We start from the raw sequence: 56,378 nt of genomic DNA on the forward strand, positions 1-56,378 counted from the left end.
TTTATTTATTTATTTTTAAAGATTTTATTTATTTATTTGAGAGAGAGAGAATGAGAGAGAGCAAGCACATGAGAGGGGGGAGGGTCAGAGGGAGAAGCAGACTCCCTGCCGAGCAGGGAGCCCGATGTGGGACTCGATCCTGGGACTCCAGGATCATGACCTGAGCCGAAGGCAGTCGCTTAACCAACTGAGCCACCCAGGCGCCCCAGCCATGGATTTTAAAAGCATTGTGCTAAGTGAGAGACTCCAGACACAGAGGGCTGCAGGACATTCTGGAAAAGACAGAACCATCGGAACAAACACCACACCAGCATCAGCGCTTGCCGGGGGTGGGGGGCAGGGGGACGGGAATTAACCACAAAGAAGCACATGGGCAATTTTTAGAGAAATGGAAATACTCCAAATCTTGGTTACATGACTGTATTCCTCAAAACTCATAGATCTAGTCAATAAACAAGTATGAATTCTCTTTAAAGACTATTAATTTGACAGAGAGCTAGAGAGAGAGCACAAGTAAGCAGAGCGACAGGCAGAGGGAGAGCGAGAGGGAGAAGCAGGCTCCCCGCTGAGCAGGGAGCCCAACGCGGGGCTGGATCCCAGGACCCCAGGATCACGACCTGAGCTGAAGGCGGACGCTTAATGACTGAGCCACCCAGGGACCCCAACAAGTATGAATTTTAGTGCATATAAACTGCATCCCAATAAACCTGATTCAACCCCCATCCCCCAGCACAATCCCACTACCTTTTCTCTCAAAAACACTCAATTCCTATTTCACAAAGAACACCCAAGATTCTCCGCTGGACTTGCACAGTTACACAATCTTTCATTAACAATTATCTTTCTAGCCCCAAAGCAGAGGCCAGCAAGGAAGCAAGATGCGTCTGGACATCATTTTCTAGAACTTGGCCCAAGGGAAGTGAGCTAGTGGCCGGCGGACTGAGTGGGCAGGGGGAGCGCCAAGCAGCAGCATGGATAAGACAAGGCACTGTCGTGCTTTTCAGCTGCAAGTACAAAAGTGGACCAAGGGAGCTCTGGCGGTGGCCACAAGACCTCAGTAACGACTGAAAACCCATAGAGAAAACAGAACAATTTGGAAAGTACAGCCATGGCTTCCAGCTAGAATTTCTGAAAGTTAACTCTTTCAGCACCAGTCAGTCATTCAAGTATAAAGGGATTCCTACTTGATCTTTCACTACGAAAAGCCGTCCCTTCACTTCCGTTGCCAGCACGCAGGACAGAAACCACGAGGAGCATGTACCGTGTGACGGCCGTGGACACCTGAGGACTGAAGCACTCTGGAAACGTCCATGCTCCCACCAAACCTTACTTTAAAAAGCATTTACGCCAGATAGGCAAGAGGAAATGTCGTCAGGCTGCACAGACCTCCCTGGGAGGACGATGAAGCGCACTTACCAAAAGCACTTCCTTTTCCCTGCACTGGCTCCTCGGTCCATTTTTGACTGGTGGTGTCTTTTCCGACTCTCACTGATTTCGGCCGAAACCATCTTGCTGGAGGCAGCCTGCATACCTAACCGGAAATGTTCCCAACTCAGTTACACTATCAGAAGTGAGTATAACTGGAAACGTTACCAACAGCATGGACAGCAAACACAGCCACATTGCAGTCTTAAGCTCGAGTTTGTTAACGTTCCAAAATTTAATATGGCTAAAATGGACTGGACTCAAGTTTACACAGGTTCAAAGTACTGAGCATTCAGGCTCTGGAACCAAAGGCCCATCTGTAGTCCTGAGCCTGATGGGTGCATCCCGGCCTCCCCAGACCTGACGGTCCATCCCCTGCTACTCACTGCTTGTACAGTGTTACGTGATAACCTTTTGATTGAAAAGATTCCTTTTTATTCAGTGGAACCCACAAGAACCCTAGCATAATGCTTTAGATGCTAAAAAAAAAAAAAAGCTAATCATTCTCATTAAAAACCATTAAAAAAAAAAAAAAAAAACCTGGGCCTAAAACTAGAAGCAAGCAAACAAGGTCAACACCTCCTGAGGACTTGGTGTATCCCCCACGAAGCACAAGTGTTCTTACCTGGGACCCATGGGCCCCCAGAATTCAAGAGTCAAGTACATCACATATTTTGTGTGTGCTCTTTTTTTTCTGGGGTATAAGGCATACTGTTTATCGCTATTATTACTTTGAAAGATTTTACTTATTTAAGAAAGAGTGCATGTGCACACAGGGCGCAGAGCAGAGGGAGAGGGTCAGGTCGACTCCCCACCGAGCACAGAGCCCAATCCCACGACCCCAAGGTCACGACGCGGGCCGAAATCCAGAGTTGGACGCCGAACCGACGGAGCCCCCCAGGCACCCCTGTTCTGGGTATTACGGAGGGGAGGGGTCCCACGGCTTTCCCGATTCTCAGTCTGTGACCCACGAAGACTCCAGAGCGACAGTGCGGCTTCTGCGAGGCGCCCCCACACTCACCTCTGAGCACGGAGTCCTCCAGGCGCTCGGCCATGTCATGGCACTGCTGCTGGTACACGGGGCTGGCGAAGCAGTGCCGGGGCTCCGCGAGCTTCCGCTGCAGCCGCTCCAGGCGCTTCTGCTCCTTCCCGGCCTCCCGCTCGGCCTGCTGTCTCACCCACTCGGCCATTCTGGGGCGGGCGGGAGACATGGCGCTGACCAGACAGATCACGCACATGCCTGCTGATACATGACGAGCCCCCATCCCTGACGAACCCACACTGTCCCGGGCCTGCTGGGAGGACCCCCTCAAGCCCGATGGGAATTACTAAACGACGGAAAGAGCTACGGCCAGAAGGAGTGAGAGCACTCGTCTTCCAAGGCTACAGTTCGACATGCACGGCACGTGGACCACCACCGCCAGGAACGTGCGTTGCTATCGTCAAAGAAATTAACACAGCGGGCAGCTTACGCTTTCTCATGGTTGACATCTCGTAGCCTCCTTCCGCTGAGGTCCCGGCAAGCTTCTCGATTGGTTGTCTTCTCAATCTGAGCACCAAGCGCTCGGAGCATAGATCCAAACCCTGTGCAAATATATTTGGAGAAAGCAGGTTAAAAAGCGTTCCAGGGGGGCGCCTGGGTGGCTCAGTCGGTGAAGCGTCTGCCTTCGGCTTGGGTCGTGGTCCCAGGGTCCAGGGATCGAGACCCACATCTTCTCCCTCTCCCACTCCCCCTGCTTGTGTTCCCTCTCTCGCTGTGTCTCTATCAAATAAATAAATAAAATCTTAAAAAAAGAAAGGGTTCCAGGATGGATAAATGCCAAATTGTGAATTTGCTATTATATTACAAAATTAAAAATGATCTCTTTGGGGCACCTGAGTGGCTCAGTCGGTTAAGCATCTGACTCTTAGTTTTGGCTCAGGGTCATGAGATCACACCCCCACATCGGGCTCCAAGCTCAGTGAGGAGTCTGCTGAAGTTTCTCTTTCTTTCTCCCTCTGCCCCTCCCGTGCTCACACTCTCTCTCTAAAATAAATAAATCTTAAAAAAAAAAATTTTTTTCTTTTTTTTTTAAAGAAAGGGACATCAAGATTCTGCCCAGGCATCGAAGGTAAAAATATTGATAAACCTGATTCAACCTTGTGCCTCTTGCCCTTCCTCTTATATTTCTGAAATACTGTATCTGCACCACTGGGATATTTTTTTTAAGATGTTAATTTATTTGATAGAGTGCGAGTGAGAGAGAACACGAATGGGGGGTGGGGGGTGCAGAAAGGGAGGGAAGAGCAGACTCCCAACTGGGCAGGGAGCTCAATGTGGTTCGATCCCAGGACCCCGGGATCATGACCTGAGCCGAAGGCAGACGCTTATTCAACTGAGCCACCCAGGTGCCCCCACTGGGGTATTTTAGAGGGCTTTACCTAGTGCCACAGATCCCAAGGTTTCCAGATTAATAACTTAAAAAATGCTATGGTGAGATTTTGCAGTGAGTTTCAAAGGAAAAGCAATTTTAAGTTGTCCCTGGTTGATATGATAAACTTCATTCTTATTGACACAATTTCAAACAGCAGGATGATTATAATGAGATGCCAGCCAGCTCTCTAAAAACCAAACCAAATCACTGCGGATTTTGAGAAAGCTTCAGGATGACATGTTAGCGCATCAGGAGAAATACCCAGAACTGCCCATGTTCCATTTTTGCTTTTAGTTTCTTTTCTGTATTCTTAGATCATGTTCATACAACAACGACCTCAATCTACCCCAATCTGTAAATGGCTATATTCCACAGGCTGACTTTAGTCCTCCCTTGGAACTACAATGACCTGACAAAATCTTACTAAAAAGCAGATTTAACTATAATGATCCTTTCTCTTCATCCAATTTCCCCAAAGTTTTAGAACCTAATCGCCTAAGAGCTATGCTGCTGGCAAGGGTAGAAATTATAATCGGGGGGCGCCTGGGTGGCTCAGTTGTTGGGGGTCTGCCTTCAGCTCAGGTCATGATCCCGGGGTCCTGGGATGGAGCCCCACATCGGGCTCCCTGCTTGGCCTGCTTCTCCCTCTCCCACTCCCCCTGCCTGTGTTCCCTCTCTCGCGGTCTCTCTGTCAAATAAATAAATAAATAAAATCTTAAAAAAAAAAAAAGAAATTATAATCAGACAATATATTCCTCAAAAAGAATAAAAAAAAAATACTCAAAACTAGGAAAGTGAATAAAGGATTTCATATGGCAGAACGAGACCTGCACACCCCAGAGGCCTGCCCAGGGCTAGAGACTGCGGCTGTGACACACAGAGGTAACCAACATGCAGGTCCTACCTCCTTTTCCACCTCGGAGCCTGGGTTCCAAACTATACACGGCCCCATGCCGCACTCCGTCACTGGTGTCCACGAGGGATCCATTGCACTTCACAAAGAAGCATTCCACTGGAACATCCTAGAGACAAGTTTGGGGTTTTTAAATGAGGTTTAAATGGGGTTTTTAAAAGTCTCCTGCAGGAAGGGGCGTAGCCCATTATGTTTTTATTCCTCCGGTTATAAGCACATAGCGTGTGTTCCATTAGTATTTGTTGGACTGAAAATCCAAAGAAAAAAAGTCACTTCCTAGGACTTATTCAGGGTATGACTTTTTCCTAACACCTCATCACGATATGCACAAGAACTTGTCGTCTTTCGGGTGAAGATAAGAACTGCTCTCTTCTTCTCTGATAGGAAATCAGAGTCAAGGTGGAAAACTACATGGGGCTCAGACCCAGTAACTTTGCAAGGCCCTTTTTCTCTTGACTTTTTTTTAAACCAGTAATATCAAGTTGCACAAGTTTAAAAGTGACAATACACAGTCTGAAAAGTGTAGATAAGGACAAACAGGAGGAGGGAAGGAGACGACAGTATGGGCTGCCTACACCTACATCAGCTGTAGCAGGTGGAGGGCCAGCTGGTCTTTTCTGCCCATGTCCCCGAGTTACAGCGGAAGCCCCAAGTACCTCCACACCCACTCTGTAGATTTCAAACATTCTCAGACCAAGTGATGAATAGAACATATGAAAGAAGACTCACACACCAACAGAAAGGAAAAACGCACAACTGGTATCTTCCCGAAGTGGACACAATGAATGTTCGTTCCAGACCACATCCCACGGCCATTTCAATGGGACCTACCTGTTCATTCAATATATACTAATCAAGTCCCTATTTGCCAGGTACTTTCACATGTTGGGATACTGTAGTGAATAATACAGCAAGTACAGACCCTGCCTTTTTCCTAGCGGGGAAAGATAGAGAACGACCAGATGAATGCTATCCGATGGCCATGGTGATAGGCAGGCTGAAGGGGATAGCGTGTGTGGATGGCTGTGCCGGTCATCTATCTAACATATACAGTTAGTCAAGAAAAGCCTCTCTGATCAAGTGTCATTTTAGCAGAGAATGAAGGAAAGGGAGAGAACAAGCCACGTGGCTATCTGGGGGAAGAGCATTGCAGAGGTAAAGAGGGGCAGCAGGAATAAGCCCAGAGTATTCGTGGAACAGCAACATGGCCAACATGGCTGACAGATGTCTGCCAAAGGGGAATGGGAAGGCCTTTAAAAGCCCCTGTAAGAACTTTGGGTTTCACTCTGAATAAAGCCACTGCAGGGTGTGGAACAGATTGAGAGCGGAGTTATATTCTTAAAGGATCACTCTAGTTGTTAAACTGGAAATAAGACTAGAGAAGCAGAGACATCAGTGACATCGGCTAGGTGAGCAATGAAGGCCATTTGTCTCGGGGGTAGTGACAGAAGGGGATGAGAAACGGGGGTGGGGGGTCCCCTAAGGTTCTGGAGGTGGGCAGTGAGAGCCACAGAGCAATGAGAGAGGAGTCCAAACATTTGGCTTGACTAACAGGAAACTGAGTTGCCATTTGTTAAGAGTGAGAAGCACGTTTGGGGGAGAGTTCCAGTCTCATTTTTTTTTTTTTTAAAGATTTTATTTATTTATTTGAGAGAGAGAATGAGAGAGAGAGAGAGAGCACAAGAGGGGGGAGGCTCAGAGGGAGAAGCAGACTCCCTGCTAAGCAAGGAGCCCGATGTGGGACTCGATCCCAGGACTCCAGGATCATGACCTGAGCCAAAGGCAGTCGCTTAACCAACTGAGCCACCCAGGCGCCCCTCCAGTCTCATTTTTGATGTGTTGGTTTGAAAGGTCTTACAGCCACATGCAGATGCTGAGGAACCTGGTGGGGACACAAGTCTGCAGTCTGGGGACAAGGTCTGGGCTGGAAATTTCCATCTGGAAGATGTCAGCACGCCGGTGCTACTCACCGCCCTGAGCATGGATGGAGTGTCCCGCAGGAGGGAGGAGGCTCTGGAACAAAGATCAGAAGACCCAGTCGCCACTGCTCCAAGGTTCAGAGATCAGGGAGACAAGGAGGCAGCAGCAAGAGGAAGTGGAAGGGAGGCTAGTGAGGTGGACGTGCGGACAAGTGAGCAAAGTGTGCCAAGGAGCGAATGTTGGGAGTGTGCCCACAGATGCCGACAGGCCCAGAGACAGGAGGACTGGAAATCGACCATCGGGTATGGCACACGTGGCAGGAGGTAGTCATTCACAGTAACGGAAGATGGGAAGGCAGAATGTACGGCAACGAGGCAGGGGCACTGGAATGAGGACGAGGAAGGTCTCTCTTGACTGCCTGTATTTTCTCATTGAAAACAAAGTATGGGCCTCGAGATGGGAGAAGTACTAGAGATTTTATTAAAGAGAGGAGGTCGGAGAGTCACGCAGAAGAGTGAGAGCGATGAACTCGGCACTGCTTCCCAAGCCTTTTCACAACATGGTGTACAGAAAACACATCCGGGGGACACGGGGAAATGAGCAAAGCTCCTGAGGCACCCCCAGATTCTGCCCCCCTGCCGGAGGGCTGCAGGGATCAGTATCTCCGCAGTCCTCCACCCCAGCGGAAGCCCACTCTGGCCTGGGGATATACAGCAGAAGTGCAACGCATCACGAAGGTCGTCCGTGTTTGTGCATTTACGGTAAGACTGATTTGTGTCACTGCCCAGATAGCAGGCAGAATCGATGGATTTAAGGTAACTGGCGTTTTCCCAGGCAAATGCGCTAGCAGAAGAGAGGAGCAAAGGAGCTCAGACTACACGCAGGCATGTGATTAACAGGAAGGACTATTCCTGTCTGTAAAATACTGTCCACTTTTAAGAGTTGTACAGATTAAATGAGGTATGTAATGTACCTCATGGTTTTTTACATTTATGAATGAAAAGCTACTTTAGCTTCTCTTAATATTTTCTGTGTCCAGTGGGTATGTATTCTAAAAATCTAAACAACCTTAAAAGACATTAATGTGAAGGCAGAAAGATTATTATATACACCATACTTCGTTTCCAAACAGAATTGCTTGTTAAACAAAACAACTGATCAACAAAATTGCATTTTCTACTTAAGATTGTTATCAATAATCACTAGTAGGAAAAAAGGATAAAGGAAATTTAGAATCAATTTAAGGGTCTTTGACCATCTGCATTTTATACAGTATTTCAAGCACAAAGTAGTGTTCGTTTTAGCCCAATCAGCCTAAGGCCACCAGAGACAAATGTGTAGTTCACCAAAGTCAAATTCATTGACTCACTGCAACAAGGGGGGGGCTGCACACAAGAGGAATCCTTGGGTGTCTCACAACCAACAAAAAACAATTATTGGGGCGCCTGGGTGGCTCAGTCGTTAAGCGTCTGCCTTCGGCTCAGGTCATGGTCCCAGGGTCCTGGGATCAAGTCCCGCATCAGGCTCCCTGCTCAGCAGGAAGCCTGCTTCTCCCTCTCCCACTCCCCCTGCTTGTGTTCCTTCTCTCGCTGTCTCCCTCTCTGTCAAATAAACAAATAAAAATCTTTAAAAAAATTAAAAAAAAAAAAACAATTATTATAGGATTTGGGGCAAGGGTGGAGTTTAGGTGAAATTTAAATGAAAGTGTTTTGAGAGGCTCAAAACAAAGCAGAGCTGTGTGTAAAAAGGGGCAACATCAAGTCCAGACTGTGAAGTAGACTGGATCCAGACCCCTGTTTCCTTGGAAACGACAAAGTTAAGATAAATACGGAATGTTGTGTTCAGAAACTCCTAATCTGAAGCTCTGCACCTGGGCTGGAAATTTAGAGTGCTTTCTCTATATCAAAGTGACTCAGAGTCTCAAGGCAAGAGTGGGATGCTTCATTCTCACTGATAAAATTTCAAACAGCAAAGTGTCTTGTAGTCTATAATTTTCCAGATCAAGGTTCCTTAGTGAATCAGAAAGCAGCAGACTTCCAAAGGAGTCATTATGACATTTTACAACTGCACCATGTCCTCGGGAGAAATACTGTTTCCTATTAACTTTGCAGCTGGCTTTTTCTGTGTCTGTTATCCTAGCCTGAAGAACAGCAGGGCAGATTTTTACTTTTTCTGTGGACTCCAACACTGACCTCATCCTGTGTCAGAATAATTTTGTTTCAGAACGCACAGATGTGAACTTGAGCTATTTTAATTTCTTCCAGTATCTCATCAAATGCCCTTTTATAAGTTTCTTGTTTCTGTTCACAAATGTTATAGTCCTATTTCTTGAGCACCTGACAGAACCATCCATTTGTATTTCTTCCTTCCTATTTAAAATTATTTTTTCCAATACTCTCATAATTAAGATCCTATTTTTTCTGGTCATTTTGGATCAACTGTCAAGAGATAAGAGTTATTTTCAGACATATTAAAATCCATCTATTTTGTAAGATATTTCCCCACCCAGATGGTCAAAAACAGTTCTGACAGTTTCTAGACTGGACTGCAGTGTAGGAAGACAAATGGGGAGGCTGAAAAACCACATCATTTGCAAAGATACGTTGCTTTTTCATGGAACTCGTCCACATAAAGATTCGGTTTCCACTGCAATGTTAACATGTGTGAAGCCTATAAATAACAAGCAGAAGAAACAGACTAGGGAAATACGGATGAAGTGAGGTTATAAAAAACATACTAGATCAAGGGCCAAAATTAAAATTAGATTTGGGGAGATCACCAAATTCTTTTTTTTTTTTAAAGATTTTATTTATTAATTTGAGAGAGAGCACATGAGAGGGGGCAGGGTCAGAGGGAGAAGCAGACTCCCTGCTCAGCAGGGAGTCCGATGGATCACCAAATTCTTTAGGTAACTGAACAGGTTTAATGTCTCACTGCTGGGAGAAGCTCACTGGCTTGATAATTCCGTAAATCACACATGTAACTTTAGAAGTCCGTGACAGTTTTTCAAAAATATGCACGGGCAAATGCGACCATCAGAGGATCAGTGAAAACATCTAAACGACAGACCCCGAGAACCCACGCCCTCGTGTGGGACACGTGTGTGAGTGCTCGGCCCCGACCAGGGACCAGATGAACCCACTGCCCTCCCCAACCACCCTCTGGCCTCGGTCTGGACATGAAAATACTCCTCTACGTTGGAGCCAACAGGGCTGTGCAGTGGACAACATGCACATCATAGAAGCACAGGATGAATGCAACGGAAACGGAAGGAAATGCGCCCTAAAAGCCATCTGCGCCAAATGCCTCATTTGCACACGAAGAAACAACGCCAAGGGTTTCTGTTCGTCCACACCGAGGGCGGAACTAAGCGCCTGTGAGCCGAGGGGTTGTTCCCCCTCCTGTAGGGATACGAAACCACCGCCACCCCAAAACAAAAGCAAAGCAAAGCCTCAGCATCAGTCTGAAGCACCTTAAAACTGGGGAGCCCTCAGCCTCAAAAACTGAAAACCCCAAGGAACGGACGCGCCCCGACCCACCCTCTCCCCACCCAATCCTGCTCCCCGTCCGCCTCGCTGCCCTTCCTTCCAGGAAGCGCGAGCCTCACCCGATCTTGGCAGTGTCGGTGGATCACATCTCGTACGGAGCACCGGGCCGAGGCACACTGCACAGCCTCGCAACCGAAGCCGGGGCAGCGAACCCACACCAGCGGCGCGCCGTCCGCCATTTCAGCTAGCTCCGGGACCTCCGGGTCCCGTGGACAAGGTACCGCCCCTCGCCCAGCGCGTCTTGATGGCGTCACGGGGCCTTCCGCGCCCCGCCCCCACACCCTCCGCTCGCCACGCCCCCCCTGGGGCCAGTCACGTGAGCCGGGCCCCTGCGCCGCGCCGTGCCGCGCCAGCGGGGGAGGGGAACAGGAAGGGCCTGGAGGAGGCAGATAAGGCGGCGGAGGGCGAGGGCGAGGCGTTGCTAGGAGACACTGCTGGGGCGGGGCTCGGGGGGACTGTGTATAAAAGGCTGGTGCAGGGTCGGATTTCGAGCGTTCTGGCCGCGAGCGATAAGGCGCTGGCGAGGCGCCGCCCCGCAGGCTCCGGTCGCATCCCTGGCGCTGCGCGGTTATTTTTGGGTCGCGGGAAGCAGGGCCTGGAGGAGGCGCGCTCCCTGGGGGCGCGAGGAGAGGCGCTGCAGTCCCGGAAGCGGTGGGGGTGGCCTTCTCGGCCCCGGAGACGCCCCCCGCCCTCCCAGGGCCCGGGAGCGGCGGCGGGGCTGCCCCTCGGTCTCCGCCGGCCGCGCGCGGTGCCTTCTTCCTTCCTCCTGCTGGCGCCGTGTGCAGGTTGCTTGGCCGCGAGTGGGCCCCGCGGGGGGCGGGGGGGCCCAGGGCCTTCGGGATGCCGGCCCGCAGCCCCCACGCTCGCAGTGAGGACGCCTGGCCGAGGAAACTCCACGGAGGCTCCGAAGTCGCTTCACTGTGGCGGCGGGAGCACGACTGGAAAGCCACGGCCTGTGAAGTTAGGGATTCTGACTGTGATCTTCGCCTCAATCGCCCTGTAGGGAAACAGGGAAAGGGCCTCGGTGGGGCTTCCTCTGGCGCAAGAAAAACGACCCCAAATGCTGAGGCCGTGGTGCCTGGAGAGCAGCGCTTTGCAGAGTGGCTCTCGCGGTGACCGTGGCTGCACGGAGTCCCGGGGTGCCTCACCAAGTATGGAAAGGCAGTCCGGACCCTGGACAACTCGAGCCCCTCTATACCCCCTTCCCTGCTCTCCGTCCCCAGTGTCCCCGAACAAGCCACCTGCAGAGATCCAAGCCCCAAGCCTCTTTGTTTATTCACCATTTCTTCCTTCTTGGGATTAAAAAAAAAAAAGGCTATTTCAAAGGTCTGGGGGTCTTCCTCTCCTGCCAAGTAACCAGACAAATGAGCAGTTTAGCTTTACACAACGTTTTTGCCTCGGTGATTTATACGTGTAAGATTAATTCGTCCTTTTCAGTAAGGAAAGTCCACGTCGTTTATTACTAGCATTCTATCTCCCCCTTCTGAAACCCCACGTCTGAATGAAATTGTTCACCCTTTATCTCCTGTTGCATTTAAATTCCTATTGTCGAAAAAATCCTAAGTATTGAATAGGCATTGCCATTTCAAATATGAAATAACTACTGTTATTAACGATTGCCTTTTTTTTTTTTTTAAGATTTTATTTATTTATTTGAGACAGAATGAGAGAGAGAGCACATGAGAGGGGGGAGGGTCAGAGGCAGAAGCAGGCTCCCTGCGAGCAGGGAGCCCGATGCGGGACTTGATCCAGGGACTCCAGGATCATGACCTGAGCCGAAGGCAGTCGCTTAACCAACTGAGCCACCCAGGCGCCCACGATTGCCTTTTCAAAGATACGTATTTACTGAGCAATATATAACCGCTCCTAAACCTTCACACTGAGCATATAGCACCGTGATGTACACCAAGTAGAAGTCAAATAAATATTAACTGGCTATTTGATGAATCACTAAGGTAGTAAGTCAAATTATTCCCAATGTACGTCTGAAGAAATTTATTTTGCACTAGTATAGCACTTTCTATCCTAAGAATGCAGACTTCAACTTGGATTGGTGGTTTTAAAATTCATTTAAATAGTCCGGAAACTGAGGACCCTAAAGTCAGGGCTATAGCCAAGAACACATGGGTAGAGGAAAATCTAGAAATAGAGCTGATGAGCTGGGTGGCTGAGAGTCTACAGTGGTGTCCAGTAGGCACTGCTGTGTGGCCAGACTGGTCAGTGGTTATGGAAAAGGAGAGACAGCTTCTGCCACCTTCCCCACCTCGGAGTGGTAGGCAGGGAAGGGACAGGAACTCACATTAGGGTTGGGACCAGTAGGTGGTGAGTGGGTGGAGGCCAGTTCCTCTTTCAGCAAAATAGTGTAGCCGCGCTCTTGGGACCGTCTTTGTTGTCCTTTCCAATAAGCCCACACTTTGTTCCCGCCCATCTCCTCCGAAAGATCAACGCTAGCTCTACTTTGCTTTTTGAGGACTGATTCCCATAGCGGGAAGACACTGCAAGAGCATCCTGAGGCCATGTGGAATAATTGTTCACTGCCAGGAAATGACATCTCCAGACAATGTTTGTGTGGCAACCCATGAGAGGGGCTCAGTTGAGCCAAAACGTCATGCTGGTCTGCAAGAACAGGAAGCAGGGCTGTCCACTCCGGCAGTTTTTATAAATGACAGTGAGGTTCCCAAACTAGTGAATTTGCAGACTATATCCCTGTGCGACAGGCAGGTCACACTTCTGTGCTTTCAGCCACGTTCACGCTCAGAGGCAGGGACAGGAGGTCGTCAATGCCATCTTTAGGACAAAAGACAATGGTACAGCCCTGCTCCTCCCGTGCCCCAAACGCAGAAGTGCTATAAAGTCCTAAATTGGCAAGCGTTGCCTTATAGATGGTTCCAGCCCCAGGAACAATGAGGTCAGCTCCTAGGATGGAAAAACAGCTTCTGGGTAAGAGCCGTGTAGTCCACACTGGGTGGTGGACGGTGTGGGAGGTGGAGCTTGAAGCAAGGACCCTCCTTCCTGTATTGGACAGAAGGAACCCGGACACGTCAAGGGCGAGGTGGAGTTGAGAGGTGGAAGAAGTGTGTGTTTAGCCCTGGTGCTGGGAAGGACCTTGAGAGGGCGGAAGCGAAGAGTAGGGTGGAGGTGCGGGGCCGAGGGAAGCAGCTGGACCCACAGCCAGTGCTGCGTGCCTCAGAAGCCCACCTCTTTGGAGGCGTCAGCAAGAAGAAAGATCTTCATGCGGGCGGATTTACATCAGTACACACTGTCCCTCTTGGTTGCCCGGATAGTACCTTGCGCGTTGTATTGTTTACCTTGGGCGGTTGTCATTCTCAGGTCTCCATCAAAGAATGCTGTTACGTGGGATAATGTTAATTTCAGTCACGCCACTCACCGTGCCAGAATTATAAAGCAAAATTGGTGGAGCATCCGTCTTCCCTACATGTGGTATTTCGGCGCTGGAATGTTTTCAACACTGACATTCAATTTCCCTCTTGTCAATAAAAATCCATACTTCTTTATGAGTTCTGCATGGCCAAGCCATTCAAAAGGGGATTTTCCGCCTGGGAAAGTCAGAAGTCTGTAGGAATATTTTTTAGTTATTAGACATTAGAGTATGTTCACTGTATTAGGGTTTTCTAGAGAAACAGAGCCAATAGAGTAGACAGAGAGAGAGAGATACAGGCACACCTCGGAGATATCATGGGCTCAGTTCCAGAATGCCGCAATAAAGCCAATATTGCCAGAAAGCAAATCAAAGGAATTTTTTTGTTTCCCAATGAATATAAAGGTTATGTTCATACTGTCAGGTGAACTTCAGAATTGGGGTCAGTCTTCTCAAACCTTGCTGCCTTATCAACTCAGTTTCTGGAATATTCTAAATCCTTCGTTGTCATTTCAACGATCTTTATGGCATCTTCACCAGAATACATTCCATCTTGGGATCAAGTTTCATCATGAGATTGCAGCCTGTCGGTCCCATCCTCAGGCTCCACTCCTGATTCTAGTTCTCCTACTATTTCCACCCCATTATTTGTCAATTAAGTTTGCCGTCCTCTATGAGCATTGTTTTGGTGTTGCAATTGCAATAGTAACATCAAAGATCACAGATCCCCATAAAAAATATAATAATAGTGACAAAGTGGGGCGCCTGGGTGGTTCAGTCACTTAAGCATCCAACTCTCAATCTCAGCTCAGGTCTTGATCTCAGGGTCATGAGTTCAAGCCCCTCATTGGGCTCCACGCTTAGCGTGGAGTCTACTTAATAATAATAATAATAATAATAGCAATATGATAATAATGACAAAGCTTGAAATATCGTGATAATTACTAAAATGTGACACAGAGACATGAAGTGAGCAAATGATGTTGGAAAGATGATACCAAAAGTCTTGCTTAATGCAGGGTTACTACAAACCTTCAATTTGTAAAAAACGCATTATCTGCCAAGCATGAGAATGAGGCAGGCAGGTTTTTTAAATTTTTTAAAAGATTTTATTTATTTATTTATTTATTTATTTTAGTTAGAGACATAGAGAGCTTGAACGAGCAAGCAGGGGGAAGGACAGAGGGGGAGAGAGAGCGACAGGCACTCTGTGCTGAGCACAGAGCCCAACGTGGGGCTCGATCTCATAACCCTGAGATGATCTGAGCCAAAATCAAGAGATGGACGCTCAACCAACTGAGCCACCAGGCGCCCCGGTGGCTCAAGAAATTCTTTCATGTTATAAAGAATCAGCTCACCCTCTGCCCCCACAATTACAGAGGCTGACAAGTCCCAGGATCTGCAGAGCGAGTCAGTAAGCTGGAGCCCCAAGAAAGCCAATGGTGCAGTTCCAGTCTGAAGGCAGGACAAAGCTGATGTCCCAATTCAAAGGCAGTCAGGCAGAAGGAATCCTCCCTTCCTGGGAGGTGGGTCAGGTTTTCTGCTCTAATCAGGCCTTCAACTGATTGGATGAGGCCCACCCACATGTGGGAGGGCAATCTGCTTTACTTAATCTACTGACTCAAATGTTAACCTCATTCAGAAATACTCTCACAGGAACACCCAAAATAATGTTTGACCAAATATCCAGGCACCTCATGGCCCAGTCAAATTGACATATAAAATCGACCATCACATCCACTAACTGGGGTTATCTCTAATAAGGAAATAGCCTTCACTGTTTAATTTTACTTTGGCAACTAAAGAGAAAATATTTGATGAATAGAGACTGATTAAAAGTCAGATGTTTCTTGCTCCCTGGAGGTTTCATTGTGTGAACTCGGGAAACTCATCTGACTGCTTTGGGCGAGCGCTTGTGAATGGTTACAGAGCTACGCTAGGATTGTCCTTAGAATTCGCCTTTGTATTGTAAGATGTGGTCAAAGTTTGTGCTTGTGAAACTCATGGAGAAGTTTTTGAACAGATGGTGTTAGTGCCTTATCAATCATAAGGCCAGCAGTCATTAGGCAACTGATTTAGGATTCCAGTTTAAATAACTTAACTAAATTTATTTTAATAACGCAGCCATCTGGCTCACTCACCTACCTAAAGCATATTTTTGTAAAGTATTTATTTATTTAAGAGGGAGAGAGACAGAGAGAGTGAGCCAGGGAGGAGCAGAGGGAGAGGGACAAGCAAACTCCACACTGAGCATGGAGCCCGACATGGGGCTCAATCCCAGGACCCTGAGATCATGACCCGAGCTGAAATCAAGAGTTGGATGCTCAATTGACTGAACCACCCAGGCGCCCCTAAAACACATTAAAAAAAAATAAAACAAGGGCGCCTGGCTGGCTCAGTCGGTGGAGCATGCAACTCTTGATCTCAGGGTCATGAGTTTGAGCCCCACGTTGGGTGTAGAGTTTACTTAAAAAAATAAATAAAACAGAAATAACCCAAAGGCCCCTACACAGCTAAAGTCTGCATTTTGCTCAAAGAACCCTAGGCTCTTCTTGTTTTAAAAGGATTGTTAGAAGTGTGGTGGTCTGCTTAACAGCCTACTGAAAGTTAGCAAATTAATATGAAGTCCATTACATGAAGCGGGGAGACAGGAGCAGATTGCAAAATGGAGGGGGGGCGCTGCAGGAGACCGGACGGAGGCAATGATGAGAAGAAACGGTGGCCAGAGTGATATAAAAAGACAAAGAAAAAAATTAAAAATTAAAAAAATTAAAAATAAAAAGACAAAAACAAAATTGACACCGCCGTTGGGCAGATTCTGGGTATCTGGTCAAGAAACGTGGCATACCCCAGTGGACCCTAAAGGCATTCCTATATCACAGCAGAGTGAGAGCATGGGAGAAAATGCCAAGAAACCTGAATCCTGAAGGAAAGGCTCAGCTGTGTTCAGGGTGCCCTAGTTAAGATGGCAAGGCCGCATGATACACGTCCTAGAAGTCCACCAACAAGGGTAGGATTTTGAACGTTCACAAACACATGGGTTAAACCCTAAGGATTGGGAAAACCCAGCTATCCAGAATAGCATGTTTCCCCAAAGCACCGGATCCTGAGAGTCTTAGCGGTTTAGGCCCCCCACCAAATACCTTTTGTTCTTTAATGTCTTCCAAATAGAGAGTAAGACAGTTTTGTGTACGAATAAACAATTTCCCCCTGTTACCATCATATGACAGTGATTTCAACATATAACTTCCCGTTCTTGGAAGAAAATCTGTACCACTCTGGATAAGAAGATAAAAGGATTCTCTCATTTTCTGTAAACTGGCAGAGGGATCTCCTTTGAATATTTCCTAGAAATCTACAAGGCTTGTGTCTGGGCTATCTGAAGGAACATGCATGCTATCCTGTAATCACTGTGGACACTGGCAGAAGGAGGGAAGTAATGCACATTAGCTGCTGCGATTTAAAGAGGCAAGGAATTCGTTGTATATGCTCTCCAGATGGTATTAATATTAAATTAGACCAATGTTTCCCAAAGTGTGTTCCATGAAACACTAGGTCACCACAATGCGCTATTCTAAAAGACTTCCTTTTTCAAACGAATTCGGCTACACTCCCATACCATATGTTGTCTCATGACATTTCACAACATTCAGGGGCACCTGGGTGGCGCACTTGGTTAACTGGCTCTTGGTTTCGGCTCAGGTCGTGATCACAGGGTCACGATCTCAGGATCGTGAGATGGAGCCCCTGCTCCGCCCTCAGCGCAGTCTACTTTGAGTTTCTCTCTCTCTTCCCCTCCCCACTGCACATGCCCTCTCTCTCTGTCTGTCTCTCTCTCAAATAAATAAATCTTGGGCGCCTGGGTGGCTCAGTTTGTTAAGCGACTGCCTTCGGCTCAGGTCATGATCCTGGAGTCCCTGGATCGAGTTCCGCATCGGGCTCCCTGTTCGGCAGGGAGTCTGCTTCTCCCTCTGACCATAACCCCTCTCATGTGCTCTCTCTCATTCTCTCTCTCTTTCAAATAAATAAATAAAATCTTAAAAATAAATAAATAAATAAATCTTAAAAAAAAAAAGATTCACAAAGTTCATTCACATCATAAAAGCCCCGAGAAATTCTGTTATCTTTGCTTAATCCAATATTTCACAAACTTATTTGACCAAGGAACTTCTTTTCAAGTTACACCCATCAGCATGCCCTTGGATTGGGTATTCAGAAAAGGCTCAGATGGACGTACGGTTAACTGTGGGGTTTCTTCTTTTTCTCTCCAGTTTAATGATATAACTGACATACAGAACCATAGAAGTTTAAGGTGTACAGCATGATGTGACTCACATGAAATGGTTGCCACAGTAAGTTTAGATAACATCCGGCATCCCATATCAATAAAAAGAAAGAAAAAAGAAATGTTCTTTTCCCTTGTGATGAGAACTCTTGGAACCTATCTCTTAACTTCCCTGTATGCCTTACGGCAGCATCAGCTACAATCACCGTGTGTCCCTCACATCCTGTGTGCTTATTCGTCTTATAACTGGAAGTTTGAATGTTTGACCCCCTTCCTCCAACTCCCCCGCCTTCCCCACCCCCTTTCTCTGGCCACCACGAGTCTGATCTCTTTTTTTATGACTCTGGCTTTTTGTGGATTTGTTTGTTTGTTTGTTTTGAAATTTTTATTACTTTGAGAGAGAGAAAGCATGAGCAGGGGGAAAGGCAGAGAGAGAGGGAGAAGCAGACCCTGCTGAGCAGGGAGCCCGATGCAGGGACTTGATCCCAGGACTCCGGGATCACGACCTGAGCTGGAGGCAGACGCTTACCCGACTGAGCCACCCAGGCGCCCCTTGTTTTTTGTTCTTTAGATCCCATATGTGGGTGAGATCATGCAGTGTTGGATGAGGCCAAACCCCACAACGGAGTCTGATTCCTGTCATTTAGCGTAGTGCCCTCAAGGTCCATCCATGTTGGCACAAATGGCAGGATTTCCTTCTTTTTTAAGGCTGAGTAATATTTCATTATATATACACAATAAGCCACAACTTCTTTATCCGTTCATCCCACAGCAGACACAGGTTGCTTCATGCCTTGGCTATTGCAAATAATGCAGCTATGAACGTGGGCAGTGGAGGGAGACATCTCTTCGACATAGTGTTTTCGTTTCCTTCAGATATTTTCCCAGAAATGGGATTGCTGGATCATAAGGTAGTTCTAGGTTTAATTTCTTGAGGCCCCTCCATATTGTTTTCCAGAGTGGCCGCACCACCTTGCATTCCCACCAACAGTGTACAAGGGTTCCCCTTTCTCTGAATCCTCGCCAACACCTGTTGTTTCTTGTGTTTTTGATCCTAGCCATTCTGACGGGCGTGAGGCGACATCTCATTGTGATTTGGATTTGCATTTCCATGATTACTAATGATGTTGAGTACCTTTTCGTGTATTTTGGAAAATGTTCTTTGGGAAAATGTCTCTTCAGGTCCTTTGCCCATTTTTAACTGGATCATTTGTGGGTTTTGGTATTGAGTTGTGTGAGTTCTTTATATATATGTTGGATATTAACCAATGGGGTTTAAAAAAAAAGAGAGACACTGATCATAAAGGCGATTCCTCCCGGTATTTAAGGAGTTCAGTTCATTTTAATACATAAAAATACACTTTGTTCTCACGTACCAGCAAAATCTACTTTACCATGTGTTTTTTCTAGTGTTTAGGATCAGGGCTGGCGAGCTAAATCTTCTTTCTGCCTTTTGGAGGATGAGGGAATAACGGAACACAACGGCATCACTCGTCCTCTTCATACCCGTGTGCAGAGTCAATAAACACGGAGGAATTTGGGCGCCTGGGTGGCTCAGTCGGTTGAGTGACTGCCTTCAGCTCAGGTCATGATCCCAGGGTCCTGGGATCGAGTCCCACATCGGGCTCCCTGCTCTGCGGGGAGCCTGCTTCTCCCTCTCCCTCTCCCCCTGCTTGTGTTCCTGCTCTCGCTATCTCTCTCTGTCAAATAAATAAATAAAATCTTTAAAAAAAAAAATACACGGAGGAATTTGATGTGTCAAGATGAGCGTCGTATCACCCAGCTCCTACAGAAGATCTGGAGACCTGCGGTTTGAGCGCTTCGCTCAGTTCAGTTCCACGGCTGTTCATTTCTCACCTCCAAGTGCAGGAGAAGACAGAGGTGAAGACAGGTGGGAGGCAAGGGACCAGCCGGAGGGACGACTGAGAGGAACAGTAAGGGCCGACTCTCCAGACGCTCTAAAACCCTAGCAAATACAAGTCATTGGAAAGCATCCCAGACCAACGCAGGCTGTGATAGCAAGCGCACACACATGCACGGCCTCCTACAGGTCCGTAGGAGAGGTGGCGGCAAAGAAGGACCGGGATGCGCGGGGGATGCGCGGGGGGGATGCGCGGGGGGGATGCAGGGGGATGCGCGGGGGGGGGGCGGTGCGCGGGCGATGCGCCGAGGGACGCGCGCATGCGCACACGCACCTATGTAGAGCCCGGCCGCGCGGAGCTGAGCTCAGGTTCGCGACCCGCACGAAGTCAGCCGTGACTGCCAGTCTGCACAGCGCGGAGACAGGTGCACGCCGCAGAAGAAGTAGATGGGGTTTGTAATGCCAGGCCGAGCATCCAGACCTCAATCTGTAAGGAAGGAGAGACTGCAGAAGGTTCTTTCTGGTTTTGTTTCTGTTTCTCCTGAAGCAGCAGCTGACACAGTGTCCGGCATAGTGAGTGGACACGTCCCCGCGTGTGTATCTGTTGTGCGGGGCTCACCACAGGTGCGGCCGTCACCTGTCAGCATTACCACGGGCTGCACTCCGTCCCTGTGACCATATAGCAGGTCTCAAGCACAGAAGAGACACGATCATGATCAGACCTGTCCTTTAGAGAAATAATCCGGGGGACAGACCGGAGGCATGAACAACAGCCACCCTGCCTCTGAGTTCTTCCTCCTGTTTTAATAGTATGGAAACAGGCTCAGAGAGGTTGAGTGGCTTGACCTAAGGCACACAGCAAGGAGGTGTCGGCGCCAGGATTTCAACTCGGGTCTGATTTCACAGCAGGGGGACCTCCTACCGGGTCCTACAATTAGGCCACTGCTCAGAGGGGGCGAGGGCACTGGCAGGAAAGGGAAGAGACCAGGTGGGCGAGGGCAGAGAGGCAGAATGGATGGGTGGCTGCCTGACCGCTCCTGGCAGCCTCCCAGAGAAATCACAGTCTGGAAGAGAGACAGTCCCGGAGCAAGAAAGGAGCGCCTTCTTCCTGCCGAAAGCCTCAGGGCCGCTGCCGAGCACTGAGCTGGGCAGGTCAGGCGCCGCTTTCAGTCGTGTCTTCATCATCAGTGTATTTCTTCCCAGCTTCCTTGGCTTCGCCTTTCCAGATATATCTGGGCTCCATGTGCAGCCTGTCAAGGTCTCTGTGTCAGGAGCTCATAGTGACATTCTCTTATTATCCGCATGAATCTGGAAAATGCCTGTGCGTTTGCATCATCAATCTGTGTAAATAGAAAAGCCCCATGGAAAGGCCTGGACGCCCCTGTGACACTTGTGGAATGCAGATGTAGATAAAGAGTATCTTCCCGAGCCACATTCCTCTGTGCGCCTGTCGTAAAATAGGATACCTACCTCATGTGCACATCGAGATTGGTGCTTGCTGTCCCTGACACAGGAGGGTCTGTGTTAGAACGTCAACACTGTCTAGGAACTTATTTTAGGGTAAGAGCGGCTTCTTGGAAATACCATTATGTTTTCTATGAAATTTCAACACTCACAAGACGTGAGACCAAAAATAAATAAATAAATAAATAAAAGGAATTCCTCCGTCAGATATTCAAGTGTTCCACTTCTACGGACTTCTTTCTTGCAGCCTGGATACGTAATCATGCTTCACATCTCTTAAACCTCAAATCCTCCTTGACCCTGTGCCCCTCGGACACCACCATCCTCATCCCCCTCCCTCCGGACCCGGTTCTTCAGAGGTCTTCTCTGTGCATGTCCACCCCTCCCTCACTTGGCACCTCTGTCTCGGCTCTGCCCCAGGCAGTGTCCCCTGTGCATCTCAAGGTCCACCATCCTCCCCCCTAAGCTTGCTTCACCTGCAGTGCTCCCCAACCCAGTGCCGACCTCGATCTCCCCAGGCCTCAATTTGTAAGCCGAGCGTCGTCACAGATGTGACACATCCACATGCTGTGTCATCCCCCAAATCTGATGGATGTCCAAATCCTTCACACCTGTCTCCCAGCCCTCCCACCCCCAGAGCTAACACCTTGTTTCAGCCACCCCGTCTCTGGCCTGGGTGAGCTCCCTGCCCCCATCCTCGAACCCCACCCACCCGTACTCCACAGCGGCCAGAGTGACCTCCCTGAAACCAAGTTAGTGATGTCACCTCCCCGCCCCAATCCTCCGACTGGCACCTGGCTGCCTCTAGGAGAACCAAGCTGGCCCTGCCTGCCTCTCTGCCCAATCTCTGGCCTCCCCCACTGGGCTCTGCTTCAGCCCTGCTGGCTACTTAGGCTCCCTGTACCCGCCTCATTATCCATGCCCTCCTGCCTTGCCTCAGCATCCCCTGCCCTGGCTGGAAGGACCAACGCTCCTTCCCTAGCCCCTGCTGGACCCCTCGGCGATCCTAAAGACGCCAAGAGCACTCGTGGCCCTATCTTCTCTGTCCTCCCGTGACAGATCATAATCTGCTGATGGGCAAGGACTGCGTGCATCTTATTTATTTTTGTGCTTCTAGCTTCAGGCTCAGCCTCTGACAGATAGTTGGAGCTCCATACAGATTTGAGGAGGGGATGTTGATTAATTTTCCCTAGCTGTGTTGCAAATGTTCTTTTTCATAAGTTAAAATTTTTATTTTTGGGTGGAGATAGCGTCCTGTTTGCTTCAAAACGACAGAAAGGTCTGGATGTTTTTCTTTTTTTTTTTAAGATTCATTTATTTGAGAAGAGAGAACATGAGCGGGGTGGAGGGGCAGAATGGGAGAGAATCTCAAGCAGACCTCCCACTGAGCAGGGAGCCCAATGCGGGCCTCGATCTCAGGACCCTGACATCATGACCTGAGCAGAAATCAAGAGTCAGACACTCAACTGCCTGAGACACCAGGTGCCTTTGGTCCAGATGATTTTTAACCTTTTTTTCCCATTTCTCTTTCCAACCTAGAGAGGCTGAGACGTTCATGTTCCAAGTGCGAGTGACCAGGAAGCAAGAGGGGCCCCCAATTACAGGTCAAGTGAAGAGGGTAATTGGCCCCAGTGAGACTTACAGTTTGGAAGGAACAGTGGTTCTTGCTAAGACTATGGTGTCAGCTGAAACTTCCTTTTTTTTTTTTTGAAACTTTCTTTATACTCAAATCGAATCTCAAATTATAAAAGGTTTAACATGGGGGTGGAGTGAAAAGCAGCAAACTAATCTTTTTTTTTTTTAAAGATTTTATTTATTTATTTGACAGAGAGAGACACAGCGAGAGAGGGAACACAAGCAGGGGGAGTGGGAGAGGGAGAAGCAGGCTCCCCGCAGAGTAGGGAGCCCGACGCGGGACTCGATCCCAGGACCCTGGGATCATGACCTGAGCTGAAGGCAGTCGCTTAACCAACTGAGCCACCCAGGCACCCGCAAACTAATCTTTCATCCCAGAGATTGCTTGCAGAAAATCTAGAGCAAACAAATGTTCTTACTTTTCATATAATCAAATGTATCAGTTTTTCCTTTTTAGTCGAATGCTTTTCACGCCTGAAGAAATTTTTCCAACCCCGAGGTCTGCGGGAGTCACCTCTGTTTCCCGCTCAGAGTTTTTATGTTTTGCTTTGATATCTAAGGTCTTAGTCCATTTGGTGTTAAGTTTTATGATAGATTGAGGTAAATAAATAAAATCTTTAAAAAAAGAAGAAGAAATTCCATTTCGTCCTTTTTCACATGGATAATAATGTCATCCCACTCCATTTATTAAATAGTCTCTCCTTCCCCCCTGTCTTAAATGTCGCCTCTGATGTCGGGCAGCTTCTTCCACCCCGTTCTAGCCCCTCGGTCAGTTGGTCGGCCCCCGGCCAGTGCTGCATACGTCTACAGGGTATGTTCTTTTTTTTTTTTTTTAAGATTTTATTTATTTATTTGAGAGAGAGAATGAGAGACAGAGAGCACGAGAGGGAGGAGGGTCAGAGGGAGAAGTAGACTCCCTGCCGAGCAGGGAGCCCGATGCGGGACTCGATCCCGGGACTCCAGGATCATGACCTGAGCCGAAGGCAGTCGCTTAACCAACTAAGCCACCCAGGCGCCCCTGCAGGGTATGTTCTTTTACCAGCATCCTGTGTCCTGGTCACAGTAGCAGAAACCCCCCAACAACCCAAATGCCCATCGAGAGAAGAGTAGACGGAGAAGCTGTGTTTCATCCCCACAATGGAGTATGAGTCAGCAGTAACAACAAGCCAACGACAGCCACAGCTAACGCTATGGCGGAGTCTGCCTGGCAAGGTATTAGGTGAAAAATTGAATTCTACAAGATTATGTGCCACACAGAAAAGCATTTTAACTTTTTATCAAGTTAAAAAGGACAGAAGTAAAAATGTACTTTTTTGGAATACATAGGGATGAAATCAAATGATATGAAAAGAAAAGCAAGTGAGTGAGAACACAGGATTCAGGATGAAAGACTCCTTCAGATGGGGGAAGGCAGGCGTCTCCTGGGGCTGCGTTTGTGGGTGCTCCCTGCATGATTACAAATAACTAAATAAAAGGCATGCGTGAATCATGAGGACATGTTTGATCCAATTCTGAGGTTAAAAAAAATAAAATAAAAGCTATAGAAATGGGCTTTGAGAAGGTGTGTTGAGGTGGTAGAGCGTGTGTGAGTCTTGATCTCGGGGTTGTGAGTTCAAGCCTCCCGTGTGGGGTGTACAGTTTACTTTAAAAAAATAATAATAATAAATAAAAAGCTACTCAGAAACTGCCTGACAAAGATATCGTAAAGACTAGCAGACCCATGTGATTAAAAAAAAAATTCATACTGCTATTTATTGATGCATTCTTTCATTTAATCTACATACATTGTGCGCTATGGTGGGTAAGAAAGGGTTTTCTGGGGCGCCTGGGTGGCTCAGTTGGTGAAGCATCTACCTTCAGCTCAGGTCATGATCCCAGAGTCCTGGGATCGAGCCCCACATCAGGCTCCCAGCTCAGCGAGGAGCCTGCTTCTCCCTCTGCCCCTGCTGCTCCCCCTGCTTGTGCTCTCTCTCTCTCTCTCTCGTTCTCTGTCTCAAATAAATAAATAAAATGTTTTAAAAAAAAGAAGAAGAAAGGGTTTTCTGCCCGGCATCCTCCTCTACCACTTCCTCTTCCAACAGCCCCAAACCTGTTGTCAGCATCCCCAGGTGGATTTGTTTTATATCAGACAGAAACGTCAGCCAGGTGTAGTCATACGTTGCGTGTGAATAGTCTTCATACCATGCCTTTCTCAGAAAGGGCTCGGAGCCCTGCGGGCACACGCTGCCTTACCATTTCTTCTGATAACAGCCCGTGGAAGGTTACTGAGGACGTTTACCCTTGCTTTGCCTTTTTTTTTTTAAGATTTTATTTATTTATTTGAGAGAGAGAGGGAAAGCACAGAGGGAGAGTGACAGGGAGAAACAGACTCCCTGCTGAGCAGCGACCCAGGTGCCCCTGTCCTTGCTTTTCAAGGCCCCAGCCTTCAGCCCTCTGCCTGTATGTGGACTGCCTTACCACTGTTCCCTGAGCCTCCTGAGCCCCCAGGCAGATTCCTTCCCTGTCGGGGAGCAGCCGAGGCTTGGTGTCCCTGACCTGAGCGCAGCAGGCCTGCTTCCGAAATGACCAGGGGACCTGTGGGACAAAGAGGCCTGGTCCTGGCAGGAGCACCTTTCTCTGAGCAGAAGCTGGGCTCCAGCATGAGATGGGAGGCAGGTGGAGAGAGAATGTTTGCCCCCTGCATCAGCAGGCCTCTCTTGGGTAAGAGGGGAAAAGAATTTCTAATTTCCACATGAATAAACTGGGTTGGGGAGGAAGGGCAAAACGGGTGTTTATAGGAACATGAAGCCCACTCGGGGCAGACAAGAAAGCATCCTTCCCCACCTGCCTCCCTCCCCGAAGGCGTGCTTTTCGTACAGGCCAGTGGTTCTCAAACTTCAGCGGAGGGGTTGTTAAAACAGATTTCCGGGCCCCATCCCCAGGGTTTCTGATTCTGTCGGCCAGAATGCATTTCTGATAAGTTCCCGGGAGATGCTATGACTGCCCAGATGGTGGGGCCCACATGGTCCAGACCAGAGCGCTTTGGTTGTGACAAACCTTCTGATCCCCTTCCTCAGAGCCTTCTAAAGGAAGGCATCAGAAAATCTGGCGTCTGGGGGCACCTGGGTGGCTCAGTCGATCAAGCATCTGCCTTTGGCTCAGGTCACCATCTCAGGGTCCTGGGATCAAGCCCTGCGTCGGGCTCCCTGCTCAGCGGGAAGCCTGCTTCTCCCTCTCCCTCTGCCGCTCCCCCTGTTCATGCTCTCTCTCAAGTAAATACATAAATAAATAATCTTTTTAAAAAAATGTGGAGCCCCACTATATCACCCTCGGGTCTCTCCCAGAATCGGGTCCTGTGATGAGGAGTCTGCGACCCACAGAGGGGTCACACTCCAGGGGTGAGAAGCCAGTTGTGACTCCTCGGGAAGCATTCTCCTGCCAGTGTCATGTGGGCAGGAGGCATCATTAATTCATCTCTGTCTCACACTTGCCCAGAAGACTCCTCCTTCCCCGGAAACATATCCTGAATTGGGCTCAAAGGGCACTTAGAGACCTAGAGTCAGGGACTCCTCCAGCGCTTGTCTGTTTGTTTTCCTCAAGTCTGAGTCAGGAATCAAGGGCCACCCACACAGGTGTCCCGTGCAGGGACGAACACCAACAATGAGCCTTTGAGGCCAGAGCAAGGAGCCAGCGTGCCCTGCAATCCCGGTTAAACGACGCCAGCCTCGGGTTCAGAACCTACACCTTCTCGCCCAGGGTCTATGCGAGCGCGTTTTCTGCTGCTGCTTTGCTGTGATTGCAGACTTTCGCACACACCGGCCCCAGCGGGCCGAGCGCTTCTAATCTCGTGCATCAGGCTGCCCAAAGTTGCTCCGTGCCAACCAGGAAACGGTTTGACCTGATCTCGCTGTGACAGAGGGGATTAGCGTCTGGCGGAGAATGGAACCCTGGCCCTTTGTACATTGGATTTTTCATTCCTGGAAAAACAAGCCAGGAGAGGCTTTATGATCCTAGCAGGTAGAAGGCCTGTCTGGTCAAGCTTGACTGGGCTATTGTTTTTTTTCACCCCCTCTCTTTCCTGCTGGCAGGTGAGGGCACTGGCCTTTTTTCCAACACATCTGAGGCATGCTCTAACAGCATCTTGTTGTGATTTACTGCTTAATTATAGCTGTCCCCACGTCTGCCTGGGCCTGTAAAAACACTGGAGTTCTTTCCTTGTCATCCCACATAGGCAGTCATAACTGCAGATTTTTTTAAGATTTTATTTATTTATTTGAGAGAGAGCACGAGCGGGGGGAGGGGCAGAGAGAGAGGGAGAAGCAGACTCCCAGCCAAGCAGGGAGCCCAATGCGGGGCTCAATCCCAGGACCCTGCGATCATGACCTGAGCCGAAGGCAGACGCCCAACCGCCTGAGCCGCCCAGGTGCCCCGTAACTACAGATTTCGAGAAGACAGTTTTTTATGGCTAATGAATTATTTCTAAAGTGGTGCCGAGCCGAGTCAACCCAAACAAGGATCAGGAACAAAGCAGAGAGAAAAAAAGAGGGGAACATCGTGGCCAAGGAAAACAGAGGCTGGAGAAGGCCTGAGCTCGGATGTGAGGCACCTTCTCCAGCTTGGGCCACAGATGGGTTTTCCATGGGTGATCCAGAGACCCCTGGAGCCATCCTACAAAGAACGGGGGAGAGAGACAGAGACAGAGATGGAGGGAGAGATGCTTCCCGAAGAGCAGAATGCAGGCCAACACCTGTGCTTTCAGACCAAAGTGGCTGTGACCACGGAGAAATTAACACAGGTGACTGCAGGGATCACCCTGAGGCCTGAGAGCCCAGGCCTGGGACTCTGGAGCATGACAGCACTGTGAGGAGACAGCTGGTCCAGAGTTCAACATCTCCCCGCTGGAGAATGAAAAGGAGCATCTGTTTCAGTTCTGCACAGGAAGCCCGGCGTCTGTGATCACGAGCTGGAGTGACCTCCAGCCTTATTTTATTTTATTTTTATTTTTAAAGATTTTATTTATTTATTTGACAGAGAGAGACACAGCGAGAGAGGGAACACAAGCAGGGGGAGTGGGAGAGGGAGAGGCAGGCTTCCCGTGGAGCAGGGAGCCCGATGCGGGGCTCAATCCCAGGACCCCGGGATCATGACCTGAGCCGAAGGCAGATGCTTAACGACTAAGCCACCCAGGTGCCCCTAAAGTTCGTTTTCCTTGAAGGCCCCCAGGGGTGTTGGGAGGAGCCCTCGACCCTCCTCCCGGTCTGAGAAAACCTGAAGGGGGCCCAGAGATTTGGTCTGAGGCTTTGAAAGAGTCCCCAGAGCCATCATCGTCATTCTGGACTCTTCCAAAGCCTCTTTCATCTGAAGATCTCAAAGGCCTGCATAAACATTAATTATTCGCACAGTTCTGCTTGGAGGTAAACAGATATTACAATTCTATTAGCCTCTCACTGATGCTTCACCTCCATCTGCAGACTGCGGGTTCCATCCCCTATTTACTCAGAAAAAAGGTGATTATTTCCCCTCAGTTGGTAGAAAAACGGACTTGCCTATTAATACATCGTTCTGGGCCAAAATCTGTGGGCCGTATAAAGATATTCTGTATAGCGCACAGCCCCTGCTCTCGGGGGGTTCACAGTCTAGTGAAGAGATAAGATGCATATATGTGTATATATATATATATGTATGTATAGTGAATAATAATATAAAATTTATTTCATGACAGGATATGATTAGTGCAGACTGAGAGGTTCTCAGCAGGGGAGATCACCATGGATGCTGGTAGTCCAAGAGAGCTTCATGGAGGAGGAGGATTTGGACCAGACCTCGGATACTCAGTGTGTGAGTGTGTGTGTGTGTGTGTAAGTGCACACGTGCATTCCAGCAGCAGATGAGAATGTGGACAAAGGTACTGAGATAGAAACATGCCTGACTTGTTTAGAGGTCAGATAGCTTGATATCGCCGCAGCTGGGAAAACAGTGAAGGATATGATTGGAAAGCAAGGTAGGCCAGGACCAAACAGTGCAGAGCCTTTCTAACAAAATCTCAAGATTTGACTCTGATATTCCAGAATAAATTGTATCACTTATTTTTATAAATGATTATAAATCTATTTTTCTTTTTTAAAATATGTTTTTATAAGTAATTTTAATCTTATAAATGATATCATTCATTCCAGAATAAAGTAAGTAGGGTTGGCAACTGGCCCATGTGAACAGTTAAAGCTCAAGCTTGACACGAAATAATAAAGAAAATGCATGAAATGCATACTTACTAGAGAAAGCAAAAATAAAGATCAGAGTGGAAAGAAATGAAATAGAGATTAAAAAGACAATAGAAAAGATCAATGACACTAAGAGCCGGCTCTGTGACAAGATTAGCAAAATTGGTAAGAAAGGAAATGAAATCAATTGCAAAAAACACGCCCCAGGTAGTTTAGAAAAGGTGGCTTAGTGAGAAAGTGTGGCCCCCGGGCCCGGCGGAGTCAGCATCCCCTGAGAACTTGTTACAAACGCCATTTCTTGGGCCCATGTACAGACCTGTTCAATCAGACGCTCCAGAGTGGGACACCCCCCCACCCCAGTGACCGATGTGCGCCGAAGTTTGAGAAGTCCTCAGTTAGAGAAAATTCTTCTGACAGATGGGCTCAAACTGAGCTGAATCTCTCCGTCTCATCTACACTCTGCGTAATTGAGAGATAAACTGCTGAAACCAGGTGTTTGAATTAGCCTTTTAAAAAACCTTTTTATTTTGTAAAAATTTAGACTTACACAAAAATAGAGTGATACACCCAACGCCCAGATTTAAGAACTAGCAAGATTTGCTGTACTGTCCCTTTCTCTCTTTTTCTCTGAACTGTTTTTTTAATCCTAGAAATTATCTCAACTCACTTCTACGTATTTCAATATGCATTTCTTTAAAACATACATGAGTTCTTGGGGGGTGCCTGGGTGGCTCAGTTGGTTAAACATCTGACTCTTGGTTTCGTTCAGTTCACGTCATGATCTCGGGGTCGTGGGATCGAGTCCCACGTCGGGCTCCACGCTGGGCATGGAGCCTGCTTGGGATTCTCTCTCTCTCCCTCTGCCCCTCCCCACTCTCTCTCTCAAATAATAAATAAATAAACCTTAAAAAAAATACATGTGTTCTTACGTGACCATAATGTCAATGTCACACCTACAAAAAGAGCAGTCCCTGGTTTCTCCTAATACCCAGATGATAACCACATTTCTCTGATCATTGAAATAGAGTCTGTAATTCTACTGTAGCTGGCTATTGTCTATATTATGATACCCACCTACCATAATAAAGTTTAGAGGGCTACTGACTCAGAGGGAGAAAACTTTAGACATTTTTCTTTGTAAAATAACTCTAAAAAGGAAGATTCCTTTTAGATATAGGTAAGTTTGTAAGTATTAGAGGGATGTTCTTGATTACCTGCAGGTTAGAGAATATTACCTATGAAATGCATTTCCATTTCTGACGCGGTGACATCACGCTGGTTGACAGAAAATGTAACTCAGGGGCACCTGGGTGGCTCAGTCGGTTAAGCAGCTGCCTTCGGCTCAGGTCATGATCCCGGGGTCCTGGGATCGAGCCCCACGTTCGGCTCCCTGCTCGGCAGGAAGCCTGCTTCTCCCTCTCCCTCTGCCTACTTGTGCTCTCTATCTCTCTGTCAAATAAATAAATAAAATCTTTAAAAAATAAAAAAAAAGAAAGAAAGAAAACGTAACCCAGTGGGGCGAATCTTCCTGGGTGTGAATGTGGCTTCCTATCCTTGGCATCAAACATTGCTGAAATGCGTGGTGTTTTCCGACACTGCTTTGGAAATACCTTGCCATAAGAGTATTAAAAATACAGTAAAATATTCAAGTATCTTCTAAATATTCTTAGTTCAGTTAATTTCTGGAGTCAGAAGCAATAATAATAATTGTACACACTTATATGGTCCTTTTAAGCACTTTATCTACATTGACTCATTTCGTTTTTTAAAAAAGCCATTAAGAAAGGGCTCACATGATGCCAAAACAGCAGGACAGAGAGAGAGAGAAATGAAACCGTAAGAAGCTAATTGACCAAATGTTCAGGTAATGGGAAGTGGGATTTTTAAGCTGAATTTCCTCAACAAGTCATTTTTTTCCGGCCTACCTATATCTTCTGTGGTATATGGCCTGTCATTTATAAAACGATAGAAACCTTGAGACTTCTAAAACAATGAATTTCGTTAGTGTACGCCGGAGACATGGACAACCCGAGTGCGTCCGGACTTCATACTCTTGCAACTGCGATTTGAGCTAGGGGATGCAACAAAACACAAAGGATAAATTTGGGTCACAATTGAAGTGAACCACCTCTTACAATTCGATACAGGCTCCAGATTTTAATTATCTCACCTTCTTTCTTCACCATTTTTGGGGGAGGAGCGCTCCACCCGTCTGCCCTGCTCTCCTCCCCTCTTCTGCCTGCGACCTCCCTGCTTCTCAAACGTGTTGCTTCATGGCATTTTATTTAGATTGGTTGGTAAGTTTGGGTAGACTGGAGGCAAGCTGATAAGACATCAAGTGGTGGTGATCCTATCAAACATAAGAATAATTCCAAAAATAGTTGTCGCCTCTCAGGCTTTTTTTCTCCCGGTAACGAAGCTTGCTGCCTTAATTATAGTTTGAGACACTGTGTTGAAATATTTAATCTCAGAGTAATGACTGGATTTTAGTTTCCTAATTGGCATCTCTATGTTTGGCATCTGTGCCAAAGCCCAAATCTGAGGGTAAGCCTGCAATACGAGATACGGGTGAGGTGTAAACCATCTCAGACAGCTTAGCTCCAGGACAATCATGTCATAACCAAGGAAGGAAGGAGAAATATCACCTATCTTATGATTCCACATATTTTTGAATCCCTAGCCAACGACCTCTTGGAGTGCAGGCGTCAAACCCCAAGCCCACGCGTGATCGGCGCACAGCGAAGAGCAACTGTAGTCCCGAAGAACCCTCGGCCTCAGAAACACCCCGTGCTCGATCTCCATTGGCATCTCTGGTCCCTGGGAGCCGCTCCCAAGGATACTGCTCCACCCACCCCTGGGTGACTTACTTAAAACCTTGTGAAACCAGCTTGAAAGGACCAGAAGGGTAGGTTGGGGAGGGAAGTTATCGGCTTGAATGAACTCTGTCCACCAGGATCCTTTTCTGTGGCCCCGGGAGGGGAACGCACAGCTTTGTCACTTGGGCATCCCCCTGCGGGGGATTCCCATTATTGGAAGCCAGATACGACAGCCCGTGCGTCACACACCCCCTTGGAGAGTGCCTGCCACTCGCTGTGGGCGTGGGACCCACAGGCTCACATTGCCTGAATAATGTATGCTCCCTTTGTTGTGTTTTCCAGCCTCAAGGCAGGTGGAGCAGGCAGTGGAATTCCCGAGCGGCTGCCCCACCCACCGACGGGGTCTGCAAGCCCAGCCGCCAGACCGGGGACCCATACCCAGCTCTGGAGGCCGGTGGGCAGCGCCGCTCTCTCAGCTGCGCAGCGGGGAGAAGAGACGGGGTTTCCAGTCGTGCCAGCGTCTGGGGGACACGTCCCTGCAGGTCCGACGGCGCTGCCATAGACCTCCCCACTCGGGACGGGGTCTCACCAGCTCCACTGGAAGCTTTGGGGCTCCGTGTGCGGCTGAAAGTGCAAAGCGCTCTCCCGCCAGCCGGGAGCGCCCGCACGTGGGAGGGACACGGAGCCCGGGCGTGGGAGCGACACGGGGCTGCGCCCACCCTGACACAGTGAGTAACCACGGGAGCCACTCCCAAACACCCAACCATCCTGGTGGTGGGCCCGCGCCCACCCGAGCCGCTGGGTGGTCAAAACCAAGCGAGCTATCGCTGTGGCCAGCCCCCAGCAGCCTCCAGATGCCGGTGGAGGCCACCTGAATGTAATCTGCGTGTCATATGTCCCAGCCTGGCCCCCCCTGGCCCAGCCCCCCGGCCACAGCTTTGACTCTTTCCAGTTCAGATAACAGGGTCCAGTCGTGTCCCAGACCCAGAGTTCAGTGCTGCCAGTGAGTTCTCTGTACACCTCCTGAAATGGGATTTTTCTCCTAGTGTTAGGGAGAAGAAATTAATACTTGGGTGACATACCGCCGGCAAGAGACCGGCCAGGAGAGGAACCCACGTCCATCTGACTCCAAAGGTCACACTCTTCCCACTTCCTCATTTACCACCCCGCCAAAAAAGTATATGTTATAAACAAACCCTGCTCTATGTCCCCACCTCGGAATGGGTCCCAAGTGGGTCCCAAGTTCCTCTGTGACAGAGCTCACTGGGCCTGATCCGTTCCAGGGAAACGTGCCAAGTGTCTTGACAACATGAGGCTGTAAGATCCCTTGCCTCCTGGGACTCAATAACTTCATCCCTGTCCCAAAATGCTGAGTCAACAACGTTCTTTGGACCCTTTGTCTTGACAAGGTACAATTCCCAGTCCCGAGTCAATGGATCGGCTGGCGTTGCCACCGGGAAGAGAGTGGCCTCCCTTTCATGCCCTCCCCCTGTATCTGGAAGCAGTTAGCCTGAAGCTTCTTTAACCGTGTCATCTCCTCTGTAACAGACTGAAGGAGGGGGCAGAGGAAGTGTCCCAGAGAAGGCCTCTGGCCTTTGGGCACCCTTGTTAATCCAGGGTCCCACTGAGCCCGTACCCCAAAGCCTCTGGCAGTGGGCCCGCACAGACTGAAAACTCCCTCTGGGTCCCTCCTGAGCCCACTGCCTAAGAACCAAGATAGTCTTGGCCTGCATGAAATGAAAATGGTTTACATAAAAACGAGCGACACTGGCTTTGGACCCTGTAGGGCTAGAAGTCCCAACTTCATCCATAGTAGAAAGGTAGCTCTTACTCACTCAGCCAACAAAGGTACATCGAGAGCTTCTTGGGTGTCGAGCAGCATGGCAGATTTGTCGATTCAACGGTGAAAAACCAGCTCCGTTCTCGTGGGGTTTACAATCAAGTGGGAGAGAGGAACATTCAGCAAATAGGAATACAAATAGATGTGAAATCACAATTTGATGATAATAGAATCGTTCACATAATCTAAAAACCAATGGGAACATAACCACTCATTTTTAAAAACATGCGTTGTATAATAAAAGCATAAAAATATGAATGGGGGCACCTGGGTGGCTCAATCATTTGGGCATCCGACTCTTGATTTCAGCTCAGGTCATGATCTCAAGGTCATGGGATAGAGCCCAAGTCCAGCTCCACACTCAGCAGAGAGTCTGCTTGAAGATTCTCTCCCTCTCCCTCTGCTCCTCCTGAGGAGCAGAGCCTGCAGGAGTTGGGAGGGCCTCGGGGGTCGGCTGATCTCGAGTGACCCAGGGAGGAGACTATTTCAGAAATCCAGAGACACAGGGGCTTGGCTGGGGCAGTCAGAGTGGGGGATGCGGAGTGAAACGCACAGACTCAACAGAAATTGCGGAGGTCACATGGCAGGGCCTGGTGGTGGACCGAATGCGGGTCTGAGGCCTTCCTGTTCGGCTGGCACAACCCGGCAGGTCATGGGAACTGAAGTAAGCCTGCCTTCCGCAAGCAGACTCGTGGGCTGGGTTTTGGACTTACTGATTTCGAGGCACCTGTTCAGGTGCAAGGAAAACTGGGGTACAAGTAAGAAGGAAGGGCCCCCCCCAAAGCTACTGGATGCTGCGACTGTTTTACTGATTGTCAGAGAACCAAAACCCACAGCCCCATCTGGGCCCTTCCTGCGTGACATGGCCACGTGGCCGCACTCATGATCAGTGGCTGAGGGCAAAAACCTGCTTAATCTTATTACACTGTGAGGATGTGTGTCCCCTGTGTACACCTGGGCAGCGTAACTGGTCCCAGCTGAGCTACGTTTGACTAACCTACTGAGGATCCTGTCTGGTTTTTCGTCTTCCTCCTCTCCGCCACCAGGCCCGTGAGGCTCCCTCTCTACTCCTTGCGGATCTCAGGGCCCTTTCAGCCAGACGCTGCTATGGTCTGAATGTCTGTGTCCCCTCCCCAGTCCCCAGATTCTTCTGTTACAAACCTAATGCCCAGGGTGGTGGCATAAGGAGGTGGGGCTGTGGGGGGTCGTCAGGTCCCGAGGGTGGAGCCCTCGCGAATGGCAGTAGTGCCCCAATAAAAGAGGCTCCAGGGGGCCTCTCACCCTTCCACCTGGTGAGGATTCAACAAGAGCGCCTGGCCATTCACAGCCTGGAACAGGGCCTCCGTCACACACCAAGCCGCACAGCAGCCCTGACCTTGGACTTCCAGTCTCCAGAGTGGGAGACGTGGACCTCTGTGTCCGTGGCTTTCGGTCAGAGCTGCCCGAGCTGCTCAGACTCCAGGCACACCCTGCCTTCAGCCTGGACCCATGCTGTCCTGGGTTGGGTTGCCCCAGAATCAGACCCCGAGGCAAGCTTACTTAGGATGCGATCCCAGGGAGGCTGGGAGCGGGGCAGGGAGGCAGGGAAGGGAAGGAAGCCAAGAAAAGGAACATTGTTTTCCAAAATTGCTGCTGTGGCAACTGCCTTTGGGGTCCAGCCCTGCTGGGGACCCTGGGAGACCGCACAGGAATTGTCCTTGCCCACGGGGGTGAGGAAGTGGGGGCACCTCCGTGTCCCGTCCCCCCACGAGTCCAGAGTGTCCAGTCCCCCAGGCATGTCCGTCCCATGGAAGAAGAGCTCCCAGGTGGAGAACTGCACGCTTGCAGCGGACAGCCTTGAGAATGTCCTGGAATGGACATCCAGCTGAGTGATGAGGGCGTGCGGGTCCCACAAGAACTGTCACACTCCCCGTGGCAAACAGACTCTAAGATGGTCCGCAGACTCCCCACGTCCCAGGACCCACACCCTTATATAATCCTATACAATCCCCCTTGCCCTGAGTGCGGGGGGAACCTGCAACCGCCAATAGCCCCTGGAACATGGCAAAGGCGATTAGGTGGTATTACTCAGGCTCCCATTCCCGCTGCCTTTCTTTCTCCCGCGCTGGCTTTGCGGAAACAAGCTGCCATATTGCAAGGGGGTCCGCGGACAGACCCAGGTGGCAAGGAAGCCAGGTGGCCAGCAGCTTGTTGGCAACGAGCGTGGCCTCCGCCCTACAGTCAGCAGAGAGTGGGCCCCAGTCTCACAGCAGTAAGGAACTGAGTCCTGCCAACAGGTGAGCCCGAAAGCAGATGCACTGCCTGTCAAGCCTCCGGAGGGAACGGAGCTGCGCGGACACTGGGATGACCGCTGGACGCAGGTGCGACTGCGCCCGCCCAGATCCTGCCCCACAGGGTGTGCGGTAAGGGGCCGGTGTTGCTCTAAGGCTCGGAGTCTGTGGTCCTCACGGAAACCAGACGTGCTCCCTTACCCCTGAGCCTCCCACCCGAGCGAGGCAGCTTGGCCCCCTCCTCTTGTGGCCTTGACTGCAGATCCACGGACCAGTAATTGTGTTCATTGAAATAAATGTATTGCTTTTACCTATTATCCTATGTTAATTAATTAAATTTAAATAAAATAAAGAAATTTAAAAAGTAAATTAATGTATTGCTTTTTTTTTTGTCTTATTACGAAAATAAGCCAGGTGCATTCTACGTTTATACAATAGAAACAAAAAGAAACTGATGGCATTCACTTAGCTTTTTCTTAGGTAAGCTCAAACTTTTTTTTTTTTTAAGATTTTATTTATTTGACACAGAGAGACACAGTGAGAGAGGGAACACAAGCAGGGGAAGTGGGAGAGGGAGAAGCAGGCTTCCCGCCGAGCAGGGAGCCCAATGTGGGGCTCGATCCCAGGACCCTGGGATCATGACCTAAGCCAAAGGCAGACGCCCAACGACTGAGCCACCCAGGCGTCCCTGAAACTTTCTTTCACAGGTTTTTCTGTCTGTGAGTCCTATAATTTATCCTTTTTCACCCCTGTGATGGATGAACCTTCGCCCAAATATGTTTATAATTAGCAAAGACTGCATTTAAACGGATTGTTCCTGAACTTTCCCAAAGAGAAGCACTCTCAAAATACCATCTAATTGAAAAGAGACGTTATTCCCCGAGAGGAAAGCTCCCGAGGGACAGGAAAGCCATTATTCAACCTTAGCTCCAAGGGAATCTAAATACACTGGGGAGGAGAGAAGTGCCAAGTGTTTGAGGCCGTAGATCCTGAACATCTTTTCAGTCAATAAAGGGCTTCCGAACTTAGAATTTAGGGGCTGAATTTAGCAAAGGAGGAACAGGAGAGGTAGGGCTTTTGTATCCTCCGTGGCGTTTCTACCCCCCTTCCTCTCTCAGCCCCGACCACGGGGAAGGCGGACTCTCCGCAGGCTCTGGGGCTCTAAGTCCCCAGGTGGCTGCCCTAAGGCATTTCCTCTTTTCTGTCGTCCCCCCAGCTGTCCCTCTTTCTGCTGCTCACAAAGCAGTTTCTATTCTACCAGGATGTGGCCTCCGCAAGGCCACCTGCCGGGAGTGAAGCTCCTTGCCCTCCTACTCCACGGGCTTTCCTTTCTGGGGGGTCACGGGGTGCTCCAAGTTCACTGGCCTTCCTTCACTGAGCACGCTTTAAGGGACAGCTGCCTGCTGCGCCTTGTGATGGGTGACCAAGCGTGTCACCAAGAGGCCTCCCCGCCCTCCAGGAGCCTGGCGTGCGCACAGCGACAGCCCATGTCCTCGTGGCTCGAGCGGTCTCTGCGCGCAAGGGCTGCAGGCACCGGGCAGAGGCCTGGAGGCAGGGGAGGGGCGCGGCGCAGGTGGGAGGGCCTGTAACACAGACGGCAATGAGATACTACCGCACACCGACTCGGAAGGTTGCAATAGTAAAGAGAGGCAGTAAAAAGTGTCGGGGAGCATGGAGAGGAATGAGCCCCCCCCCCCGTGCAAATATAAAATGGTGCAGCCCTTTGGAAAACAGCTTGGCAGTTCCTCAGAAAGTCAGAGTTACCATAGGACTCAGCAATCCCGGCCCTAGGTATACACCTAAAAGAACAGAAAACGTGTTTACAGGACAATTTACGTGTCCATGAATGTTCCCTAGCAGCATTATCTGCAACGGCCAAAAAAATGAAAACAACCCCAAAGCGCACCAACTGATGAATGAGAAGCAAAATGTTAAGCATCTCCATACAATGAGATATTATTTGGTCATAAGAAGAAACAGTCCCGGGGGCACCTGGGTGGCTCAGTTGTTAAGCATCTGCCTTCGGCTCAGGTCATGATCCCGGGGTCCTGGGATGGAGCCCCGTGTGGGGCTCCCTGCTCAGCGGGGAGGCTGCTTCTCCCTCTCCCTCTGCCCCTCCCCCACCACTCGCATTTTCTCTCTCGCTCTCTCTCTAATAAGTATATCAAATCTTTTTTTTAATTAAAGATTTTATTTATTTGACAGAGAGAGACACAGTGAGAGAGGGAACACAAGCAGAGGGAGTGGGAGAGAGAGAAGCAGGCTTCCCGCTGAGCAGGGAGCCCAATGCGGGGCTCGATCCCAGGACCCTGGGATCATGACCTGAGCCGAAGGCAGATGCTTCACCGACTGAGCCACCCAGGCGCCCCAGAAAACTTTATTTTAGAGGCTCCTGGGTGGTTCAGTAGTCGCCCTTGATTTCAGTTCAGGTCATGATCTCAGGGTGGTGAGATCAAGCCACATGTCGGGCTCTGTGCTTAGTGGGGAGTCTGCTTGGGATTCTCTCCCTCTGCCCTGCCCCAGAAACTTTTATTTTAATTTACTATTCCTATTTAAATTATAGGAAATTACTAGATAGACGCATTTTCCTCTGTAGGTTTAGTCTGACCTTCAGTTACCATCTTCGGAGGACTTCCCAGTAACCTATCACTCATAGCAAAATGTACATTCATGTGATCAGGGAAATAGAGACACCCTGGGGTCTCCATACAGGACTCGGCCGGTGGCTCGAAGATCGCAAACCGATGACCCCTCGTACTGGAATCAACACTTGCTCTTGGAAAAAGAGGGCCCTCCTCACGCCACGAAGTCACCAGGTCTGCCTAGGCATCTCGGCGCTCTGAGATGCCTTCTCTTCTGTGAAATCCACCCTCCACGTATTGTGTTGAGCTGTCTCTAATCCTCCTTGTGCTTCGATTTCCAGAAGCAAAAAGAAGCTTTCAAATGGAAGGACTTCAGGAATGAATGCACAAGCATTGTTTGCGAAGGAGTGTACGTTCTCCTTTGTTGGCACCCTTTTGGTCTCTTATCCAAAACTACATCATACCCCTGGCAGCCTCCAATCTGTTTTCCATCTCCATAATTTTGTCGTTTCAAGGATGCTACGCTCTGCGTAACCTTTGAGACTGACTTTCTGCACTCAGCAGAATTCTTCGCGATCTATCCAGGTGGCCGTGTATATCAGCAGTTCCTTCTGTCTTAGTGCTGAGTAGTATCCCATGGCGAGGATGGACCCCAGGCTCTTTAACCCTTCAGCTGTGTGAACATTGGGGTTGTTTCCAGTTTGGGGCAACTACGAATAAAGCTATCATGGGCACCCACGCACAGGTTTTGGCGTGGGTGTAAGTATTTCTCTGGCATAGACGCCCAGGAGTTAACTGTGGGGTCATATGGCAAGCACCTGTTTCACTCATGAAAGAGCCAGCCATCATTTTCCTAGAGGGGCTGTACCATTTCACATCCTCGCCAGCAACGCCGGAGCGGCGCGGCCCCTCTGCATGCTCGCTGACCCATACTGTGGTCACAAGTGTCTATTTTAGCCATTCTGATTATACTCATATATTTTTAAGTTTAGACAAACACGCGCCGAACTTTTGGCAGTGGTGATGTCTGGTGTGGGTGCAGGTAGGGATGTGGCGAACATTATGGAGGACTCTTACTGTCTATGTCATGTATTTTTGTAGTGTTCACATTTTGCATTACTCAATGCGTGTTTGGAATCTAAAACTCAAGAAATAGGATTTTCTAAAGAGTTAACAGACAGCAATAAAGTGAAGACAGGGGTTATAAACCAGTCTATGGAAGAGTTGCCCATGAAAGCAAGGGAGGGGTGGACAGTGGAGGGGAAATTGGCGTGGAGGGAACGTTCTCTCCAACTTGGAGGGAGAGGCTGACAATTCCAGAGAGAGGGGATGTCTCTGTTTAGCCAAGACCCCTCCTCCTCTGTCCTACTCCATGTCCTCGCAGACTCCTTGCCCCCCCCCCAGCTTCCAGAAGTCTCTACACAGCGAGGAGGCAAGAGGAGAGAGAGGCAAGGCTTGCTACTCCCGAGCACAACTGCTCCCCACCTCAGTGCAAGGCCCCCATTCTCTCAGGCACCCCTCACAGTGCCCCGAGACCACTGTCTCCTCCCCTTGCCCCCTGCTGCCCAGGTGCCTTCCCCGACCCTGCCCACACCCCTGCCATGACCCCTTCATCAGAGCTCCCTCGGTTAAGCCCTAGCGGGGCTCAACAGCCCAATTTTGAGCACACCCTTCTCCTCTGCCGGGACCCTGGCTGGCACATCAGTGGGGCAAGTCCCCAGCAGGACAGGGAGGAGGGCACCAGTCCTCTGAGCCCCAGGAAAGCCGGAGAGGTGGTCCAGCGGGGTGTCTGCGGGGAGGAGGAATTCGTGCCCCATTGCCTGGCTGTGGTTGGTGAGCTAGGAGGCAGTGGCTGACGAGGCAGAGAACAAGAATGTGATTCCTGAAGGCGTCGTCTTGCTCCCTTCTGAGGGATAAAGCACCTGCTCTCCTCTTTGACTGAGGCTGCTGAGCACTGCTGGGCTCAATGATCCCAAAACTAATACGGGCTTAGGGACGTCGACCCTGGAGCTGTTCCAGTCCCCATCATCGCTGTTCCGTGATGCTGGTCGGGAAACCTCGCCTCTGTGCCTCGGTTTCTCATCTGTAAAATGGGGGCATTTGCTTCCTAAGTTTCAGGAGGATTAAAGACTAAGAGCAGTAAAGCACCTAGAACAGCGCCTGACCCAGGCGCCCAGGAAACGCCAGCTGTCATTAGCCCAGGAGGCGGCAGGGGGTGGCCGTGCAGGAAGGACAGAGACCTGAGCGAGGACAGGTGAAATCCTGGAGAGGAAAAGCCGAGGGCCCATCTGAGGTCGGAGGCGATGCAGTTCATCCACTCAAAGCCTGGCTTTGGGGGTTTGCGGGACACCAAGAAACACACCGGGGGCTGGAGCCACAGCATGAGCCAGAGAGCAATCCTTGGGGACAGGGATGTGACACGTGGCGGGGGGGGAGGGTCCCGTCTTCTGGCCGTCCAGGGAAGGGGGTGGCCGGGTAGCCCCACAATAAGGACAAGATGCTGCTCCAGGCCAGGGGATTGGGGCTGCAAGGAATAGGTGCCCACTGGAGCTAGCCGGGTTCAAGGGGGGCGGGGAGGGCAGGCCCTGGAGGGGGACACAGCCTGCAGTCTCGGTTCTCAGATTTAAGAGCAGGGAACGGGGCACAGCAGATGGAGCCTGGGTGGAAGGGAGGCGCCCCTCTGCTCTCCTGGGGGCTTCTGGCCCCTTCCGCCCCACCTCTCTCCTGGCTGGTCGGCTATCTCTGTCTTGACCAGTGTCGTCTGCTTAGTTTTCTCTCCCGAGGCCACTCTCGCCTGCCAAATGCCGGCAGCCAACTCACAGTGTAGCTCGTGGATTGGGGGGTGGGGGCCTGACCCCCAGCGCTGGCCCATGGGCAGCGGGCCGGGCAGCCTCCCACCTCTGCACACTCACGGCACCGTCACTAGCCCTGCAGACTCTGCGCTTCCGTTCTCTTGTCGCCCCGTCAACGTAGGAACAGAAATTTGGGGTAATTTCGTGCTTCGTCAGAACTTCCTCTGGCTTCGGAGGAACTGAATGAAGGATGGAGATGGTGGCCTGAGCTTCCCCTTTCTGCCGGGTCCTCAGCCCGCCGCTGACTTTTCCCGAGTTTTCCCCTTTCTTCCCACCTCTGTCTCAAAATGATCTCATTCTTCTGAATCCTCTCCTGGTTCCTCTCGAGTCCTGGATTTTTTTTTTTTCTGTTTTCTTCCCCTCCCCAACATTTTCTTAAGATTGATTGATTGATTGATTGATTGAGAGAGAGAGAGAATCTCAAGCAGACTCTAGACTGAGCATGGAGCCCGATGCGGGGCTCGATGCCACAACCCTGAGATCATGACCAGAGCCAAAATCAAGAGTCAGACACTCAACCGACTGAGCCACCCAGGCGCCCCTCCTCCCCTAATACTTTAATGAAAAATGTAAGCATACAGAAAAGTTATAAGAATAGTACAACGATAGTTCTATACATTACACCCAAATTTAATAATGCACCTTTGCTGTATCCGCCTTCCTCCCTCCTTGCCCCTCTCTTCCCCTCCCCCTCTCTCCACGCAGGGATAAGAACAATCTTCTACATAATTCCAACACCATTACTGCACCTGGTGAGGTCAGCAGTAATTCCTTACCATCTGCCACCTCGTCTGCATTGTTTCCCCGCCTGTCTGCCCTCACTCTTCAACTTTCTGCTCCTACATATGCCCACTTTCAAGCTACAGTCTGATGCTCGGCCCAACTGCCCTCTTCTTCCCAGTGATAATTCTCTTGGCAGAAACCAAGGAACCTTCAATGAACCCCAATGAAACACCAAAGGACACTGGGGTAAGATGCCCTGTCTTCTCTCTCTCTCTCTCCCTCTCTCTAAAACAAATAAATCTTTGAAAAAAATAAAAGGGCGCCTGGGTGGCTCAGCTGGTTAAGCATCCAACTCTTGGTTTCAGCTCAGGTCATGATCTCAGGGTCATGAGATCGAGCCCAAGTCGGGCTCTGCACTCAGCAGGGAGTCTGCTTGGGATTCTCTCTCCCTCTACCCCTCCTGCTCATTCTCCCTCTCTCTCCTCCCTAAAATAAATAAATAAATCTTTAAAAAAAAAAAAAAAGATGCCCCATCCGTATTTTCCGATGTCCTGCCCTGGGAAAGGAAGTCAGTCCTGCATCCAGCATCCTTTGCCACCCCTGCAGAGTTTCTGGTTTGCAGGCTTGCTTAATCGAAGGTTCCCAAATGACTTGACTCTGGCCAGAGGAAGTTCTGATGAAGCCAAGTCTCAAGGAGTTACTGTGCCCATCTTAGCTGGTTCAGGAACGGTGGTCAAGTCTAGGTCAATGTGGGTTATTCTAGGCCAGGATCAGTCTGCACCAGAGACAGAGGAGAACCGTGAGCCCCCAGTCCCAGGCCTCACACAGGTGCTGGATGGGCCTTGGCAGCCTGGAAGCCAAGAGCCCGGGGTGAGAGGCTGACCTCTCATGAACCTGTCCCCCTTCTCCAGGAACTAATCACAGAGAAGAAAAAGTATCTCCTACAAGAAGGGCGTGTTAATTCGCTGCCATAACAAAGTGATGGGAACTGGGTGGCTTGACCCATAGATGTGTATGGTCTCAACAGTTTTGGGAGCCAGAAGTCTGAAACCGGGTGTGGGCAGGTTGGTTCCTCCTGAGGGCGGGGAGGGGGGCATCTATGGCAGGCCTCTCTCCTAGGCTCCTAGACGGCCATTTCCTCCCTGCACCTCTTCCCATCCCGCTGCCTCCATGCACATCTGTCTCCAAAAGCCCCCCTATGATGAAGCCCAGTCTTATAGGGTTAGGGGTCCCCCTACTCCAGCAGGACCTCCTCTTAACTAATGACATCTGCAGCAACCCCTTTTCCAAGGAGCGCCCTGAGGGTTAGGATTTCAACATAGGAATTTGAGGATGGACATAATTCAGCCCCCCATGAAGGATTTCTTTTAAAGATTGTATTTATTTATTTGACACAGAGAGGGCACAAGCAGGGGGATCAGCAGGCAGAGAGAGAGGGAGAAGCAGTGTCCCTGCTGAGCAGGGAGCCCGATGCGTGGCTCAATCCCAGGACCCTGGGATCATGACCTGAGCCGAAGGCAGACGCTTAACGACTGAGCCACCCAGGCACCCCATCTGATGCAGGATTTGACTCCAGTCTCTCATCAGAGAAGCCTGAGGGCCGTCCAGGTGTGCAGGAAGGAGACGCTTGGGAAATTATTTCACTTTATCTCCCAGTGACTCTGAGCATTATTGCCATTTTACAAATGAGAAAGCTGACATGTCTCGGCAAACATATTTCACACAATGTCATGGATTGGGCTGTTTCTGTGGAGGGCTGATCTCAACAATTTTCCTAATTTCATCCTCAAAGCAAAGTCTTTTTTTTTTTGTAACTAAGACTCTGTGGGTCCCTTCATGTTGGCCCTATGTACCTGCAACAGCACCAATCTGAATTCACAGCTCAAACTTTTGGGAATACTAAGAGTAATTGTGGGGCACCTGGGTGGCTCAGTCGGTTAAGCATCTGCCTTTGGCCCAGGTCATTGATCCCAGGGTCCTGGGACCGAGCCCCACATCGGGCTCCCTGCTCAGTGGGGAGCCTGCTTCTCCCTCTCCCTCTGCTTGTGCGCTCTCTATCTCTCTGTCAAATAAATAAATAAAATCTTTAAAAAAAAATACTAAGAGTAATTGTAATAGGTTGATGGAATTATGGGTGGATTTGTCTTCATCTGGTCTCTATTTTTCCAAATGTTTTGTAATGTGAGAATGTTTTATAATTTAAATTTTCATTCTAAATCTTTTTGGAGTAAGTTAGAGGGGCTGAGTTCTGGATATTCACCTCTGGAAGGGCTAAGAGCTTCCGTTCCCCTAATGGCTTGGGCCCCAGCCCCTCCAAGCCAGTCTGGCTCTTCCAGGCACACTCATGGAAGGGGTTGGGGCAGCAGCTCCCTGTGAGGCGTCCCCTCCCCACCCTGGCTCTGCCCCAAGACACAGGAGGGGCCAGGGGATGGTGCCCAGCTGATCCGTTCCAGACTGGGCTGACTTTGGAAGCCGAGTGACCTCAGCCAAAGTTCCCCAATGTACTTCCCTGGACGAAGCCCGGGGCTTGCTACGGGGGAAAGCAAAAGAAGAATGGCTTTCCCAGGCCTGACCATGCCCCTCCTGCCCAGTCCATTTGGCCAGAGTGGGAGTAAGGTGGGGGGATATTGGGGAAAGAAGATGCACGGAGAAAAGAGAGCCTAGAAGGGGAGCGATGGGGTTACCGCCCACAGAGGAGAACCTGGGAGCGCCTGCACCTCGCCTTCCCACCTCCTAGGCCAAGAAGAGTCTTGCTTGGTACTCTCCAGAAATCCTTGCAGACAGAACATGAAGGCTAGAACCCCCCACGCACCCCAGGCCAAGTCAGCACATGCTTGTCCCACTACAGGTCTCCGGCTGGGAAGGAGGCCATTCAGCAGGGCCTGCCCAGCCCTGAGAATTTCGTTTCCAGGTCCAACACTCGGGAATTTGCTCAGATTGAGTCTCGTGACGCATCCAATCTCAGGCATCATAGAAATTTGCTCAATAAATCCCTAGGGAGCCTTCTAGGCAGGTGGCTCTGGAACAGCAGAACCCCCCGAAGTGCGACCGAACGCAAAATCGTCTAGTAGGTGACGTTTGTGCTCAGTGCGTCCTCCCTCCCCTTTCTGCATGTCCCTCCAAGTTTCCAGCTAACAGCATACCCAGGGTCGCCAGCCCTCTCAAGGCCTCCATGGGGCACACCCCTGAGCCCCTCTCCAGGCTCCTCCCCTCCTGCCATCTGAGCCCTGCTCCCCGGGGTCCCCATGTCCTAAACACACAGACCCCCCTTCCCCAGCAGTTTCTGTGACTCCGACCTAGTCTATAAACGGGGGCACAGGGGAATGGATGTCTTTCTGTGCAATTTTAATTCCAGTGTGCAATAAATGATGCCTGTTTAAATGAATCCTTTAATAAATGAACAAAGGACTGGATGGATCTTCAGGACACCAGCCATACCTCTTTTTTTTTTTTTTAAGATTTTATTTATTTATTTGACAGAGAGAGACACAGTGAGAGAGGAGCACAGGCAGGGGGAGTGGAGGGGGGAGAGGCAGGCTTCCCACCGAGCGGGGAGCCCGATGTGGGGCTCGATCCCAGGACCCTGGGATCATGACCTGAGCCGAAGGCAGGCGCTTAACGACTGAGCCACCCAGGCGCCCCGCAATACCTCTTTAATAAAACTTAATTTGGAGTTTATGTAATAGCGGCGGGGGGGGGGGGGCGGTGAGTGCCAACCAGAAAACGAGAACGCGAAGGAGCATCTGGTTTCCTGTCCAGCCTCCATCCTGGAGCGTGCTACTGAGTGTCGGGGCCGGAAGGAAGCCTCTTCTCCCAGGACCGGCGCCGTGACAGGGGGCGGTCCTCTGAACTCCACCAAAAAGCTGCTCCACGGCAGCTAAGAGGTTGTCCTGCTCTTGTACGGTGTTTATGTCAGTCAGGACCGACCGACTTGCCTTTGTACAGAATGACGACACTACCCAGAGAAGCTTCCTGGCTAGGACAAGAGCTCGAACGCCTTGTTGTTTCAGCCACAGGAGGGCATTGATTTTATTTGGTCCCCTGACAGCTTGCACGGCCCTGGGACTATGGCGCCCTGGGTGGCCCTGACTCGCGGACAGCGCAGTGTCTGGAGGGTTCCCTCAAGCAGAGCCATCCAGCACATTCACTTCTGGCCGGCAGCCACCCCTGCCAGCGAACATGCATGGATGTGTCCTGGATCTGGCGAAAGAGTTCCAGTCTCCAACCCTGGTCCTGTCGCCAGACCGGAAGTCAGGCCACGTGTCCCGGGGGTGTTGGTTCTGAAAATTCTCATCACACACATCTCATCATATGGTTCCAATCGTACTTGCCAGAATTTTTCTTATTAAAAATCTTCCCACCATAAAAATAATATGATCCCATGATTAACAGTCTGGAAAATTCGGAAGAAAAACATCCCACCCGAGGTACCGCCACCCTAGTGTATAGGTATCTATAATGATTTTCCCAGCACATTACCAAAACAAGTACACAATTTTATATCCTACCTTCTCCAACCAAATTACTTATTTTATTTATTTATTTATTTGAGAGAGAGAGAGCACATGCACGCACAAGTTGGGAGGGGGGCAGGGGGAGGGAGAGAGAGAATCTCAAGCAGGCTCCACACCCAGCGCTGAGCCTGACCCGGGGCTCGACCTCACGACCCTGAGATCACAACATGAGGTGAAATCAAGAGTCAGACATCAAGCGACTGAGCCACCCAGGCGCCCCTAAACATTTTTACAGAAAGCACTTTAGTGGAAAGATCATATTTCATTCAGGAGGTCACTAAAATATATTAATCATATTTCTATTTGTTCATAATGTTCACTGGTATTAATTAATCCCCAGTAAATACCATTGTACACACATTGTCTATATTTTAAGCTTGTCCTACGTTCTACACACGGAATGATAAGCTCAGAGAATGAATATGCTTACGACTCTTGATGCATATCCCAAACTGCTTTCCAAAAGAGCCGTACTAACAAGCATCAGGCAATGTCTGCTGGTGTCTGTTCCACGCCACCCCACCCCACCCCCACAAGCCGACATGTCAGGATGGAGTTTCAAGAGGATACTCACAGCATGTCAACTGAACCTTATTTTAGAAGGGAAAGTACAGGTCCAAAATGGACAATAAACAGATGACATGCTAAAGACGGTAAATTGGGGGACGCCTGGGTGGCTCAGTTGGTTAAGCGACTGCCTTCGGCTCAGGTCATGATCCTGGAGTCCTGGGATCGAGTCCCACATCAGGCTCCTGGCTCGGCAGGAAGCCTGCTTCTCCCTTTCCCACCCCCCCTGCTTGTGTTCCCTCTCTCACTGTCTCTCTCTCTCTGTCAAATAAATAAATAAAATCTTAAAAAAAAAAAAAAAAACGGTAAATTGACCAGGGGTGTCTTTTAAGCCAGGTTGAGCAGGAGGGGAAAAAAAACAAAAAACCCAAAGAAGCCCTTGAACGATGCTCCAAACCACAATTCCCAGGGATGCATCTGAGGCCCGCCAGCAAACAAAGGGCAGCAGGCAAAGAAGTGGGCACACAGCCATTGTGACCTGGGTAGCTTTTCCACAAGAAAAGCCTTTTGGCAGATCTGAGTCTGAGGCCAGCCTGGAGCTGTTTGCAGTCTGGCCTCACGGGAAAGGTCTGCTCTATGAATCCCTTGGAAAGCACTGTTGGCCCACATAAGTGTTTTCAACGGTGCGCAAAGGTGCATGGCACAGGGATGACTCTTTGTCTAACGTGATCGTAAACACTGGCCAGACACACAAACCAGTCAGCTACTGGTCGACGGAGGGAAGGAGACGGTTAACACTCGCAGGGAACCTGCAGAACCAGGTCCTTCACACCGGTTTTGTCCATTAAGAGGCTCAGATCAGGGCGCCTGGGTGCTCAGTCGTTAAGCGTCTGCCTTCAGCTCAGGTCATGATCTCAGGGTCCTGGGATCGAGCCCCATACCGGGATCTGCACTCAGCAGGGAGTCTGCCTCTCCCTCTCCTCCTTGCTCGTGCTCTCTGTCTCAAATAAATAAATAAACTATATTTGTTTACTTGACGGGGGGAGAGAGAGAGCATACGAACACACAGGGGCAGAAGGAGAAGCAGACTCCCCACTGAGTGCAGAGCCTGGTGTGGGACTCGATCCCAGGACCCCGGGATCATGACCTGAGCCCAAGGCAGATGCTTAACCGACTGAGCCACCCAGGCACCCCAAATAAAATCTTAAAAAAAAAAAAAGATTTTATTTTTAAGTAATCTCTATACCCAACGTGGGGTTTGAATCCACAACCCTGAGACCAAGAGTCGCACCCTCCACTGACTGAGCCAGCCAGGTGCCCCAATATAATTAAATTCTTAAACTATCTTTGCTGAAGAGCTAAACTCCGCTTGGATTAATTAGGGACGTAAAATCGACGGTGTCCTTAGGTGTAAAAAAGATGTATTTCTGAGGTCTCTCCATGAGTCTCTCCGCCTTTGGTTTTTCGTGTTTTTGATTCAGTGTCTGGCACTTAGTAGATACGCAGTTATACTTGCTGAATAGAAATAAATATTTCCTTTTTTTGTTTCACGTAGGTGTAATTGACAGGTAACATTATATTGGTTTCAGGTGTACGAGTAGATCAGGCGGAATGACCCCACGATGAGGTCAGTGAACATCTGGCACCACGCATGGTCACAAAACATTTTTTCTTGCGATGGGAGCTTTTAAGACTTTCTTAGCCACTTTGGAACGTGCGGGGCAGTGTCATTCACTGTGGTCGCCGTGCGGTGCGGGACAGCTGTTTCCTTGATGGGTTTATTTTACGACTGAAGTTTGTCCCTTTTGACCCCTTCCACCCACCCCGCCCCCACCCCTGGCAAACCCCAATCTGTTCTCCGTATCCATGAGCTTGGGCTGCTTTTGGTTTTGGTTTCAGATTTCACGTATAAGTGAGATCACACAGCGTTTGTCTTCCTCTGACTTATACCACCTCAAGCGATGTCCTCGAGGTGCATGCACGTGTCACAGAGTCTGGGCCTTGGGTCTCAAGGCCTCTGAAACGCACCGCCCACCCTGCTGCCAACAGGAGGCTCCTACAAGAGGGCATGATGGGATCTCCCCCCTCCTGACCCTCCCCCAGGCCCCGGGCCAGCCGGATGGGCAAGGCAGTCTGGGACCGAGCCCCAGGGGTTCTCAGCCTCCAATCCTGAGACTCCTGCCTTCATAGACGAGCCCTGCTTTTATGGAAATGCTTGCCTCCGTGCTTTCGCCCATGCTGTTCCCCCACACGTAGAACACCCTTCCACCTCTTCTTCATCTGATCTGTTCCCACTCATCCCTCAAGGCTCGTGTCAATTCCTATTTTTTTTTTTGTAGGAAACACCAAAAGTTAAGTTTGCATTTGAGTATCATGTTTACACATGCCGACATATGAATATCACATACTGGAAAGAAGTCAGAATATCTGAAAATATGAACTCAAAGTGTTGGAAGTAATTACTGTAATTGTTTCCTTCTTTCTGATAAGAAGAGAATTGAAATCGTAATAAAATTTAGAAGTGTTCTGGAGAAAGTTTAGGCATCATTCCTTCCCAAATGCTCCCTTTCCCTGAGGAATAAGGGGCTTTTCCTGTTGATCCTGAGTGACAGTGGGGTGTCCTTGATGAGTGAGCAAGAATATCCAGGGAAGGACAATACTCGCAGGCCAAAGGGTCACCCAGGCAGACTCAGTCTCTCTCTCTCTCTCTGTGTCCCAGTGAGATGCTTTCACTGCTGCGGACCAGCACAGAAAGATCTTCCTCCCTCCTGATCCTGTGTGCTGAGGCACGTTGTGGGGCTTCTAGTAATGCGGCTATTTGCTTCCTTAAGCTTCCCCCCAAACCTCTTGTAGAAGTACGCGGCCCGTACTCTGCCCCAGGGGCCTCGACTTGCTACCTAGCAGGGCACTGGAGCCAAATAAAGCATGACACATCCCCTCAAAGACATCACAGTTTGCATGTAAGAATGAATACAGCCAGGGGCGCCTGGGTGGCTTGGTTGGTTAAGCGTCTGACTCTGGGTCTCAGCCCAGGTCTTTTTTTTTTTTAAGATTTTATTTATTTGTTTGACAGAGAGCTAGAGAGAGCACAAGTAGGCAGAGCGGCAGGCAGAGGGAGAGAGAGAAGCAGGCTCTCCGCTGAGCCAGGAGCCCGACGCTCGATCCCAGGACCCCAAAATCATGACCTGAGCCAAAGGCAGACGTTTAACCAACTGAGCCACCCAGGCACCCCTCAGCTCAGGTCTTGATCTCAGGGTTGTGAGTTCAAGCCCCATACTGGGGCTTTAAAAATATTCTTAAGTTTTATTGATTTAAGTAATCTCTATACCCAACATGGGGCCTGAACTCACAACCCGGAGTTCAAGAGACACATGCTCTTCCAATCGAGCCAGCCAGGTGCCCCTCTACAATTAAAATTCTTAACATAATCAGGAAAGAATAGTCTATTAAAAAGAAAAAATTCTTTACTATAATTGGGATAAGTTCACTTGTCTGGTATCACAAGTATTCTTGTAAATGCTATGAGTGAGAAGGGTTATATAAGAGAGGATTTGCTCTCTTTTTTGATACTAGAAAAAGGGGTACATCATTGCTTGGACTATTGAAAAAGCAGTCCTAGGGGCACCGGGGTGGCTCAGTTGGCTGAGCATCTGACTCTTGATTTTGGCTCAGGTCATGATCTCAGGGTCGTGAGCGAGCCCCATGTCTGGCTCTGAGCTCAGCACAGAGTCTGCTTGGGATTCTCTCCCTCTCCCTCTGCCCCTCCCCTGCTCTCAAATAACTAAATAAAATATTAAAAAAGGAAGGAAGGAAGGAAGGAAAAGGAAAGCAGTCCCAGGCATTATGAGCTCACTGGGAGCTCCAGCCCCATGCCTGTGACAGGAAGCTCTGTAGGGTATACATTCTCAGTCTACCAAAGGAAACTCACCTGCTCTCCTTCCCAGAGGAAAAGTCAGTACTTGTTGAACCTTGCTTTTCTTGAACTTGGATAATTAATCCAGTTCTTGGTTCAGAGAGGATACTTTGAAAAAAAGAGAGAATCTCCTTTTCTTTTTTTAAAGATTTTATTTATTTGACAGAGAGAGACACAGAGAAGGAACACAAGCAGGGGGAGTGGGAGAGGGAGAAGCAGGCTTCCCGCCGAGCAGGAAGCCCGATGCGGGCCTCGATCCCAGGACCCTGGGACCATGACCTGAGCCGAAGGCAGATGCTTAACGTCTGAGCCACCCAGGCGCCTCTCTCCTTTTCTTTTAAAGGCTTTTTTTTTTTTTTTACAGAATTTTCTTACCTGTTTATTCATACTTAAGAAATGTCCAGATCATTATACCAGAATGTTGGGCTTTGAAGGAAGGGGTTGGGGAGTATCTCAAAGACCGTCTAATGTCTGAAAAGCCTCCCAGGCGCCATTTACCTGTGAGAACACTCTGTGGTTCAAGGCGCGGCCCTGGGTCTACACTCTTCAGAAACTACTCTGACTTCTTGGCTCTCCTCCCTCACGGCCGACCGACACTAACCAGTTGACCAAGATGTGCATAGGGCCAGTTGTTTCTTCCTTTAACCGAGAATGTGACGGTCCCCTGCATTCCGGGGAAGCCATTCCCGATCTCCCGAGAGGGCCCAGTTGCAATCCCAAGGTAACCTGGTGAGCAGGATATCCTAAGAAGAAGAGATGCCATCAATCATTCCATGAGTGTTCAAAATTAATAAAACACGAAGAGCGACAGCCCCTGGTCAAACAGCATGCTTCATCCTCACAACTTCACCATGAGAAAAATATTTGTCATCTTCCTTCTACTGATGAGAATACAAGGCAACGTAGGTTATAGCTCATGAACTCTGAGACGTACATTTTTTTCAGATGTGACTCTTCTGCAAACCAAGCGCATCTTGCAAGTGATTGTCAAACTCTGTAAAATAGGGTTACTTTTTGTATATTCCTCCATCCAGTGTTTATTAAGTGTCCAGCCCGCACCCGGTAGTGTGCAAGTTGTTGAGGATAGAACAGTGTATAAAGCATCCAAGCTCTCACGCTCCCTAAGTTTACAGTCTAGCTGGGGAGACCACAAATCAGGAAACAAATCAACAAAAGAGCGAGCTTGTGAGAGTTGCCGTGAAGGAAATAAGCCTGGAAAGGTGACAGAGTACCATACAGGCGTTAGGGACAGGGAAGACTGGGACTTGGGGTGACTCTCCGAGGAGTGACACTGGAGCTGAGACCTCAGAGCAGCCCGTGGTCTTCCCGATGGGCTCTCGGGGGGCCAGGAGGTAGGTCCCTGCAGTCCTAGGGACTAGGGCCCCTGCTTGTGAGCAGCCTCAGCTGGGTCTCCTTGGAGGGCAGCCTGAGCAGCGTGCCCCGTGCCCCATGGCCGCCAAGGTGCTCCCTACTCAGTGCTCTACGTGGTATGCATACTCAATGAGTACACCTGAGGAGGTGCTCCAGCCCCTGAGTCCCTGCTTTAGTCCTGCAGGGCAGGGAGCAGTGCCCATCATGGACAAGGACACCGAGGAATACCCATGCCAGGTGCCCGGAAGGACTGGTGCAACCCAAAACGCAGCCAATCAGGGTTGGGGACAAGGGAGGCTCCCGGCACAGACCTGCGCTTCTGTCTTCCTGTAGGGTACTTGTCTCCACTCTAGTATACGGATCCCTTTGGTGGTGACCCAGGCAGCCCCAGGAAGACTGCTCAGAAGCACGTGTGCATTTTACAAATTTGAGCGACATAATTATTTTTAAATTCGCGACCTTGGAGAAGCTCCATTGGATTCAAAATCCACTCACCAAGAAAAAACAATGTTACATTTGTCAATGAGCGAAAGGGAAGAATTTTAAATACCTAACCTCAACGGGTATACTTGTTTGAAGGATTGAAAACAATGATTTTGCCTTTTTTATCACCTGCTGGTGTGAATGAAGTTTCTCAAGGATGAGACCATCAAGAATTTGAAGAGATCTGCATTATAAAGTCGTGATCAGGAATGGACTATGGCCATTTTAAGCATAAAACTGGATATAAAACATTCTGTCCACAGATACGAGCTCGATGTTTCCCACTGAAACCTTTGAAAACATTTTATTCGGGAGTTTGACACTAGTTTAATATCTTCTTTATTTTTTTTTTTAAAGATTTATTTATTTATTTGAGAGAGCGAGAAAGAGAGAGAGAGTACATGAGAGAGGGGAGGGTTAGAGGGAGAAGCAGGCTCCTTGCTGAGCAGGGAGCCCGATGCGGGACTCGATCCAGGGACTCCAGGATCATGACCCGAGCCAAAGGCAGTCGCCTAACCAACTGAGCCACCCAGGCGCCCCTAATATCTTCTTTAAAATGGAATATTTTCAGGGTGCCTGGGTGGCTCAGTCGTTAAGCGTCTGCCTTCAGCTCCGGTCATGATCCCAGGGTCCTGTGATCGAGCCCTGCATCAGGCTCCCTGCTTGGCGGGGAGCCTGCTTCTCCCTCTCCCCTCCCCCTGCTTGTGTTCCTGCTCTCGCTGTCTCTCTCTCTGTCAAATAAATAAATAAAATCTTTAAAAAATAAATAAATACAATGGAATATTTTCTTACAGTGATTATGGAATATATAAAAATGTATAATGAAATTTTTAATCAAAGGCTCCAAATTCCCACTACTTCCCTTTGGTGTAACCTCTGCTGCAGCAGAGGATGGGGGGACAGAGACGGGGCCGTGGAAAGAGGCCACACAGGACAGGACTGTGAGGCCAGGAGAGAGGGGAGGAGAGGAGTAAGTGGGTCGGCCTGAGGACCTTTCAGAGGGAGGACCCACAGGACCATGGTGGGGAGAAAGGGAGGCTCAAGGAGGATGCCCGGGCTTTCTGGTGTGAGCAGCGGAGTAAATCACAAAGCCGTTCACTGGGTAAGACTGGATGGAAACAGTTTTGGGGAGAGGACTGGGATCCAAAGCCCCGGGACGGATTTTCCAATGAAGTGCAAACCGAGAGACTCTCTAGATAATAGATTTAATAGGCCTATCAACCATGTATTTGGCTCCTACCATACATACTGAAATATCTATCCATGAAATGATGTAGAAAGTCTGGGATTAGCTTCAAAATACTTCAAGTGGGAGAGGCAGGGAAGTGAGTAGATGAGGCCCAAGACTGGTCACGAACAGCTCCTTTTTGAAGCTAGGTAATGGGTCCATGGGGGTTCAATTATACTTTCTTTCTGCTTTTGTCGTATCTTTGACAACTTCCACGGCACTGGCTGCTATCGATCCCCTGGTGAGGAGGGAGAGCAAATTAGGAAAGGCCCCCGAATGGGGGCTGGTGTGGGGGTGGCAGTGCTAGACCCGAGGAAGGACACAGACAAGCCCACCGCTGTCCTAGACTTCACGTTCTTTGGGGGAACAGACAATAAACATGTAAACAAACATGACCATTTAAATCAAGATGCTGGAGAAACAGGGTGATAGGAGTGCGCGGGGGCCGCACCGGACTAGCCAGAAACAGCTGCTCCGCCACAGCATGATGCCTCAGGAGCCAAGCAGATATTAATAGTGGTGCTTTTAAAATCCTTTCCATTCTACATTTTTTTACTTTTACTTATAAACAAGTCTAAATTAGTGGCTATGAGCATACTATTCTAGGGAAAGTGTTTTAACTTAAAAGCTCTTGCTCCCTCCCCCCACCTTTTTTTAACTCCAGATTTGGAGGCCATGATTGGCCCAAGAATTTTAGAAGTAGAGCCAATTCTGGACTGAGCCCGGTGCCCCTTTAGCATCCCGTTTTTTGCCCTGGCAGCTCTCCTGCCCTGTCATTTGGACCCTAAAGCCCTCTTCTCTGGGCTACAGCTTTCTGTCACTCTTAGGGCTCCAGAAGACCTCCTTCCTGCCCCTCCTCCGAGTGCCACTTCCCTGTGCAAGACCATGCATGAGCCCCATGAGGACAGGACTGTTGCTTGTGTTGTTCACTGCTATAACCCCAGCACCCAGAAGTTATATTGTTTGTCACTCAACAAATATTCACTCAGTAAGAGGACATCCTGAATCCACTAGGTAAGTAACCAAACACCCATGCAGGTGCTTATGGATTCCATCCTACAACCGAAATGAACTTGTGGCCTATCTTCGCAGGGATAAATAATACTTCCATTTTATAGACGGACGGCTGAGACCAGAACTTCCACCGACAACAGTCTCTCCCTTACTTAGAAATATTTTAAGCCAAAAACTGGAGCTATTGAAAAATCTAGCACGTAGATTACCTACGTCACTTTACATTTCGTGAAAATATAATGAATTTAATTGATGTAGAACAGCTTTCCTGGATAAATCCAACAACACGTATTTTGGTTTCCTGAAAACAAAAAACAAAAAACCCAAGCGAAACAAAACTCTTTCTTTTCCGCGGGCCGCCCACCCTGGGCTTCTTTGCATACGTGCTTTCAGGAGAGGCTTGCAGACTGCCCGCGTTCTGCACGGCCACCACCGACACTTAACATTCGTTAAATCATAACGACCCAGGAGGCCTGGAGTTTCCTGCTGCTCCTGGGTCTGTGCCTTCCTTAAGTGACCTTGGACGAATCTCTTCCCCCCTCGCGTTCGATGGCCGTACATCCGTTTCAGGCCACTGTTCATGACCGAGATGCTCTACAAAAGCTTCAGGTTGCGCCCCGAGGGAGTGCCCTCCGCCGTTCGCCGGCTGTCCGCAGGACACGCGTCCTGGAAGCCTGCGCACGGTGGTGGAGCGTCGGCAGGACCCTGCGGGACCGGCCCAGGTACCCGAGAGCCACCGGAGCCCCGCGCCTCAAGGCAGCCGGCCCCAAGCCGCATTTCCCGCCTCGCCGCCGGCCGCCGGGGAGCTCGGCGGGAGCCGCGGCCACCGGGTCGCCCGCTCCGGCGGTGCCAGCGCACGGCGCTGCGGAGGCCCGGGCGGCCGACGGCGGCCGCGCATTGTTGTCGGGCTCGCCGAGCACAGCCATCTTGCGTCAGGCGTCCGGCTCCGGCCCCGCGCCGCCACCTGCGGGGAAAGTTGCGCGCGGGCGGGCCGGGCGGCCCCGGAGCCCCGGCGGGCCGCGCGTCCCCGGGGGCGCCCCCGGCCGGCCGCGGCCTCCGCCCCGCCGCCGCCGCTCGGGGCGCCCCCTCCCCCACCCCACCCCTCCCCCGCCGCCGCCGCAGGCCGGGCGTTCACCGGCCGCGCCCGGGCCGCCGCCCCTCCCCCACCGCCCCTAGGCGCCCGGACCCCGGGCTCCGGGCGCGGGATGACGTGGGCGCGGC

The 56,378-nt window shown here is 49.8% G+C and overlaps 1 protein-coding gene and 1 long non-coding RNA gene across 2 annotated transcripts; one reads left to right on the forward strand and one right to left on the reverse strand.

Moving 5' to 3' along the window:
• Positions 1-1,412: 1,412 nt before the first annotated feature.
• SDE2 (spliceosome associated SDE2) lies at positions 1,413-10,458 on the reverse strand. The gene is made up of 5 exons (XM_081824414.1): positions 10,280-10,458; positions 4,744-4,861; positions 2,898-3,009; positions 2,447-2,616; positions 1,413-1,531 (listed from the first exon to the last, which is right to left on the reverse strand). Exons 1-5 carry the CDS (start codon positions 10,397-10,399, stop codon positions 1,413-1,415), a joined length of 639 nt encoding a protein of 212 aa, XP_081680540.1. The 5' UTR covers positions 10,400-10,458.
• LOC145722255 (uncharacterized) lies at positions 10,305-36,467 on the forward strand. Its single transcript, XR_014146374.1, has 3 exons — positions 10,305-10,437; positions 28,546-28,728; positions 31,725-36,467. It is a non-coding gene; the product is annotated as an uncharacterized LOC145722255 (long non-coding RNA).
• The last annotated feature ends 19,911 nt before the right edge of the window (positions 36,468-56,378 follow it).

This window comes from Leptonychotes weddellii, chromosome 6, assembly GCF_054177405.1.
Source record: "Leptonychotes weddellii isolate Sample4059 chromosome 6, ASM5417740v2, whole genome shotgun sequence".
NCBI lineage: Eukaryota > Metazoa > Chordata > Mammalia > Carnivora > Phocidae > Leptonychotes > Leptonychotes weddellii.

Coding starts and splice junctions, on each gene's coding strand:
- SDE2 (XM_081824414.1), bottom strand. CDS start 10,399: ATGGCGGACGGCGCGCCGCTGGTGTGGGTTCGCTGCCCCGGCTTCGGT. Junction 4,862..10,279: donor ACCGACACTGCCAAGATCGG/GTGAGGCTCGCG, acceptor ACTTGTCTCTAG/GATGTTCCAGTGGAATGCTT. Junction 1,532..2,446: donor GGAGGACTCCGTGCTCAGAG/GTGAGTGTGGGG, acceptor ATTTCCGGTTAG/GTATGCAGGCTGCCTCCAGC.